Source organism: Leiobunum rupestre, chromosome 7 (genome assembly GCF_980474605.1).
Source record: "Leiobunum rupestre chromosome 7, qqLeiRupe1.1.hap1, whole genome shotgun sequence".
Classification (NCBI taxonomy): Eukaryota; Metazoa; Arthropoda; class Arachnida; order Opiliones; family Sclerosomatidae; genus Leiobunum; species Leiobunum rupestre.
The window spans coordinates 52,667,340-52,739,428 of NC_143390.1; the positions used below are offsets into that span (position 1 = coordinate 52,667,340).

The 72,089-nt window shown below is 34.3% G+C and overlaps 2 protein-coding genes and 2 long non-coding RNA genes across 4 annotated transcripts; 3 read left to right on the forward strand and 1 right to left on the reverse strand.

Annotated features, from left to right (window-relative positions):
* The first annotated feature begins 22,642 nt into the window (after window positions 1-22,642).
* LOC149937227 (uncharacterized) lies at window positions 22,643-27,420 on the forward strand. Its single transcript, XR_016472212.1, has 3 exons — window positions 22,643-22,806; window positions 26,375-26,479; window positions 27,272-27,420. It is a non-coding gene; the product is annotated as an uncharacterized LOC149937227 (long non-coding RNA).
* Window positions 26,637-27,183, reverse strand: LOC149937228 (uncharacterized). Its single transcript, XM_090180711.1, has 2 exons — window positions 27,122-27,183; window positions 26,637-27,047 (listed from the first exon to the last, which is right to left on the reverse strand). Exons 1-2 carry the CDS (start codon window positions 27,181-27,183, stop codon window positions 26,699-26,701), a joined length of 411 nt encoding a protein of 136 aa, XP_090036837.1. The 3' UTR covers window positions 26,637-26,698.
* A 291-nt stretch (window positions 27,421-27,711) lies between the features above and the next one.
* LOC149937229 (alpha-(1,6)-fucosyltransferase-like) lies at window positions 27,712-41,219 on the forward strand. The gene is made up of 8 exons (XM_090153175.1): window positions 27,712-27,736; window positions 29,355-29,529; window positions 29,650-29,764; window positions 30,522-30,783; window positions 35,029-35,218; window positions 36,219-36,425; window positions 39,357-39,510; window positions 40,775-41,219. Exons 2-8 carry the CDS (start codon window positions 29,369-29,371, stop codon window positions 41,135-41,137), a joined length of 1,452 nt encoding a protein of 483 aa, XP_090009301.1. The 5' UTR covers window positions 27,712-27,736; window positions 29,355-29,368; the 3' UTR covers window positions 41,138-41,219.
* Window positions 41,220-66,260: 25,041 nt separating this feature from the next.
* On the forward strand, window positions 66,261-66,769 carry LOC149937230 (uncharacterized). Its single transcript, XR_016472300.1, has 3 exons — window positions 66,261-66,326; window positions 66,590-66,665; window positions 66,728-66,769. It is a non-coding gene; the product is annotated as an uncharacterized LOC149937230 (long non-coding RNA).
* Window positions 66,770-72,089: the final 5,320 nt, after the last annotated feature.

The following is a 72,089-nucleotide window of genomic DNA, read 5'->3' on the forward strand; positions in this document are numbered from 1 at the left end:
TTTTGGAATTTTCTAGAATAGCAAAGTAAAACTAAAACGTAAACCAAGTTTAAAACGAAACTAATAACTGGGAGAAAGGTTGAAGTAACTTTTTTGATTTTTCGTTTTTTAATTTTTGAGTTCCCTATATTATTATAAACTAAATTAAATATAATTTTTGAAAATTTGTGATAAAAGATCTGCTCCTTCGTGTTTTACATATATTTAAGAACTCGAGATTTTAATGAATTGTTTTCAAAGCATGAAAAATATAGCAGATCCTTTGATTTTAATTGTAGTTAGTAGTTACTTAAAAAAAGTCGCTAGCTGACTTGGAGCGGGTGTAGTTAAATTTTAAAAATGTGTATTTTAAATTTTGTTTGTAAAAGTTTTTTTTGAAAAAGTTTAGTATTATAGTTTAAATTTATTAAATAAAATAAAATATAAATTATACATTTGGTTTAGTATTTTACTATTGCAAGTAAAAGTAACAGTAATTTCAATTACTTTTTTAGTTTTTTTTTGACAAATATGCAAACTATTTAGTTATTTCAAAAACAAATACCTCGAATTATTTGGTATTCGAAATACTATTGGTTAGTTTTTATATCTTTAATTTTATTTTTCAGAACAATTTCTCTTTGTCTAGCTTCTTCTAACTTTAATTTAGATGGCCTTAAAGCCAAGTATTTAACAAATTTTGTAACCAAGTAGATGGACCTTTAAACAATTTTTCAGTCATGTAGTCAAGGAAATGTTCAAATATACGTGTATTTGGTCATTTTGATGGTCAAATAGCCCAGTATGGAACTGCCAGATGATAGTCAGACGTTGAGACGCGGGTGGCACCCGTGCCCCAGCGTCCGCGCCAGCCCCGTCGGTGCCCCATTTCACATTTCAGACGTCGACGGGGGCTCGGGGCACCATCAGGGCGAGGGCGCGGACGCTGGAGCACGGGCGCCACCCGCGTCTCAACGTCTGACTATCATCTGGCAGTTCCATACTGGGCTATTTGACCATCAAAATGACCAAATACACGTATATTTGAACATTCAAGTTCAAGTTCAAGTTCAAGTTTTATTAACAATCTGATATATTTTTTATACATAAGGTATTCTAGGGCCAAGTCAATGAGCGACTTATAGCCCTTTTAATTTAAGGTAACAATCTTCTTTTAATTGTAAAAAACCGACAAAACAAAAAAATAAATAAAAAGGGACTTGTAAAAAGAGTTCCCTTTTTTGTATAAAAGAGAAAAAAAAAAATCAACGGACACAAAAAGATTAAGTGTTAGAAAGTTAATTTGCAAACCAATTAAGAATTACTAAGTTAATTAAAGAAATAAAATAAAAAAAAAAATAAACATAATACATTTATGCAATAGAGCTATCCAAGATATGCTGTTTTACTACCTTTTTTAACAGAGCAACCGATGTAATATCTTTTAACTTTGTATACAGCTTATTAAAAAGTTTTACACCAGAATAAAATACCGACAAGATTTTTTTTTCTGTATAACAGCGGGGAAGTTCTAAATAGTATAAAGCTCTTGTGATGGTATTACCATTATTTAATTTAAATAGATTAACAGTACTGTCCTTGAGGTTTTTAAATATAAAAATTAAACAAGCACTATGATAAATTTGGATTATGTTTAGCAATTTACTTTTATCAAACAGTTCTTTTGTGGGGTGTAGCCAACCGACTTTATAAATGTTGCGTAACGCCCGTTTTTGTAATATTAGAAGTTGATTTAAGTTATTTTTGGATGTATTACCCCAGGCTACTATTGCATAACTAACATGTGAGTAAAAGAAACTAAAATATATTTGGAATAGTACTGATCTTGGGAATATAAGTTTGTGTTTATAAATTAAATAGGAGGCACTGGCTAGTTTTTTGCAGACGTGTTTTACTTGATCATTCCAATTGAGATTATTATCTAGCCAAACTCCTAGATATTTGTAACTATATACTCGTGTAATAACATCGCTTAATATTTTTAAATTGCACAAATTTTCTGGAATTACTTTGCCGACATTAGAAAAAACAATATACTGAGTTTTGCTTCGATTTAATTTTAATCCATTATATTCAAGCCATGCGTTTATGCAAAATAAAATTTCGTTACCAGCCCTAATCAAAGAGTCCAACTTGAAGCCCTCTAAAAGCAGTAGAGCATCGTCGGCGTATAAGGTCATATACCCGAAGGGTAATGAAGATACGAGGTCATTTATATACAGGTTGAACATTAGGGGGGAAAGCACCGATCCCTGAGGCACACCGATGTTAATTTGCTGTGGATCAGATAATACATTTCTGACTTTCGTAACACACCATCTCTGGTTTAGATAGCTTTTAACCCATTTTAGAGCCACGCCCCTTATACCCAGACATTCAAGTTTACGAACCAGTCTGTCGTGGGGAACACTGTCAAAAGCTTTCTCTAAATCTAAAAACACGCCCAGACAGTACTTAGAGGAATCGATGGAATTCAAAATAAATTTGTACACTCTGGCTATTGTTGTTTCGGTGTTAAGCCCGGCCCTGAAGCCAAACTGGTGTTCGGAGAGCAGTTTGTGCTTCTCACAGAAAGCGTTTAATCTTACTAGATAGCATTTGTCCAGCACTTTGGAAAAGAAAGACAACACAGATATGGGGCGGTAATTATTTGCCGACTTAGCGTCACCCTTTTTGAAGATCGGGGTTATAACCGTATTCTTTAGCCTCTCGGGGTAGATACCCATAGTGAACGAAAGATTTATAAGGAAAACCAAGGGGGCGAGAATAAGAGGACTGATATACTTCATAGGTTTGGGATGGAACCCATCAAGTCCCGGAGCGCTGTTTTGGGGTATTGAACTAATTATTTCTGCAACTTCCTTCTCATTAGTTAAGAAAAGGGCACACGTTTCTGGATTCTTTTGTATGGTAATTGGACTATCGCCAAGATTTGTTTTCTTTACTATTGAGGTAAAATGTATATTTAGGTCGTTAGGGTTTAGTATATTCGGAATTGGCTTCGATGATTTTTGTTTACCTAACACCGTATTGATCACACGCCATTTCTCTTTGAGCGACTTAGCTGATTCTAGTTTGTTTCGAATATAGTTTGCTCTGGCATTTCTTATTAAGTTATTAGCCAGGTTCCGTAGAGCTATATATTCCGATCGGTTATTCGCTAAGGGATGGCGCTTAAAACGTTTATACGCTTTACGTTTTTGTTTTATGATTACTAAGATGTCCCCAGAGATCCAAGATTCGGCCGATAGTTTGATTTTTTTAAGGGGAAAACTTTTGCTGTAAGCCTGTTGTAGGGTGTCGCTAAAATAATTATAGGCTTCATCAACGTTTTTCAAAGTGTAAAGATTATCCCAATTAATTTTAGAGATGATATTAGAAAATTCTACGATACGATTATGGGAAAGATCTTTAGTCATTATTATAGGGGTCTGAGTTTCCGTAGAATCATAAGTGAATAGAATAGGCGTGTGATCCGATACTAAAAGTTCGGAGAAGACGGTTGTGATTGCTGTTACATTAGAAAATATATTGTCTATGCATTTGCCAGATGCGGGCCTTGTTTGGACGAATACATTTCTAGTAAGACCGTAACTTTCAAAATTATTTATAATAGATAGTGAGTATATAGTGTCATGATTAAAATCATAATTGAAGTCCCCTGTAATAATTTTCTTTACATTGTCATTTCCTAAATTACTAACTAGGAATTCGCATTTACTAAGGAATTTTTGGAAATTAGCAGAATGTGGTCTGTATACAACCAGAAAGATATCGTTTGACGGTTCTATAGAAACGCAGTGACTTTCTATGTCGGGATCGAAAAGGCAGAGTTCAGTTCTAACATTAAATGACAAGTAATTTTTTATATAAAAGCCGACTCCGCCTCCCCGCCTAGCGCCGGACCCTGAGAAAATATAGTTCGGAACATGGTGGTGGTAATCATGAACGAACCAAGTTTCATTTATGGCGAATATGTCGATATTTTGTGAATAAAAGTTAACAACTAATTTATCTAAGTTGGCGTGGGCGCTACTAATATTTGAATACAATAATTTCATGGTAGAGATGAGTGGTTTATTTAAATTTTAAAGAAACTAATATAACAGAAAAATAGAATACGATGATTATTTGTTTTTAGGGACTACACAGTTCTGGTTGCGGTCGAAAAAGTAAGTTATGCCGTCCTTAAGTATAGTAAATTGCGTATTGAATTTACCGCCCTTTTGTTTGATAAATTGTCTTAATTGGTATCTTATAAATTCTTGACTAGTGGTATAGTCGTGGGTGATAAATATACTTGACCCCTTCAGTTTATACGCGTGTTGCAAAATGTCATTTCCTTGACTACATGACTGAAAAATTGTTTAAAGGTCCATCTACTTGGTTACAAAATTTGTTAAATACTTGGCTTTAAGGCCATCTAAATTAAAGTTAGAAAAAGCTAGACAAAGAGAAATTGTTCTGAAAAATAAAATTAAAGATATAAAAACTAACCAATAGTATTTCGAATACCAAATAATTCGACGTATTTGTTTTTGAAATAACTAAATAGTTTGCATATTTGTCAAAAAAAAACTAAAAAAGTAATTGAAATTACTGTTACTTTTACTTGCAATAGTAAAATACTAAACCAAATGTATAATTTATATTTTATTTTATTTAATAAATTTAAACTATAATACTAAACTTTTTCAAAAAAAACTTTTACAAACAAAATTTAAAATACACATTTTTAAAATTTAACTACACCCGCTCCAAGTCAGCTAGCGACTTTTTTTAAGTAACTACTAACTACAATTAAAATCAAAGGATCTGCTATATTTTTCATGCTTTGAAAACAATTCATTAAAATCTCGAGTTTTTAAATATATGTAAAACACGAAGGAGCAGATCTTTTATCAAAAATTTTCAAAAATTATATTTAATTTAGTTTATAATAATATAGGGAACTCAAAAATTAAAAAACGAAAAATCAAAAAAATTACTTCAACCTTTCTCCCAGTTATTAGTTTCGTTTTAAACTTGGTTTACGTTTTAGTTTTACTTTGCTATTCTAGAAAATTCCAAAATTCCTTTAGAGTTTATCAGTAAAACCACTTACTTTAAGTGTTTTTAATCCGTTCGGTCTAATAGTAGATTAAAACCACTTACTTTAAGTATTTTTTTACTCCGTTCGGTCTAATAGTAGATTACGCACCTATAATCCATGTTTTCATTTAAATTCAAATTATAACGAATTGAAAGTTTGAAGAAAATATTAATTTAGTTTGTAAATGAAATCCTTTTATAGTACTCTGAAGGGCTCTTAATACGTTTTGAACTTCCAAAATAAATTAATGTACTAAGTTACGTTTAAAAGAACCTTTTGTAACAATTCCAATATGTAAATATAGGTAAAAGGATTGAAAAAGTACTTAATTATCCACTCTAAAGTCCATTTTTCAGGTATTAGTAAGTATTTCATACAAACTAACTTCTAAGTTTGAAAAAAAATGGATTATATAGTGAATAAAAAATCCTTTTAAAGTTCTTTGAAGGACTCTTTATACGTTTTGAACGTTTTGAACTTCTAAAATAAATTAATGTACTAAGTTACGTTTTAAAGAACCTTTTGTAACAATTCCAATATATATATATTTGAAAATAACCGTGATAAATAGTAAAACCCACTTATTTTTCAATAAATACATTTCAGATAAACAAATTAATTAAATAAAAGTATTTAAATAAGAATTGCTTCACTAAATTATGCATTTGTACTTTAAATAATACCTGAATTTGAAATTATATTAGAATAATTATATTGTTAAACTTCTTTCATTTTTAAAAATGTAGTAGAAAATGAAAGATATTTTAATTAAAACATTTCTTTATTTCTTTATTACCTAAAAATATTTACAATATTTACAAATTTTTATATTGTTTAACTTTTTTCATTTTTAAAAATGTAATTGCTTGACTTAAATAAAGCGTGAAAATTATTAGTTTCAAATGATATTTACAAATCTTATCAACTCTAAAGTCCATATTTCAGGTATTAGTAAGTATTTCATACAAACTAACTTCTAAAATATGGATTTAGTTCGTAAATAAAATTCTTTTAAAGTACTTTGAAGGACTCTTTATACGTTTTGAACTTGAATAAAATTAAAAACAATAATCTAAGATACCCTTAAAAGTTAAATTCCTTTAGAGTTTATCAGTAAAACCACTTACTTTAAGTATTTTTTAATCCGTTCGGTCTAATAGTAGATTACGCACCTATAATCCATGATGTTTTCATTTAAATTCAAATTATAACGATTTGAAAGTTTGAAGAAAATATTAATTTAGTTTGTAAATGAAATCCTTTTATAGTACTCTGAAGGGCTCTTAATACGTTTTGAACTTCCAAAATAAATTAATGTACTAAGTTACGTTTAAAAGAACCTTTTGTAACAATTCCAATATGTAAATATAGGTATAAGGATTGAAAAAATACTTAATTATCCACTCTAAAGTCCATTTTTCAGGTATTAGAAAGTATTTCATACAAACTAACTTCTAAGTTTGAAAAAAAAATATGGATTTAGTTCGTAAATAAAATCCTTTTAAAGTACTTTGAAGGACTCTGCATAATTTAATGTATCAGGTTTTGTATTTTTGTGTTTATTGATAATATAAATACCGATAAGATTATGCATCTAAATATTACATTTATGTATTGGTGAGCTTTAAAGGTACTCGAATCTTTTTAACTAAGAACCCTATGCAAATAATGTAACCATATTAATAGTTAATTAATAAATTATAAAAATAATAACGCTTTCTATGTGTTAAGAAATATGTTTACTTTCTTCATATATTAAGCTATTTCAAATACCATAATGGGTTCAAGTACATACCATAAATATAATATAGCAATTAAAATTTTAATAACACATGATACTTTTAGTATTTTGTTTATTATTGTCCATTGCCGCCGTTAGATGTCACCAAAGCATCTATTAAAATAAATTTATCCCTTGTTAAAAAACTCTTTGTTTTATAGATTTGAGGTTTGCTTTTAAGCATCACTGTAATTAAGAAAGAAATATAAAAACATAATGCAACTATTTTTTTTTACCCGAGTGTAATACCTTGATATAGTTTTATTTTTAAACATTTTTTTTTATGTTATATAATTTCAAATTCAGGTATTGTTTAAAGAACAAATGCATAATTTAATGAAGCAATTAGTGTTCGGAATTGTTTATTCATTATCCACAAATTTTCCGATTTATTTAAAAAACGTTGGTAAAAAGAATATCATTTTAACTTATTTAATTGTGTTTTTACGCAACCAAGCATTTATTTGAATAAAAGTGGTATTTATTTAAATAATTGTTTGTTTTATTTAAAAAATAGGCTTATTCACTTTCGATTATTTAAACATTTAACAATTTTTATTTAACTATTGGTTATTTAAATAAATGTTATTTAAATATAGCCGAGCTTATTTTATTCATAGATAAAAGTTAATCGACTGCCGAACACTAGAAGCAATTCTAATTTAAAAACGTATATTTAAATAAATAGGAAAAAATGAACGATTCGATCGGAGGCATATCATTAATTTAACGTATTGAACGTAGAGTAAGAGGCTTTTGTAGTAATTACTACCTATATTTGCATTTCAGAAATCTATTTTAACATATTGAGCGCCAAGAAAAGAGGCTTTTGTAGTATTTACTACCTATATTTGCATTTCAGAAATCTATTTTAACATATTGAACGCCAAGAAAAGAGGCTTTTGTAGTATATTTCATCCTATACTTACATATTGGAATGTAATTTAACGCATTGAAGGTAGAGTATAGAGATTTTGTAGTATTTACTACCTACACTTGCATTTCAGAAATCTATTTTAACATATTGAACGCCAAGAAAAGAGGCTTTTGTAGTATTTTTCCTCCTATATTTACATATTGGAATGTAATTTAACGTATTGAAGGTAGAGTATAGAGATTTTGTAGTATTTTACTACCTATATTGGCATTTCGGAAATATATTTTAACGTGATGAATGTAGAGTATAGAGATTGTTGTAGTATTTTTTTTATGCTCTATACGTGAAGGATGTTGTAAGCTTAAATTCATAATGGTTAATGTGTAGTATTTTTCTACCTTTTTATATTTTATAGTATTTCTTTATCTATATTTGGGTATCGGAAATGTATTTTAACGTATCGAACGTAGAGTAATTTTTTTTTATATTTTCTGTATATATTTGCGTATCAGAGTTGTGTGTTGTCGTATTAAAAGTAGAAAAAGGAATTTTTCATAGTGTTATTCTACCTATTTACATATCGGAAATGTATTTATATTTTACCGTATTTAAAATATAGGTAATTGTTTTTATTGGCTTGACTTAAATAAAGCGTGAAAGTTATTAGTTTCAAAATGATATTTACAAATCTTATCCACACAAATTTAATTTAATTTTAATTTTAGTGTTTTATAGTATCTTTCTGACTATATTTGTGTATAAGAATTATATTTTACCGTATTTAAATAGTAAAAAAAGCGAATTGAAAGTTTGAAGAAAATATGAATTTAGTTCGTAAATAGAATCCTTTTATAGTACTTTGAAGGACTCATAATACGTTTTCAACTTGAATAAAATTAAAAACAATAATCTAAGATACCCTTTAAAGTTAAATTCCTTTAGAGTTTATCAGTAAAACCACTTACTTTAAGTATTTTGTCAATCCTTATACCTATATTTACATATTGGAATTGTTACAAAAGGTTCTTTTAAACGTAACTTAGTAAAGAAAAAAACTTGCGGTCCAATTTTGGTTACATGAATTATTTCGGAGAGGGAATCCATGTTTTAAATTCAAATTAACCGCGCCCCCGGGCAATCCGCGCCTCCCAGGTAATCCGCGCGCGCGCGCGCTATCTTCCTGCCTAGGTTATCAAGTATCATACAACTTACATAATTTCAACTTATTTCGTACGATAAAACGCGATCGAGATATTCGTTTTAAGAAATACTCGTGAGATAGGTTCAAGTGCCAAGCGTACTACAATGATATTAAAATGAAGTTTAAAAATATTTCCATTCTACTTTAACAACGAATATTCCATGACGTCAAAACACTCTTAAATTCAAATTAACCGCGTCCCCCGGGTAATCCGCGCACGCGCGCCGCCTAGGTTATCAATTTTTACATCATTTCAACTTATTCCGTACGATAAAACTTGATAAGATATACGTTCAAGTGTCTTTCGAGATAAGCGTAGATAAATGAACAAGCTGGCCTAGACACAATATGTTGATAAATGAGACAACAAATCGTCGCGAGAAATACCCTAAATACATTGACTTTTCGACGATTTTACCCCCATTTCACCCCTTAAATCCCGGATCTCGATCCCGAACCTAAACCTGAACCTGGGATCGTCGCCACACCCTCACTTTCCTTCTACTGTATTAAATTTAAACTGGTAAAATCTAATTCTTAACGGCAAATAACGAACTCCAAATGGTAAACCAAGGGTAAATAAGAATGAAAAGAAAATACTAACAGTATAAACATACGAAACGGAATGAGCTCACAACCTCGAGGGGACTCGTTTTTAACTTTAACTCGGGCAATAGCAAGGAATTACACCTTTTTTCCCAGAATTCTTCTCTATACGTCTTACTGGCTATTACAGAATTTGACCCTGGGTACTCTACGAAAAAAAGGGGGGGGGGGGTTAAGATTTATACTTGTCACTGGATTCTTCTTAATAAGGGAATAAGGTTGAAGACCTTCATGCTGATGTAATAGGAGGGAAATGAGACACCGTCATTTTATACATGAATAAAATGACGGCGTCTCACGTCCCTCCTATTGATTCTTCTTTCGGGGACTGCTTGTTTATTTGTCTTACTAACTTATCGCTATATTCAATTCTCTGTTATTATTTTTAGTGCCCATTTAGGGTTTGGCGGTCATATTGTGGGATGCTACATATGACTCTTTGCTTTTTTTTTTGACGAACGTCTTAGAAGGTGGGATGGCGTAGTGGTTAGCACTTTCGCCTCACAGCAAGAGGAGTCGGGTTCGATCCCAGCTTGTGGCACTGGGTGAAAACTCGGAACAACTCCTTCCGCGTTGAGTTTGCCAGTTCTTTCCCCACTGGTTTAAGGGGTTTTTCCCCGAGCTCTTCAGTTTCCCCTTCCATAAAAACTTGTTAAGGTTAACGGTAATAGTTAGTGTATGGGGCTGTTGGCTCGCGTGGCATGCAGGGCTTGCCACCACCCTCCTACGCATTGTAACCCGGTCACCTGAATTAATGGCTTTAAAAGTCGCTTGATGACTTAGGCCTCGAGTGATTAGCCTATCTGATTATTATTATTATTATTATTATTATTATTAATATTATTATTATTATTATTATTATTAATCTGGCTAAGGGCGTAGGTACCGTAGAGTTTAGGTCGGAAACGTCTGGTTAGACGAGGTTATTGGTCTCGAGCATCTGGGTTTCTTCTCTCGGAACTGCTAGGTAGTCGGTGAACAACAGGCGGCGTTACGATGGAGAGGACATTGCTTTTCCCGGATTGATTGTTGCGTTGCCTATGATTGTCTGATCGGAATGCCCTAGATGAATGCCATCTGGGTGGTAGCGATGACAATTTCGTTCGCAACAGTGCGCGAGGGACTCAAGCGAAGGGTACTTTCTTAAGTTAATGGGAGGTTCGAGCGCCACTTCATCGTGCTTTCTTTTACTTTTTTTTATCTTTCGACATGGCTTTCGACCGAAGTCAGAATCTCAAGTTTTCGGGCGCGACTTCATCGCTTTATTCTTCTTTTTTATTTCTTTCGACATGGCTTCTCAAGGCCGTCGGAGAATCGGAATATTCTCTTAAATAAAACATCTTCAAGGAAATCGCCAAGAAGTAGTATTTACAAGAGGCAGGACATGTAAATTACTGTTTATATAGTGCTTATGGAAATAATGGTCACATTTGTAAACAGAACGTCGTGTTTTTGCTAAGCCTTAATATGAAAAAAACCTACCTGGTTAAAAGGAAACACTTGTTGCACACCGTAAAGTTTCCATTATTTCAACAAGCAGTACATAAACAGTAACATACCATTCTTATCTCTCGGCCGAATGTTACTTCTCGGCCGAATGTTACTTCTCGGCCGAATGTTACTTCTCGGCCGAATGTTACTTCTCGGCCGAATGTTACTTCTCGGCCGAATGTTACTTCTCGGCCGAATGTTACTTCTCGGCCGAATGTTACTTCTCGGCCGAATGTTACTTCTCGGCCGAATGTTACTTCTCGGCCGAATGTTACTTCTCGGCCGAATGTTACTTCTCGGCCGAATGTTACTTCTCGGCCGAATGTTACTTCTCGGCCGAATGTTACTTCTCGGCCGAATGTTACTTCTCGGCCGAATGTTACTTCTCGGCCGAATGTTACTTCTCGGCCGAATGTTACTTCTCGGCCGAATGTTACTTCTCGGCCGAATGTTACTTCTCGGCCGAATGTTACTTCTCGGCCGAATGTTACTTCTCGGCCGAATGTTACTTCTCGGCCGAATGTTACTTCTTGGCAAATTACTTGAAGATGTTTAATAATATAACATTTTTTGTTGCGTTTATTTTTAAGTGTTGGGTTCTATCCTCCGTTTTTTTCCCGGAAATTGCTGGGCGGAGTTGAAAACCAAAACTATTAGTGACCTCACTTCAAACATTGGTCATTGGTTAATTTGTATTCGATTCTTGTGAGGTCACCGAGGATTTGGCCTGATCTGGAGAAATTTTCTCGTGGTTGGTTCTACGTGGTTGAGGGGCGTTTAGAGGGTCACGGGGTTACTTTTAGTTTCGTTTCCAAGCGAAAACGTCGGGGAGCACCCCAGTACCGGACATTGAGTACAAGCGGGGGGAAACGCTGAAGCCGGTAGTATATATCCCGGTCGCGAGAGACGTTGTCTATACCTTGCAGGATTGGAAAATCGTGCTTTTTGTTGGAGCATTACCTGGTGGTAAGTCTGAGGCCTGCAAACATGAAAATGAATTCATAGGATCACGGTGAGATGAGGGGAAGTTGCTGTTTATGTTTTTGTCCCACGCATACCTCGTAAAATTTAGGAAGGGCTTGGGAAGGGGGTGGTGGTATTTACCCACGGTTCTATGACAGACTGAAAAACCCTTTCATTAGCACTATAATAACGGGGGCTTATTTTTTAGCCTGGCTGAAGGCAGGGATTTTGTTTATAATATATTTTAAGAGTACTATTTAATTATATATTGCAAAGTGAGGGTAGACCAAATTCTTTGATCTGTATAAACTATATTCATTTTTTATGTGGCATTCAAAAGTTATTTAAGTTTTACGTTAAAGTTAATTTTAATAAGTTCCAAATTGCTTGGGATCGACTATTTCGATTAGGTTTAGATGCAAAAGAACTTCTATATGTTTAACGCTCGGATTGATTAGGAATTCCTCGTAGAACTGACATAAACGGTTTAACGTATACCCAACCAGATGGCAAAAACCAGTTAAATTCTACTGGTCGAAGGTTTATGAATTATTAGTCATGAGTGCGGGGGAATAACAAAAGTAAACAACACAAAATCAAAAAAAATTAAGTATGTGGGGGGGGGGGAGGTGAAGCTAAAGGGTTACATTTCTCAACTGAAAATTAACATATAGATAATTTCATGGCTATTAAAATATTTTTCTAATTTTTTAATATGTTTAGGGTCTTTTAATTTTACCGAAACTCCAATTAAACAGTCAAATTCATTTTTACAATATTTTTTTAAATTCAAAAGATTAGCTAAAACTGTCGTTTATCACAGTGTGACATAATTATTTAAAATAGTTCCAAAAAATTCCGTATCACAGTGTGAGATTGTTAATACTTTAAATTAAGTTGGAGAAACCACCTATGGACTGTGAGAAGGATGATAAAATACGCGAAAAAGTAGATAAGTCCATAATTAAAAGGGATAATATAGCTAAATCCTAAACAAATTTGAAGAAATTAAAAAACTTACTACTAACTCGTACCCAATAGGTCTTCGAGCAAAAAACGTGAAACTCGGGTCAAATAGATCTTCGAGTAATAAACTAAATTAAAATTAAATAAAATAGCCAGAAATTCCAACGGTAGACCGGTTTCGTTCTATTTGGAACTCATCAGTACCGTGCGGGAAATCTGGCTGGCGACTGTCAAATCTAAAGGAGAAACTAAGCCTAAACATTTAAAATTTCAAAACGCGTTGCATATAGCAACTGTGAGAAGGATGATAAAATACGCGAAAAAGTAGATTAGTCCATAATTAAAAGGGATAATATAGCTAAATCCTAAACAAATTTGAAGAAATTAAAAAACTTACTACTAACTCGTACCCAATAGGTCTTCGAGAAAAAACGCGAAACTCGGATCAAATAGAGCTTCGAGTCCATAGGTGGTTTCTTCTAACTTAACTTATCGTATATTCTATTCTCCACCACACTCCCCCCTTTTCGGCTTTCCGTTGCTATATGCAACCCGTTTTGAAATTTTTAATGTTTAGTCTTAGTTTCTCTTTTCGATTTGATAGTCGCCAGCCAGATTTCCCGCACGGTACTGACGAGTTCCAAATAGAACGAAACCGGTCTACCGTTGGAATTTCTGGCTATTTTATTTAATTTTAATTTAGTTTATTACTCGAAGATCTATTTGATCCGAGTTTCGCGTTTTTTGCTATTGGGTACGAGTTAGTAGTAAGTTTTTTAATTTCTTCAAATTTGTTTAGGATTAAGCTATATTATCCCTTTTAATTATGGACTAGTCTACTTTTTCGCGTATTTTATCAATACTTTAAATTATTTTCAAAGTAACTAATTTAAAATGTTTGCAGGTACAAATACTAGTCATTTGTTAGTTACTCTAGTAAACGTTTACAACAATTATTCTTTATTTAACTATTCCACATTTCTTTAAATTTTGTGTTAAGATATTTAATTTGTATATAATATTACAGCGGTATTCATTTCCCTTTTTAATTATTTTGGCAATTTGTTTTCTTCTATATTTATTGATCCAAATAGCCAGTCTGTCAGCATCGTATTTGGGGAATACATGATAAACTAGGACAATTTTCAGGATCTATTTTAGTTCATATTAAGCTATCCTACTAATTGAAATTTGCCGATAGATGGCGACTATACGCTACACCGGGAAATTTGATTTAAAAAAAAGGATATTGGAAATAAGCTAGAGCCTAGATTTTTAGCACTCAATTATAAATATTATATAAATATTTATTTAATTTAGGACTACGATAACTTATTGAAATAGTAAATTTTTTTCAAAATATTTTATTCAGACGGCTATGATATTAGATATCACTAAAAACAATTTTTTGGCTTAGGTAAAACATACCACAAAGTTAAATACTTTTTGCACAGCGGTTTTGTACACACAGTCCTAAGGTATATGTGTTTATTAGTTCTACATACTGTGTCCACTGCCCCCGGTCTTCTAACAATTTCTCGAAGTATTCGATTTGTCTAAAAATTAATTTAAATTAACGCGTTCGCGTTTCGGTACCATATTTCCAAAATCAGGTAACTCGAAAAAGTCGGTTTGTCTAAAAGTTAATTAAAATTAACGTTTTCGCGTTTCGCTACTTCATTTCCAAAACCAGGTAACTTGAAAGATTTTTTGGAAGATGATGGAATATTTGTTCATATTTAAGTTCAATATTTAAGATATAGTAAATACATCGGGGGAATCGTGTGTATTTATATGTCCGTGACATCTTGTTGTTATATTTCTTCACTCTTTCTTTAACATAAGTTACGCCTTTGGTCAAACATATTTTCTTAACAGCACAGTAGGTTACCATACTAAGATTTTCATATTCATCACACATACATTTGTCTAAGATTGCAAAAGTGTTGGGTCTTGTTAAAATTGGCAATGCAGCCATTACAAAATCAGTTTTAACTAACAATACATGTTAGCCCTTCCTGCATTTCTGTCTACTGTCTCTAGCGTAGCCGATAGCGTGCGTGAAACACACCCTGAGTCTATCCCCGACTGTCCATGCCCATATTTTTGTGACGCCCTGAATCACTGGGAGCTGCGTACTCAAGTTCCCGTACCGTTACCTGATCAGTGGAAACATAAACGCGTGTGGGAGGGTCCTGTCGTTGACAAATTGATCGCTCTCTTGTCTGACCACGCTTCAAGTGACTGTGCCAAGGCGAGGTTGCTCTCCGTGAGCACTAAATAATCCAGCTGGTTGAACGCTCTTCCGTCACCGTCATTTGGGACATACTTAAACGATGACTCATTCCGAATAGCCATCGGCCTTCGTTTGAGCACCCGAATATGTGTGCCGCATTTCTTGCAGCTGCGGTAGCCAAGTCGATTCCTTTTGAACTCACGGCCTAAGTTATAAGAAGAGTGTGGGTAGGCTTTCACGCCATGGTGCGGTGAATGATATTCTTAAACGCGCTTTGGTGTCCGCTGGGGTTCCGGTCATCCTGGAGCCTTCAGGTCTATCGCGTGAGGATGGAAAGCGTGCCGACGGTTTATCCTTGATTCCCTGGTCTGGTGGTAAATCCCTAGTGTGGGATTTTAGCTGCACCGACATTCTAGCGCCTTCCTATTTGGCCTCTTCTTCTTCAGCCCCTCTCTGGGCCGCTGCCCTGGCTGAACAAAAGAAGAAAGCCAAGTACGAAGGCCTAGAAAACGGTTACGTGTTTAAAGCCGTGGCAGTCGAAACCCTTGGGCCCTTCGGGCGCGATGGCCTAGCTTTGGTTCACTCCATCGGCCGGAGAATTCGCGAAGTGACTGGCGAGACGGGCTCGGTATAGTACCTACTTCAACGCATTGCAATAGCCGTCCAAAGAGGCAACGTGGCTTCGATACTGAACACTTTTCCCCCAGGCTCCTCGCTAGAGGATTATATGTTTAAATTACCTTAAGGGTTTTATAGCTGTGGAATTTCATTAACTTGTATTCAAATGTGGATTTTTTCTTTGAAAAGATCCGTTATCAATAAAGATTTTATACGTGTCTTGGTAGTTGATATTTGTTAATATTTGTGGGTTTTTCCTGGGCTGTGAGATTCTGATATGAATTGTCTTGGTTATCTAATGATGTAATTTTTTAATTCGTTCTTGTATCTTGAGATACACATAATGAACTTGAAGGGTCTTAAAAATTTACTGATGTGATGGCTTGGAATGTACAGCTTTAATTTGCTTAACAACTGATGTTCGAATATCACTGCTTGAAAGAAGTCAATTTTATGTAATTTGGACTCTGCTAATTAAAGGCTCAGGTTCCATAAAAAGCCTTTTCCTTCGTAATTGATGTGACGTAGAAGTGACTTTATTACCCTGTGTGGGTTCATTAATTGCTATAGAACTTGGACTTTCTATAACTGAAGTAGTTGAACATATATTGGTGCTACAATTGATTGTTTGAACTGTGAAGGATTGATTCAAAATGCGAACTGCTAAAGGGCTTAATGGAAGCCTTATTCTAGCTGAATTTTGCAAATACAAAGGACTCTTAACTACATTAAGACCAGGACTTAATTTAGGTTTTTCTCTGGCTGAAGGAGTTGAAGGTGTGTTGGTGCTTCAATTGTTGGTTTGAACTGTGTGGCCTTGACTAGAACTGCCCCCTGCCATAGGATTTAATGGAGGTCTTTTACTAATTGAACTTTCCAAATGCAAAGTACATTGACTAGTATCTTCAAGTTTTGATTTTTTCTTAACTGTGGCATCTTAAAATTTTGAAGGAATAGCATGAGGTAAAAACCTTTTCCTTTGAGTTGAGTTACACATAGTAATCAGCTTCTGTAAAGTGATCGCTGCACAGGCGAGAGTTACGAGAAATAAAACTGAAGTTGGCTTATTTTCTTCATCCCCAACTAATTTGCTTATGAAAGCTTTCGCCCAAGTTTTCCTCTGGGATTCATTTTGTGGAAAAGTGTGAAAATTAATTCCTTTAAGCTTTTCAAGAGTTAATTCATTTGACTTTCATTTCCAATATGTTTCCAGTTGTTGGTTTTGCGGTTTTTTACAAAATAATACATATACTGGATAACACCCATTGCTCAAAATATCACAGAATGCTTAATAGTGACTCATTGAATCTATGAAATGAGAGTATTAACACACTATCATGGTAGAGAAAGCCTAGGCTTAGGCCGTGTTTCGGCACAATCCTGAAATTATAAGCGACGAACTTGTATAAATTATTAAGCCTTTAATGTCATAATGCTACTGAAAAAGAAAAAAATTGGTTCAGACGGACCTTCAAAGAAATCATTTTTATTGCTGACAAAGGGGGTATGAACCTAAACGGGGGAAAGGTGAAAGTGAGTAATTGGGGCAGTTTTAAAAGGTTTTTAGGCCATAAAAAGGGAAGAGTGCGTTCAACAAAAATAACTGTACGCTGATTTTGCTATCTGTTTGTATTTGGATTTTTCGCCATTTCTATCTGGGTTGAAAAGGAGCGAGTGGGCTCGAAAAGCTTCCCCAATATTCTTTTTAATAAAAGTTTATTTTAAACCATGAAGTATCTGTCTCTATAGTATATTTCTTACTATTCTACTGAATAATTTAGAAATAATAACAATTTTTCTTTTACATTTAATTTTGTAAAATAAAAGTCCTTGATTAATAAATAATACCAACGTTAATCAAAATTTTCCTACGAAAACGTTTTTATGCGATTGTAACGTGTCGGACAATACAGTCCGCTCGTCCATCTGATTAATGAGGGCCAGATATGTCCAACTGCCACGAAAACGAAAGATAACTGGGGAAATAGAACTATGCAACTATGTATTTGTACCCCGCTGTTCCGCCTAAGCACTACAGCGGCCTACGAGACTAAGCAGGCCGGGGCAAAAGTGCGCTTTGCGAAACAACGTTCAGCCAAAGAGACAGCCATCGTGACCGCCTCACATATAGCAAACAAACGCCCTCATCACGGCCCAACAAAAGGCGACACCATGGGCTGCCCGGAACCCACCCTCGCACAGCTGAGGACTAGAGTGACTTATTCTTCCACTGCCAACCACCCTCCCCTATAGGTTATAGAATGTCGAGTATGGATCGCACCTGGGGATCCAGTGACCCCATTAAGGACAGTTCAGATAGGGACAGGGGTGGGGATACCCGTGGTGGAAGTATTCTGACCACCCGTTGGGGGATTGTTGGTCGTCCTCACACGGCCATCCACAAACTCCGCCTGCCAGACGCTTGGGATTAGAGGAGGACGCCACTACTCCCGGCCCTACGAAAAAATAATAACGTCATTTTCATAAACTTTTAGCGTAGAGTCGTCCTCTAGCGGCAACATAATGCGGAGTCCCTTGGCCAGAATTTTATTGGTTTTTCATATTATATGGCCTGATGTATTCAGATAGCTATGCTACCAGCCAAAACGTGCGACTTTTGACGAGATTTTTAAACTGTCTAAAACGTTTTTGGTTCACAAGTTATTATTGACCAAACACAAAAACAGCCCGGGCTGGCCGACTACGGACTATGGGGCTACGTAAAAAGCGGGCTTCATAATAATCTATATTAAAAGGAGCGCTTGGTACGTTGGTCGTACGTCCGAGCTTTCCGGAATGTGTGCTAAGTCTGTCACGAAGCCAAAGGCGGGGCGGCGAGGAAAAAGCGACCCGCGGAACAGAGGGAAACCAAGACTGCCTTTGGCTTCGTTACTGAGGTGGTTCAACTATCTATTGTCTCAAAATCTGTCACCCCTGAGAGTTGGGCCATGTTTGTCCCAACACGCAATACACCCGAAATTTTATCTCTGTTTCCGCCGCGAATTTCGGAGGGGGGGGGGGGGATCGTATGGGGTAGTTTCAGAAGGCCTGTGAGTTTCGGAAACGGGGAGGTGGGAGACGGGGGGTTTCGGGGTCGTTCCGATTTGGAAGTCCCGTGGCCCTCTCGAAGTACGTTAATTCCGTGGCCTTTATGCATCAGCCATTGGATACAGGGGGTTTAAAGGGGCACAGGGGGGTTTGGTACGACTGCGAGTTTGAGTTATTTTTGCGGTGAAAAGAGTACCACGGTAATTCTCGCATTGGAAAGGGGGAGGTGGGTACCACGGTAATTATCACATGGTAAAAGCGGAGAGGGGGTACCACGGTAATTATCACATGGGCAAAAGGGGGAGGAAGGGCCTTACTGGGGTGGTTCTTCTATGGGGAAAAGGGTACCACGGTAATTATCACAAGGATAAAAGGGGGAGGTGGGTACCACGGTAATTATCACATGGGAAAAAGGGAGAGGAAGGGCCTAACTGGGGGTACCCCGGTTATTATCACATGGGGAAAAAGGGGAGGTAGGGCCTTACTGGGGTGGTTCTACTTTGGGGAAAAGGGTGCCACGGAAATTCTTGCACGGGAAAAGGGGGTTGGGGGGCGTACGGGGGGAAGTGCCTCGAAACACGCAACTAGCTGAGGGCCCGCCTGTACGAGTTCAAATTATCTTTGCTCAAAGTAACTTTGTAAGTTATAGTAGTAGTATAGTTTCAGTCTTTCAGATGGTTATTCATACCTGCGAAAACACATGTTTTAAATTCGATAATAACTAGCTTATGTTTAATGTTTATAAAAGTTATTTTTATCTCCTGATACAATAATGCATAAAGATGTTCACACAAAGTAAGCGTCCATGCGTTATTTACATTTTTGAAAGCTTTTCAATTTTTAATGGGCCTTGGCTGTATCACTCGGTGATTTCCAAAGACTAAGAGCAATTTGCCGAGAGTTATTAGTCTTTAGTTACATAATAATTTACGTTGTCAATGGCGAAACAGACCATTATTAAAAAATGCATTAGGTAAATAGGTAGTATCATACTTATGTTTATTATGTTACTTATGGTTTAAGTAAATATATTTAAAATTGGTGGGCAAGAGGGGGCCCCAAATTGTAGTGCCTACGTGGGAAAAAATCCTGGCGGCGCCACTGCGGTATACGTATGACGGGTAAGATTCCTGTCAGAAAGGCGGATTCTTGCGTATCTTTTATCCACGTCCTGAACGTCTTTGAACCCGTCTCCGGATAAAAGTCTGACACATCTATGGAGAATGGTATAGAATAGCGCCCCCGCAGGTGCTATTTAAAAGGGCTCCGAGTCGTATTCGCGGGGGCCCCCTTAGTTCCTGGGTGTGAGTACATACATAGTGTTGTAGTTCATCAGTCCTGTCACAAATCACATCGAGATAATCATCTCGCCTGTTGTAGGAAAAAGGGGTTTTAACATTCACTTGGAAGTGGAAGTGTAAGTATACTTTATCTAAGACCATAGGCGTCCCTATACTGGTCTTAGCCACCTAGCGACATATTACGACAAAATAACACAAATTTAAAGAATTAATCAACTATTTATTTTTCATAAATTACATTTAAAATCGTTAATGTCGTGAGATAATATTCACCTATTTATTTTTAAGAATTTACATAAAAATAATTTTTTTGTCTAAGAACATTTGCTTCGTCTTACAAACAATTTTACTTACAATAAGTTCACAGAAATTATTTTCCGGAAATGATCTTAAACCTTTTAACTTTGTTACCTTATTTGTTAAAAATGTGGTTTAAAATTAATTCTATTCAACGTATTCACATTTTGAAGTGTCATATTACGTATATGGAAATTCACCCGGTCCTCATAGGGTATTACGTGTACAATTATTATTACTCGAGAAAGATACGTTTTTCATACTAATTTATTGGTTTTAAAATTACTACGTTTAACATCCACCCCAATTCCAATACATTCGCGACTTATTCTAGGCACTCAAACTTAAGTCCTCGAAAAAATACTCCGCGATAACATACACCACATCCACTACTTCAACAAACAAGCCGAACCCGAATTTATGGTTTTTACACGTTTATTACACGTCTACGGGGTTTTAACATACACTTCCATTTCCACTTCCAAAAATGAAGTGGAAGTGTATGAACTTAAGCTCTTATTGTACCCCTACTTACATTGAAAAAAAAATTGTCTTACAGTACAAAGAATAATATTATTCCCATCAACTGGCTGAATAAACTTGACATAGTAAAATATCTTGCCTGGTGGCATAATTTCTCATAAAACTTAAAATAAACATTAAATATATTCGAAAAATTTAAATAAAAAATTACAATTGCCTTTCCTACAAAACCTTATATCACTCCCACGGTCCACCAACTGCTAACGTTAAAACAATGAAAAATACAATAAACACGCAATACGCATGTAAAATTCAATTATAAAAGATAATCATGCACAATTTCTAATCCACTAACATTCACGCTAAATAATAACAATAATAATAATATAGTTTTTTTAATATTTAATGGACGGGAACTTGTCTCCTTCTCTTATTAGACGGTGGGTAATACTCAGGGTTTTAAGCTAGTCCGGGGAGAGAAGCCATTATTAGACCAGATAGCGACTCTGCCGCGGTTCTGGAGCCAATGATTATTGACGGCCTTAGGGAAATACCTATCAACTGCGTGTAAAGCAAAGCCATACTTATTAAGAAGGGGCGTTTGAAGGTTATTTCGGAGTGTTTCAAATTGTTTTACGCTGATCTAATTCAAACTCTTAAACACGATGAATGGGTTAAATACCTGGGAATTGATTTTAAGGACGAGATAGTTCTTGATAAATTCACCGTCTTGAAATCTGTGTCCGAAAATGTAGATCTGTTGACAACTACTCCGCTGCTACAACCAAGTCAGAAGAATAACATCATTAACCAATTCGTATGGCTGAAATAGCCTGTAGCTCTATCCTTGTTTCTGCCCCCATCAAATTTTCAAGCCACGATCCGTTTCCCTGCCTTGAATGTTCCTTTAAGCAAGGGTTTATAAAATACTGCCAGACAAGTTTATTGGAAAGAAAGATAGGTCCTGGAAATATCAAGGAAATTGACAAAGGGTCGAAAATCAGTGAATTTTGTGAAAAAAATTAGATTATCAGGAAAAACTGAAGGAATTTTACCTAGAATAAATTTTTATGATTAAAATCGTATGTAACATAATTTCTCATAAGTGTGCCTCTGTTTAACATCTCTGTATTAAAAAATTTAATGAGACTTTGTTTCACAGCCACCAAAGAAAATAGGGACTAACGTGGCGTAAAACTGGTTTAACTTCCTTCCCTCCCCACCAGAACTACTTTTGATGACGATAAAACCGTCATCGACTTTGAATTACGTCATATCCTTGCAACAAGGTCTCATACTAAAAATCGTAATTTTTAATAACACTCCTAATATTAGAAAAAATACCGAAATTGGATTTATTTTTTTAAATTATGAATTTTGACTTCGTTGAAAACAGAACATTTTATTCAAAATACCGGTAACCGATTTTATTTTATTTGGTAGTTGAGCAATCGTTTTTTTTTAGTTGGGGGGGTTGGGGGTGCTTAAGTATTCATTTGGGGGCACTGAGCATCCACTGCCCCCCCCCCCTCATATACGGACCTGCTTCGCCATCTCAAACAAACCATTACAAGGCGCGTATTTGGGGCAAAAATACCGTTTGGATCATTTAGATTTACGCCGATGTAGACGTATATCAAAAGCGCCTTTACCTCGTTGCACTTTCGTCGACATGTACGGGACTAGTGTAGCGTATTTTTAAACGTTCAGTCATCGCTTCGCAGATGTAGTAGAGAAATTACAACTGGCGCCGAATGCATTAGTTTCTCCGAAGCATGCTTTTGAATAAATATACCGAACGACGGCGTTTTACGGAGCAAAAAATTTGTTCCAGTCGATGCTTCAAGGTACGTAAACCCTAAATAATTTGTTCAAATCGAATAGTAACAAATACCTTGTACAGCCCTAAAACCGTAGTGTTCTCAGACTACGTGAACTAGAGATAAAATAGCCCGATGGGTTCGGTCATTGCTTGTGACAATCCGAAAAAGGGATCATCAAAATCTGCCCGGCCATTTTACCCGCGATTTAACAGTTGCTATAATGATTTGTTTTGAAACAAATGGAATAAGCAGACAGTAAACTAGTGGTTCTTGACATTTTGGCCGTTGTGGGGCGCTAGTGTTCCCATAAATTTAAACTACGCACAAGGCGCAATACGGATAAAATAATTATATCCCTATACAGCGTGTATTTTTTCGCTCTAGGGTAATGTCTAGTATGGGAACGCTTAAATGTTAAATTGTCAGAAAATTTTAAAATTTTCAGGGTTTTAAAAAAAAATCATCGATAAAGTTATAGAGCACTGTCGATTATGTACAAAGAAAAACATCCGATTAAAAAAGACCAATTTTTCACGAAGATACGAGGTGATGAAAAATAACCAGTTGTCCATATGGGCTGGAATCCATACCTCTACTTGGAATGCGTATCGCGGCAGATTTTCGTCTCGATGTCGCTGACGTTTTTTTTGACGTCACTATATTAACTTAACAAACAACAACGTAAGATGGGAGCGCGCGCAGAGGGGATTTTTTATCTCGTAGGCGGGCCCAAAGCCGTCAGAGTGATCTTACCATACGCGATACGGCAGGATAAGCATTCCAAGTAGAGATATGGATTGCTGGTATGGGGAAATAGCCAGTTTTGTGCGAAAATTTAAAAATGTCTTAAAATAGGTTTTGCATGTGATTTATCCAAATGTTAAAATTCTGCTAATAAAACATTGCTCTTGAGCAAGGTCGGTCGTCAGGTACTATTTAAAGCGAAATATTTCAGTTTAAACCATTCTCTAACATTTATTGAGTCTAATCAACAATTATGTCACTTAATTACCGTGATCAGCGCGCTTATTATCGAGTTATTGTACGGAGATGCCAAAATAACGCTCATAGAGTGAGTCAAATGTTTAGTATTTGCTATTCTAACAGAAGAAAAACACTACGTTAATTTTAAAAGATGTAAGAAAGAAGGTTCCACAGAAAACTAATGGTGTGTGTGTTTATCTGACAATATCCTAGAAGAAGTAATATTATAATTTATATTTAAAATTTCTTTCACTTTCGATACAAACTGTGTAGATAAAGTCGACATAGTAAGATATCTTACCAATTTGCAGAACTACTGGCACATTTTATCACAAATTTTATAATGAACATTATTTACATTGAGAAAATAATTGCCTTACGTACAATTCCTGTTATTATTAATATCAAATGGTAGATTAACTCAACATAGTAAAATATCTTGCCAATTTAGCTTCAATATTTTACCCTAAAACGAAAAAAAAAACTACGGTGGAATATAAGGAGAGCCGACTCAGTCGTTTATCTGTAAAGTGTCTAGTTGCCGACTTACTGCAGCGCCTCTGGTTGTCGTACGTTAAACTAAATTGCCCGGTTTTTGTTCGTGATGGTGTACGCAGAGAAAAAATAAATCATATCGACGTTAGTACGTTGCAGAGACGTGCCAACGTGTTTACGATATTATGAGCGCATAACTTGTTAAAAAGGCGGCGATGTGAAATAGAAGCGGAGGAAATTCACGAAGCAGAGTCCAACTTTAACATTCCCGGGAAAGGTTCTTCCCTTTCTTGGGACGATCTTGTTACTTCTTGTAGTCTTTTACTTCATTAGCATTATCTAGTCTCGTCTTTCCAGCCAGAATTTGGAAAGAATTAGAGTGGTGGAGTGGTTAGCACTTTCACCTCGCACCAAAATGAGCCTGTTTAAAGGAATAATAAGTCGCTAGATAACTTGGTCCTAGGGTGGTGCCTTGCGTATTAACTTAGATGATTATTTATTTAATTTTGACGTGAGCTCTTGGTTTTGTTCTCATTCCATTTGGGGAGGGAAGAAAGGTAAGAGTGCCGAGAGCGTAGGCTTAGGTGTATTAGTTACTTTTGGTTTTAGTTTGGGTGTATTATTTACTTGTGATTTAAGTTTGGCTGTATTAGTTACTTGTGATTTAAGTTTGGCTGTATTAGTTACTGGTGGTTTTAGTTTGGCTGTATTAGTTACTTGTGGTTTTAGTTTTGCGGTATTTTTAGTTACTGCTGTTTTTAATTATTGTGTAATAGTTACTTGTGGTTTAAGTTTGGCTGTATTAGTTACTGGTGGTTTTAGTTTGGCTGTATTAGTTACTTGTGGTTTTAGTTTCGCGGTATTTTTAGTTACTGCTGTTTTTAATTAGGGTGTAATAGTTACTTGTGGTTTTAGTTAGGGTGTAATAGTTACTTGTGGTTTAAGTTAGGGTGTAATAGTTACTTGTGGTTTAAGTTTGGCTGTATTAGTTACTTGTCGTCTTAGTTTGGATGATGTGGAAACTAAAACCAAGTTCCCGATTCGTCGGTTCTACTGGGCTTCTTGACTCGTACGAGCGAAGGCTGTAGAAACGGTGAAGTTTCCATTAAGGGGGTTGATAATAGGGGCTCATTCTTCTCCTGACCGGGTTTCTAGGCGTTCTGGAATGGATTTCCATGTCGCAATCGACCTTTGAGTGGTTTTTCTCGATCTTTCTCTTTCTTGGCGGGAATCGGGGGAGGTGTGAATAGGATAGACAATGGGAAGGGTCTCTTTAACTAAGCCTAAGCTGGAGTTAAATTTAAATGGAAACTTTAATGTTGATTTGAATAATTTACGTTACTGGATTTTTATACGCCTATTTTAAAAGGTGGGTAAAATTTCGATCCACCCAAAATTTTAATTTGAATGAAACCCCTATTAGGAACTGCTTTTTCATTTCACGTTGTCGGAAACGCAGACAACCTAAAACACGAAACTACGCAAGTCGGGATATTGATTTTCATATTAATACCAATGTCAAAGGGTGGGTTGAAATTTTGACCGACTTTTAAATATAGTCGTTAAGGGAGATAGTGGTTAACTGGGGCTTTTTAGGGATACCTAATAGGGCTTTTTTCTACTGGCGGTACTCTGTCGATCGGAAATTGACCTCTTAAAAATAATTAAGTGGATTATTTTAGTTGTACCTCATTCCTGGTATTTTGTACAACGAGCCAACTTGTACCTTATATTTATAACACAGAATATATACTTAAATAATAAGACAAAAACATTAACATTTACGATCTACATATTTTTGCCAAAATTCGTTAGATCAACAATTTTATCGTTATCTTTTGATTTTTCTGGGAAGGTGAAGAAATATCCTAAGGAGTAACAACATGTAGCCATGGTTGCATGTGTAAAGAATAAATGGTAGTAAATTTATAAATCAGGAAGAGATGATTTATCAGGGAAGGCAGAACAAGGGTTTCCAAAAATAGATTAAACAACTCTCCGGTAAAACTAATACCTAGCATTAACACCGAGGTATTAAAACTCATATCGTTCAAAAATTATTTTATTGAGGCTGTGTTAAGTCCCAACATTCACGGAGACCTATTTTTTTCAGACCTTGATTATTGTGGAATGCTATTCCCAACAGGTTTGATGTAAACTTGGAGGAAGAGGAAAAATGAATACAACCAAGTCCATACACCTAAAAGCCCACACGTTGGTATGTGTTATGTGTAATTAGTAAGAAATTATAGGAAGCAGCTTAAAAGCTTTTAAGATTAAAGCATTTGTAATAAATTGTTTTTTTAAATAATTTATTTTGGTATTAAAATTAGAGGCGCAAATTTAAATAAACTTTTTTATAAGTTATTGTGCCTTTTTCAGCCTTCGTCCCTTCTTTTAGCTTTCGTCACTTTGTTTTAGCTTTCTTCACTTTGTTTTAGCTTTCGTCACTTTGGTTTTGGCTTTCTTCACTTTGGTTTTGGCTTTCTTCACTTTGCTTTTGGCTTTCTTCACTTTGCTTTTGGCTTTCTTCACTTTGCTTTTGGCTTTCTTCACTTTGCTTTTGGCTTTCTTCACTTTGCTTTTGGCTTTCTTCACTTTGCTTTTGGCTTTCTTCACTTTGATTTAGGCTTTCTTCCCTTTGATTTAGGCTTTCTTCCCTTTGATTTAGGCTTTCTTCACTTTGATTTAGGCTTTCTTCCCTTTGATTTAGGCTTTCTTCCCTTTGATTTAGGCTTTCTTCACTTTGCTTTAGGCTTTCTTCCCTTTGCTTTAGGATTTCATCACTTTCGTTTAGTTTTTGTCATTTTTTTTAGCTTTGGTTCCTTTTTTAGCTTTTGGCACCTTGTTTAGCTTTTGCACCTTGTTTAGCTTTTGCACCTTCTTTCCTATTATACCCTTTTTTCCAGAGGTTATATTCATTTTCAGTTGTTTCGTTTTAGTTTCAATTTAAGATAAGGCATTATTTAATTATTGTTAGGTAAATGTTCATAAAGATATTTAATTTCAGGTTAGTAGAGAAATGGGTACCATGAAAAAATGTTTTTCTAAGTATTTATTGACTGTGCTCTCTGCATCGATGGCGATTCTGCTCGTCAGTTTTTGGATTATCAGCCAATATAGATACACAGTCAATTGCCCGACTTTGATGGTCTTCAAGTAAGGAATGATACTTTTTGTATTCACTTGTAACGTACGTTTACACTTCTAGATGGAATCAGAATTCCGTTTGGTTAACTCGCGACAGTCTTAGCGATTTATAAGCTTAAGCCAAGTTTGTAACACAAGCGAGAGTTTTGGTCACTGAAAATAGTTTTTAAATGTTTGACATTTACAGTTTTAAAAACAATAGTTTCCCATAAAGATATATCTCCGTAAAACGAAAGTGGATAAAATAGTTTCGAATAACTATATTCAGCGAATATATATTTTTCTCATTTTAGGCAAAATGTGGAAAAAACTTCATTTAGCAAAAGTAAGTTAACCTTTTTCAATGTTTAAAATATTATTTTAAAATTTAAAGAAACTGTCGGTGCTATCATCGCCACATGTATTATGAAAAAGGTCCCGGTTATTAGAAATGACCATGAGTTCATCCGATTCTTCGGGAAAAAAAAACAATTTTAGTCGAGAGCGTGCTGTCATCTATTAATCGCAAAGGAAGCTATAATACAAAAGAGCTAAAACATAATATTTACACAACTTATACTTTATTTAGTGGGCTTTAAATTAAATCATATATCCAATGTGAAAAATAGTGTGTAAAATTTATATACAATTCAATCAAAGCGAGGGGTACCTATAAATATCGCCTTTTGGGTCAAAATGTAGCTCAATTATCTTGTTTTGATGTCGACGATGGTGACATCTGATGAAAAAAGAGCTGCTTGGCGTCGAGACTCTTGCTTTAAAAAATGGGTGCTGCCGATGTGACACGAGGCATGATTTACTACTTTTATATGAGAATTTAAAAAATTGGCCCCTATTACATTACAATTTATTACAGTACATTACAGTACATTACAGTACATTACAGTACATTAAATTTCATTACATTTCATTACATTACACTACAATACAATACATTACATTTCTTTACAGTACAGTATAGTACACTACATAACATTTAATTTTAGTACATTTCATTACACTACACTACAGTAAATTACAGTACATTTTATTACATTTCATTACAGTGCACTACATTACAGTATGTTACGATGAAGTTTTATAGTGGTGAAACTTAACTACCAAGCAGGATGGTTTGATAAAAATCATATTAACTTATATGAGGCTTAGTTGAAAGGAAAAAAAAACATTTTCCTACAGTCCAATGGGCTGTTTAAATGTTGATGATACGTTAAATTTGCACCTATAATTTACAGTTAATGATATCTACAATGAAACTTCTGACCGGTTTCGTAAGGCCTAGCCTTTCATCGTCTCCAACGTATCATAAACTTTTAAGTCAAATAAACTTTAATACTATTCTTTATACTAATGTTCAAAAATTGTTCCTCTAGCAATGGAAATTTAAAGCAAAGAAATACGAATAAAATTAAATTCAAACAAATGATAAATTTTGGCTTACGTGAATAATATGTGTGAATTATCAATACATTTTCCAAGGAGAATAAGGCAAAAATATTTAAAACCAATTAAAAAAGAAATCAAAATCAATTAAATAAATCAGGGTGGCCGTTAGGGCAGGGTGAGCGAGGCGACCCCCTAGGGCCCCGAGTTGGACAACGCTTTCCGGGATTCCCGCTTTCAGTGTCAAACTGTTTTTTTGGCTCCTATATCTTCTCTTGTTGTCTAGGGCGCCCCACACCGTAACCCCGCACTGGAAATCAATAAAACCTTTTCATTATATCAATTCGATTTTATTAATATCAATAAAATCAACAGCCCTACTTCCAAGCAGTATTCACTATACCTTTTCATGCATTGTTGTCACCTGAACGTTTTCTATTGTAGCGTCGGGTGCTTAAGCTCTGTATTGCGTTTTCATCGCAATGTTTAATATTGCTCCATTTCAACTGATATGAAAATGAAATAATTCTAGAAGGAAACTTTAAATATTATTTTTTCAGGCATTGTTTACGAAATGGAAAATTTCGAAATGTTGGAACGCACCCGAGAAACGTTACGGGATCTCAACAAATACTTTCGAAGCGAAACCGAGAATATGAAACAGTTTTCCGAAAATAAAACGCAAATTGATAGTATTCTCGAGAGATTTGATAAATTCAGCGAAGAATTCTTCAAGTAAGAAACGTTCTTAAAAGTGCGAAGATTTCTGAGTAATAATTTTAGTAAAGTGAATGAGCCCAGAATTTGTACTCTCTAATTGTCGTCTGTGTTAATATAATTATTTCATATTTCCAGTTCTTTAGAAATAAACATTAATATTATGGAAAAGAAGAACGGCATGGTTTCAAGCAAGAGATTTCTACTTCGAAATATTACCGAAAACATTCAAAAGAAGATACTGAATTTACAGGTTCAAAATATTTATCTTTTAAGAAATACGTTTTTATTTGAATTAAAAGAGATGGGTTATAGCGTCCACTTAATACTTATCAAAGGCAACGTCAAGGCGAAATTCTTTGCTTTCTTGACGTGTGAGCTTTGTATCAATCTTAGGTTTAACTGTACATTCTTATTAAACCTAACATTAAGCTTATAACTCTAGCCCTTAGTCAAGGTATAAGTAATGAGAGAGAGTGGTGTGCATAATCTCGTTCTTTATTCGAACGGCGTCTCCCGCCAACTGATAATAATGCGTTTTACAAAGAACTGGAATTTAAAGAAAACCCACTTCCTAAAAGTGGTATCACCATTTACCTTGATGGCGATGTACTATCGTTACAAGCTTCGGAATCTCGGTGTTGAAATTAAAGTATAGCAAACCCTCATTTACAGAACGTTTGATTAATGTTGAGTTCAGTGAAGAAGTACCAACTAGACGAAATCCGTGTTTAGACGGAAGTTCCAAAGCTTACCTAATCAGGACGACACGTTGAAATACAGCTAAAGTACGGACAACCTTTCCTTGAACGCAACTGATGTTTCCTTAATGATTTTGGAATCAAATTTCTACAAATTCAAAGACGTTTAATGAGACACTTGAATTTGTTAGTGTCATAGTAATTTAATAATCAATATAACTTATAAGTTATAACTTTAGGAATAAGCAAATACGAGCTAAGTTGATTCTGTACTTAAATATTTAATTATCGTTTGTTTTATCTTTTCAGAATGACCCTTCGAATTGTGACCCTAGCCAGGTTCTTCTTTGTAAATTGACGAATCCTGCTGGTTTCGCTTCCGGGATTCACGACGTCCTCTCTTGTTTCGTCGAGGCCTTCTTCGCCGGAAAACGAGTAGTACTTGAGAACTCGAAGTGGCATTATACGCCGGACAGAACCTGGACCAGCGTTGGCTTTCGACCGTTGAGTGACACTTGCAAAGACGAAATCACCCAAAAGGAATATAAAACGTTCGGACCACCTCCCAATGGTATGCATTTGTTATACACCGACACCATGGATTTTACTAAAGGATGCACCTTAATGCGAAAGAAATGTTAGATTTCTGTTACGAACTTCACCTTGCAGAAAAGGTTGTTTTCTGGACCCAACAAAACCATCACCAATGATTACCAACCAAGATATTGCTTGAAACCCACTTCCACTTGCCCCAGCGTTACTATGCCGATGGAAAGGAAAAACTAGTTTGAGGTACATCCTTTAGTAAAGCTCCTTAATTCATGCCTACTTTAACATATTGAGAAAATGACCAAGCGTTTGATTTAGAATGAAATATATAAAATCCATAACGAAGCAAAATTTAAGCCTAGACGAGAAAATGCTGGCTCGTTTTTTTACGATTTATTTAATTTATTTAAGATTTAATTGAAGATATTATTATATTAGCGTATATAAGAAGCTAGCTACTGAAACGAGCGATTAAAAAAACGCGCCGTAGTCTTACACAGATGGTGGGTTGGGCTGTGCGAGTTGTGATTTTAGGCATTCGAGTCCAGTGTTTCTTTCAGTAAAACCACCCCAGTAGGGCCCTTCCTCCCCCAGTGTTTCTTTCAGTCTATCGCCCCCCCCCCCGGAGCTTCCCCTTTTTCCGACGCTACTGCTAGGCGTGCATGGAGTGCTACGCTCGCCACTGGATACCGGCAGATAAATTTTCTGAAAGAAACACTGTTCGAGTCGGGTATCGAGTACCAATTTTTCGTCATCGAGTGTTCGAGTCGAGTAATATTGAAGTTGAGTCAATTAATCGAGTACTTGATTAAGCGGAAATTTTCTCCTATTAAAGTAATAAAGAAAAATCCTCGAGTAATATATTTTACCAGTCGGGTTATCGAGTACTTTGTTAGGAGGTGCTTTTTTTCGAGCAATAAAGAATTCTAATTTAAAATGAGTATAAACTAACGTTCAATGCTGAAAAATATTCCTTTCATTTAAGTAAACTTCAGTTTCCACAACTTTAGAAACATTATAGTGACTAGTGGGCTAATTATAGTAATTCATAGTTAAATAAGTATACAATATACATAAATAATTTTTAAAACTGTACCATTTGTCTGTATATTGCTAACGCCATCCGACATCTGTACTCGTGAAGAGACATCGAAAGATGCTCCATACCAAAATCAAAACTTTACGTAATTGTTTAAAGAAAAACCGCGCATTAAAAACCGTAATCCATCCCCAAGGCCATTTGAAGCGTTTGTTGTTTTCACGACCTGTACATGTAGGTACAGTCAGGAATCCATATTTTTACTTGGAATGAATATCTCCCCATATCCCCGGTGGTATTTTGTGGCGGAACATTCTGGGTGGGGCCAAAAACGGTTATACCGCGATAAATGACGTGAAAAGCCTTGCGTTTGATTGGTTATTACAAATATATAGGTATTTGTATATTTCATCGATAGTTTTTATTAGTCTTCTGCTAGTTTTCATCATCCAGCAAAATGGATTAGTTGATTCAGATGTTTTCCCGGTATTAGAATCCGCGATATATGAGTCATTAAAACCAATTCATGGTTTTAAAAAGACGGTAGTTTGTGACCAAACTTGAAAAAAAGAGCAATAATAATTGTTCGTATAGATCAAGTCTATTCCATAGTGCTTGAGTCTGAAGAGTCTTTAAACCGTCGGGAATATTAAAAATGCCGTTCTCTAAAAATATGTTGACTTCCGAAACAACTTTCTCAATTAATACGGTTTTCAACCGTTATTTAAGTTCTTTTTCTTATCCATATTTTGGTCTATCAGTACCTTCCACTCTGCCAAAGACCCTACTAGCAAGCAGACATCAGAGCAAACGACACATTAGTCACGTGGTTTTATGGGAGGAGGAGCTAACACTCTCGACTTTTAAGCTCCGCCTACTCTGTTCCGCCACAACGGCGGGGAATCAAATCTGTTATTCATTCCAAGTAGCGGTAGGGATTCCTGGTACTACCGTTCATTTCTACCCCAAACTTTGAACTTTGAAGCCACGAGGATAAAAAAACATATTCTCGACGAGTTTCGAGAGCAGCTTATCCGAGTCATCGGGTAGCCGACTATGCAATTTTTTGGTACTCGATAATCGACGAGCATTTACTAATTACTTAATGTAAATAATGTACCTCGACCTCAAAAAATGCCCAGTAATCGATGATGTTCGAGTACTCGCACAGCCCTTACAGATGGATTTGAATTTTTATCATAGTTTCCGAACAAGAAATTTGATAACATTTCCACTGACGTTTTTGGTGTTGTAACGAATATTTTTCAATACGTTACCCTTCTTTTAGATTTTGTTAGGGAAACAATTATTTTACGTCCCTCGGCATCCCCATATGGTCGCGTTGGATAGTTTGTAGGAATGGGAAGTAGTTAGTGAAAGGCCAAAGAGGGATCCAACGTGTTTCCATTGTTACTACTCTGCTAAAAGGAATCTCTATAGATGCTCGAAATTGCCCTCTTGTCAACCCAGGCACTGATTTCTAGTTTTACGATCGTCTTTAGAATCGACGGTGAATAGCGTATAGTGTGCATGCCACGTGTATTTATTATTGAACTCGAACCTTTGCCAGATTTTCTCGACCAATGCTTACAATTATAGTAGTGCGCCTCGATATTATTGTTTGGTGTAATTGTCACCGAATGTGTGCGCGTCTTGTGATCTCAAGAAATTGAAACACATGTGAAATAAAGCCCTACGTCGAAATTGGGTGATTGGTCAAATCATAGTGTCCCTCCACGTGACAGCCCGTCATAGTAATTCGATTGGGAAAAAACCAGGATGGACCCAAAATGTCACGTGGTTTATACAACAAAACTGGGAGACAAGAAGAAAAGAGAGAGAAGAGGAACCGTATCTCCGGACCGAAAGTAAAGGATGACCTTAAGAAAAGGAATATAGTTTTCGTGCCGGTCACAATCTATGAATGTCTCCAGCCCATTGAGCAGTTATCGCCGGACCATGGTTTTCCTCTGCCCATCACCACCACGACCCCTCGTAGACAATAGTAGTAGCCTCATCGTATCTCCAACGTCTCAAGCCTTCAACTCGTCTCTTCAACTCTACGAACTCTCTCCTCGCATCTACCTTATTCATTTATTTTCAAGTCTCGAGACCAACGATAATCAAGAATAGTGATGAGTACTTTTTATATGGCGCAATTAGTGTATATAGTAGACCGCGTATTTTTTAGTAGTCTGGCATTGGTCGAGTGCATGCTGCATATAGTTATTTTGGGGGTCATGTAAATTGATATAGTAGTATTTTATTTATTAGCGGTATTGTTTGGTTTTTATTTAGTTGTTCGATTCGATATGTTTGTCTAATAGTAAATTTAGTAGGTGATCATTAAATCAGAATCTGGGTATGGCAAAAACTTATCCTTATTTAATAATTCATTAGCGTCCTTACGAACCATTTTAATCTAGTAGCATAGTAGTAGTGTATGTCAACGCTAGGCACCTATAGGCCTATATTAGTAGTAGAAAGGCGTTACAGTGTAAACGCTAATTAATGGTTATTTGACCCAATCCCCCCCCCTTGAGGTCAGGTGGCCTTAAATCGCCCCTTCCTAATATTAAATCTAACTAATATCATAAGTAACATAATAACCATAAGTATGACACTTCCTATTGTTTAATACTAATTTTCTAACCGAAAATATTTTTAATACTGACCCTCCCGCCCAGCTACGACTTGAACTCGCAACTAATCTGAGTAGCGTATTAACGTCCTAAGCATTATTATATTTCTATTTGGGCATATTTTAGACACTAGGGGCTTCGTTGCGAACGGATCTTGGATTGCGCAATAACCGTGAAAATCAGTCCGATGATAATCTAGGCTATTTATCATACTTATAGTTATGTTATTTATGCTAATATTTCACCACAAATATTACACCAGGGTTATCTGCTAAAGTTTATATCAAATTGAATAGATCTCATATACTAGCCAATATTTACAAACCATTGTAAGTTATTCTAAAATCTTACGAATATATTTTGGGTAAAAACAACAATGTTTTGACTCCAGTGATCAAATTAGAGCCTCTAAAATTAGGTAAAGTTTGGTTTTAAAAATTGGAGCCTTAGACTCGTACGGAGGGCACGTACTGCGTTAAATCGCCCCTGTTGTAAGTATATCTGACCAAATCGGATGTATAATAAAAATAAAAAGTTTCTAGTTCTGTATCATCGAATACATTTAATGACTGGTTTGACACTGCAGGAAAAAATGACCGAGTCAATGTATACCGGCTGCCCAGAGCCGTGAAACAGGACATCTTGTCGCTCGGGGTCGATCCGTTCCCCTGGTGGTGGGGGCAGTTCGTCGGCTACATCCTCAGGCCCAACGACCATTTGTTGGAATACATCCGAAACATAAAAGAACTGATAGGATTCCAGAAACCAATTGTTGGGTACGTTGGAAATAATCTGTATGCTTTACTGTCTAATTATTTTATAATTACTCACTTCTGTTGAATTTAATTATAAATGTATGGTATTAGTAGTGTATAGCCTCAGGTCTACGATTAGCCAACTTATTCAATCTATTTGGTTTCGAGCGTTCTTGAAAATCTCTTCCTTCGTTCCAAGTCCAGCTAGTTGAGTTGAACGGATAAGCTCTTTCTATAATGTAGTCAAAACATGTATAAAAATGGTATTTTTGTTGGCACGCGCAGTTCAATTCCTTAATATAAATTGACTCCGCAATTTTTCACGTCATCTTTAAACTAAACAAATCACTCGCTTTTATCGTTAACAGAACAACAAAACTAACATAAACACGTGAACTCCCGTATTTTATAGGAACTCCTATTCTTATATTGTAAGATACGATTCGCAACCCGGCCACCTGAATTAATGGCTTCAAAAGTCGCTTGATGACTTAGGCCTAAGGTGGTGCCTCGGGTATTAGCCTACCTGATTATTATTATTAGTTGCAAATACAATCCGCCTGTACTATTCAAATACGGAGGCGAATGAAATTCAAGTTTCATAAAATATAAGTCAACCAGCAAGTTTAAGACACTAAGAAAACAAAATCTGCACTAAAAGTTACTTTTTAAGGAAATACACGCGAAGAAAATACTTTTATCCACGTGGTGCGATATTAAAAATTGAAGTATCGTTTATTGTCGCGTGTCCTTTTAACGGTTGACAACATAGATCTATGTGTTACCAATTTATTGTGTTTGATTAATGTTTATTCAGTTATCATAAAATAAATTAAAACCTTTTAGGGATTATCTTGCATTATATAATGATGATGAGCGCTCTAAGGCAAATGGTTGAGTGCCTATAACGAGACACAGATAGATCGACTCCAACTAAAGGAATTTAATATTTCAAGCCATTTGTTAAATTGGCAAATTTGAACGGATAACTGAATTACTTGACTTAATTTCCCTAATGTAGAATTCAAATAAGAAGAAGCGATAAAGTTGGAAGAGAAGCCGGCTTCCACAGCAACGAGGAGTACATGCAGTTAGTGGGACATTATTTCGACCAGCTGGATATGGCCAATGAAGGGAATAATTTGACCCTCGAAAATGGGCCTCGCCCTCACAGAAATGTCTTTGTGGCGACGGATGACCCCGCCGCCTTCGAAGATTTGAAACAAAAGTAAATATATTTTGAAACATTTCATTTCATAGAGCGTTGATTTTGCTTGGTCAGATCTGAGCATTAGTTTCTAGAAATATAGAGAGACCAATAGGCCATACAACTTTCTTCAGTAAAAATAGAAGAAAATCCTTAAATATTCATTAAAACCAAATTAGTTCCATTTTGAATACGCACCAAAGGTCGCTCTATGTTTTCTTTGCTTGCGCGTCGGTCACGTGCTCAAAGTCGATTTTAAAGGGGAACGGCCAAGCTTTTCCAAATATGACCTTATTTCCGTATCAAAAGATTAACAAGACGTTCAATATACTAACACGTACCTTTTTTTGTCTTGAAAAAATAGCTTTTGGCCCAAAAAGTTGAAACGAAAAATAACGCCAGGTGTATGGGTTTGAATTTTCGCCGCCATCTTAGGGGCTGCCGCCAGCGCCCCTAAGCCCGTATGAGCGATTTGAGAACTATCCTAACTTTTTAAATCGCGCAATTTAGGCTTATGTCTCTTATAACTGGAACGTGCCGCGCGTGCAAAACATATTTTTTGCGTCTTCAGCAGCGCGCGCTTTTACGTTGTTTTTCTGTCTCACCGATTTCTCACCAGGTGTCGCGGCGGACGCGCGCTTTTCGATTTCCCGAAATTTCTTTATTTTATTAAACATTAACCACTCAATATTTTTTGATGCGGTTTTAGCCATAAATTTTAGTTTTTAATGGGCTATAGGGCTATCTAATTGGTTAAAGCTTGACCGTTCCCCTTTAAGCTTTCCCACCTTCCCTCTGGACCATGTCTTCCATACGGCTTAGTCACGATATAGTTTTCACCAGGCATGGAAAATATAATTTCGTTTTTTTTTTAGTTTCTCTAAGCGATGTTTTATTTTGTTTTGATACGGTTAAAAATCGGCATCTCATATAATAAAAACTACATAATTACTATTATTTAAAACACTAATTTTGTACATATATCATCATTAGTATTATATAACTATAAAATACATATTAATAACACATTTCATTGTTGTTAAATATTTGCTCTCATTTTTAAACACTGTTAGTAATTATTTCATTACGCCTATTGGTACAAGTTTGCGAATGTACTAAAAAATTGGTAGAAATTATGTTTAATTCAGAGAAAACGGCATGGTATTAGAGATAACTTTATTTTAAACAAGACGTTTATCACCGGTTATAGCAAATCTCTTCATGGAAAATTTAGAGGATACCATTTTTGGGTCGGACATGGACGAAAATCATTTGACTTGCGGACTTCGTTTTATGGATGATATATTTTTTGTATGGAAGGGAGACTTTGATTCTTTAACGACTCTTCTCAATGATCTAAATAAATTGCACAACTCTTTAATAATCAGCTAGGCTAATACCCAAGGCACCACCTTAGGCCTAAGTCATCAAGCGATTTTTTAAGCCTTTAATTCAGGTGGCCGGGTTACAATGATAGGAGGGTGGTGGCAAGCCCTGCATGCCACGCTAGCCAACAGCTCCCTACACTAACTATTAAATTCACTATTAAATTAAAAGTTAACCACGAAATTCCTTTTTTAGACCTGTTTATTTAAAATGTTAATGGTAAACTAACCTTTTCAATATTCCAAAAGCCTACTCATTCGAAAACTTTTTTAAACTTTAATTCGAACCACCCCAACCATGTGAAAACATCAGTCTTAAAAGGTTTAAAACACCATATCTGATAACCCAATTGTGGATAAATTAAAAATTAAAAATCAGTTAATTGAATCGGATTATCCAAAAACACTTATAGAAATCATTTTTGACAGAAACCTAATCAGTATGCCTCCTGATATGAAAAGTAAACCAAAAGAGGAGGTTTTAGTTTTAAACCACAGAGAAACTTAAACGAAATTTGAAAAATTATAAAATAAACTTAGTATCAAAAACCACTAATCTTCTAAAAAATCAAATTTATCATTTAAAACCTCAAATGGAGGATTCCGCCCTTCGAGGCGTTATTTATGAAATCCCTTCCTCATGTGGGAAAACGTATATTGATAAACAAAACGTTCCATTTTCGACAGGAATCGTGAACATAAATCCGGTGTGGCTAAGGGCAATATGAATAACGGAATTTCAATTTGGTCTACGTTAAATCACTCAATGGGATGATTACAAAAATTTTAAACGTGAACCCAATTGGTACAAAAGAAAATTCTACGAAGGTTTGTATATTCGTAAACTAGGTAATTTAAATTTAGATAAAGGATGTCAGGAAGTAACTAATTGGGGAAATATTGTGTTTAAAATTTTTAATTTCTATTTTAATAATTCAAACTAACTTTCATATACTTTGGATTTATAGGTTACATTGATTTTATTACGCGCGTAAATTGTTATAATCAGAAACACTTTTGTATAGTAATTAACACGTGGACCTTCTGCTCACGTGATATTAGAACTTGAATATGGCACGTGGTAGAATTTTAAATCAAGGTAAAACTAACAAACGACTGAAGAAGGGCCTCGGCTCGAAACGTCTTGTTTAAAATAAAGTTTTCTCTTCTAATACCATGCCGTTTTCTCTGAATTAAACATAATTTCTACTAATATTCACCATGGTAATAAGTTTAATATATATATATTAAAAAATTGGTTCAATTTAAGAGTAAAATGAAATAGCTAGCTATTTAATATAGAGAATAAGCGTTTCCGGTTCCATTGACAGCTTCAACTTAAAAAGTTTACCAAATTCTTTTACGAAGAGCTAATATTTCTTGAATCATACATATAAAATATCATTTATTTACTAATGAAAGCTAGGCGAAAATTATGTTTCTCACTAATAAATAACGAAGATAAAATATAAGCCGAAAAAATCCATAACTTTTTAGGCTTACGGCTTAGAAAAGTTGTAAATTTACGAACATTGATATAAACCTTTACATTGATAATAACTGTTAGATTTCCAGAATATAATTTCATTTTCCAAGAGGGTGTTTCAAAATTGGCCAAAGAGCAGAGTACTCGCTACAACAACGCATCGCTCTACGGGGTTCTGGTGGACCTCTACCTTCTCGCCGACTCCGATTACTTGGTCTGCACACTCTCCTCAGGGGTCAGTCTCTTATATCCTGCACTCTTGGCCTTCTTTCAATAAAGCGGAAGAGCATACCGGGGGCCCCAACGGGTGGAATTGGAGAAACGCTAAAACTAATCTCGACATATTCATTCTCCCTGAGTTTAAATAAATACATTCTTGGTAATACTTCACTTTTAAATAATGGAAGTGAAATTTATTCATTAAAATATATTTTGTAAAATTAAAAAAATTAGAATTTAAAAATTGTGGGTCGAGCACAAATCGTCAATCACGCAATCCTAGCTGAATAACAGGGACCACTCTTTTCATTTACGCGCCCGTACTACTAGCGCCAGAAATGGTTAGCGAACGGCTCTTGGAGAACTAAAGGCTGTGTTCAGTAATTCCCGATTTAAGGGCATTAAAAGTCGCTAGACGACTTTTTGAATAATCATCATTGGCATGTGGGACTTACGACAAACCACTAAGCCGTAATTATTTTAGTACTTACTTTGCATTTTTAAATGAAAAAGACTAGAACTATCAATCATTAGATTGTTTTAAACAATTTAATGTTCACGACATTCTTCGCTTGTGCTGATCTCACTATAACGCTGAGCAATAAAATACCTGCTCTTTGAGTCGATAACTTCGTTTTGCAACTTTTACTCAGCGGTTAGTACGTAGAGCGTTACTGATCGCAGCCGAAGTGTTTGAGTACCTCCCAAGTATCGATAGGTGGAGCGAATGAGTTACAGAGGCGGCAAAACACAAATTTATGAAAATAATTTAAGAACTATTTGTTATCAGATAATAAGCAAAATAAAGTAAAACCACTTAATTTACGCAATAGACAGATTTAATTTAAAATTCACAATATAAATATACATTTTAATTATGAATTTGGAATTTAAATTTATAATTACCTATATAAAATGCTTTTAACTTACTATAATTATAACTCTTTCTTATTGGAATTTTACGTAAAATGTTTGGTTGACTGAATTAGAATTTTCTTCATTAGAAAGGTTTTCTGAAGACTTTTAACAAAAGGGGTCTGACATTGGTACAAATCCCGTATACTCCAAAAAAGATTTTAGAAATTTTGAAATCAACTAGAAAATAAAAAAAAATCTCGAAATCAGCCTTTAAATACAGAAATCAACACAAAAATTGTGCTCTCAAATCCGTTAAAAAGTTTCTGATTTCTGAAATAACTTTAGGACTCAAAATCCCGTATCTAATCTTTGCAAATGTCGGACCACCAGTAATTTCGAGACTGACGTTAATGTTTTTATAGTTAGGTCGTTTGGCATTTGAACTTTCAAATTACTTGAAATCTATGGCTGAAGATGATTCTCCGGAAGCGCTAATGTCCGCCAATGCCGAAGTACTTCCGCGAGTGCATTCGTTGGACGTGCCCCACCATTACGCCTGGGCAGAGCCGCCGAGGAGAGTGGTCATCTACGACCACCTGAACGAAGGCGCCGGCCAGTTGGCAGCCGCTGTGGGCGACGTGCTGGAGCTCACTGACCCGTACGCCTTCGACAAACACGCCATGAACGGGAAACTACAAAACGGATTTAGTCAGTGGAAAAATGTTCGCACTGCAGAAATCGGAACTATTCCCAACTTTAAAACGAAGATATTGTACGATGAGTAAAATATACATTGAAACATTGTCCTCGCTCTAGCATGGTTTATTTTACCGCGTGCTGATTCAAAGCCTTTTTTTGGTGCGTGATGACGTCATTAAAAGCGAAGAAAGACTTGGTTTCGAACTTCTTTAAAAGCGTTATTTATTAGATTTGTCCTATAAGGCTTAAAATCATAACGCAAAAACTAATTAATTTATTTTTCAATTAATGAATAATTATTAAAAATTCACCTTATTGTAAATTAAAAAATCTATTTTTAATATGAGGAAAATAAAATTATTAATAAATATAAGTGGTTACTATTTAATTAATTAATAATATATGGGCGATGAATTGCGTTTTTATTTTTTCAAAGTTAGGCTACATAATAGACCCGTTTCGATTTTTTTAAATATTCTTCGATATTTTGGGTTATTTAAAACCCCATTTTTAAACGGTGTTTGGGCTTCTTTTATTTCCATTTGGGCTGCGGGTCGTACTTTTGTGCCATCATGAAGGAAACTATTTTCTAGTGGGCACGCATTTCAGTTCGACCTTCTTCATGTAAATCTGTTCAATAGTTTAAAAACCCAAAAATGTGGACCCCTTTCATCATTTTGTATTGATTTCTTTAAACAAATTTCAATGAATGAGTCCGTTGCGCACGCGATCAGGACCTGTTTTGAGTAATAAGAAACGCAATTTAAGTCGCGGCAATCAAAACCAACGAACTCGCCCATCCTACGTTGTTCCTGCTTCCGGTAGTAGCGAACGCGTAGTGTGCAATAGCCAAAACTTAAGCTAACATCAGCGTCAGCTTCTATTGGCGATGACGGGTAAAAACTAATTAAGATTAAAAATTAATAACCATCGACAGCGTCAACTTGAAGAAATGTTTTGTCAGTGTGTGACGGGCTTACATTTTTGAAAACCGCTCATTAGGTCCAGATGAGAGCCATCTCTCGCGAATCGGAGCGTTAACAATGTAACCGAGATTGGGGGGTGGGTCTTTATGATAACGAAGTCAACGTTCAATTCTATAACGCTGCTGCAATCCGTCAGTAAACGGTAAATAAATAAGCGTATAATTATTAACCGTCTCGGCTACTTCAAAACTGGACCCTAGCTAGGAGGAAAAAGGTGGTTGTGCGATATTTTAGCATGCGAAGAGACCGATTTCTGCCCATCTCCGAGAAACCAAAACTAAATCGTGATTCCTCGTGGAGCACGTGGCGCCATCTGATTAAACAAACCCTTATATTTCCAAAGTAAGGGCTTAACAAAAAAAATGCTAGATTAACTATACGTTTAGCTATAATTTTGAACTCCATAAAATAAAACGCAAATTATTAATTAAAATGAATGATTTGAAACGTGAAGAACAATAGAAATGACCTCAGTAAATATTGAGCTAGCCATTATTGAAGACTAGCCGAAAAGCCCGCCTTACAGGTGGGCCCTCAGCTAGTTGTGTGTTTCAAGGCACTCCACCCCAGTACGGCCCCCAACCCCTTTTACCCATGCGAGAATTTCCGTGGCCCCCTTTCCCCCATAGTCGAACCACCGCAGTAAGGCCCTATCTCCCGTTTTTCCCCATGTGATAATTACCGGGGTACCGCCAGTAAAGCCCTTCCTCCTCCTTCCTCCCCCTTTTCCCGATGTGATAATTACCGTTGTACCCACCTCCCCCTTTTTCTTATGTTATAGTTACTGTTGTACCCACCTCCCCCTTAGCCCCATGCACGTGATAATTACCGTGGTACCCTTTTCCCCATAGTAGAACCACCCCAGTAAGGCCCTTCCTCCCCCTTTTTCCCATGTGATAATTACCGGGGTACCCCTCCCCCTTTCGCCCATGTGATAATTACCGTGGTACCCCCTCTCCGCATTTCCCATGTGATAATTACCGTGGTAAACTCTACCCCTTTTCTCCATGCGAGAATTTCCGTGGGACCCTTTTCTCCATAGTAGAACCACCAAAGTAAGGCCCTTCCTCCCCCTTTTCCCACGTGATTATTACCGGGGTACCCCTCCCCCTTTTTCCCATGTGATAATTACCGTGGTACCCCCTCTTCGCTTTTCCCATGTGATAATTACCGTGGTACCTTCTCCCCCTTTTCTCCATGCGAGAATTTCCGTGTAACCCTTTTCCTCATAGTAGAACCACCCCAGTAAGGCCCTTCCTCCCCCATTTTCCCATGTGATAATTACCGGGGTACCCCTCCCCCTTTTGCCCATGTGATAATTACCGTGGTACACTCTCCCCCTTTTGCCCATGTGATAATTACCGTGGTACACTCTCCCCCTTTTCTCCGTGCGATAATTTCCGTGGTACCCTTTTCCCCATAGTAGAACCACCCCAATAAGGGCTTTCCTCCCCCTTTTTCACATGTGATAATTACCGGGGTATCCCTCCCCCTTTTGCCCATGTGATAATTACCGTGGTACCCCCTCTCTGCTTTTCCCATGTGATAATTACCGTGTTACACTCTCCCCCTTTTCTCCATGCGAGAATTTCCGTGGTACCCTTTTCCCCATAGTAGAACCTCCCCAGTAAGGCCCTTCCTCCCCCTTTTTCCCATGTGATAATTACTGGGGTACCCCTCACCCTTTTGTCCATGTTATAATTACCGTGGTACCCCCTCTTAGCTTTTCTCATGTGATAATTACCGTGGTACACTCTCCCCCTTTTCCCCATGCGATAATTTCCGTGGTAAACTTTTCCCCATAGTAGAACCACCCCAGTAAGGACCTTCCTCCCCCTTTTCTCATGTGATAATTACCGGGGTACCCCTCCCCCTTTTGCCCATGTGATAATTACCGTGGTACCCCCTCTCCGCTTTTCCCATGTGTTAATTACCGTGGTACACTCTCCCCCTTTTCTCCATGCGATAATTTCCGTGGTACCCTTTTCCCCATAGTAGAACCACCCCAATAAGGGCCTTCCTCCCCCTTTTTCACATGTGATAATTACCGCGGTATCCCTCCCCCTTTTGCCCATGTGATAATTACCGTGGTACCCCCTCTCTGCTTTTCCCATGTGATAATTACCGTGGTAAACTCTACCCCTTTTCTCCATGCGAGAATTTCCGTGGGACCCTTTTCTCCATAGTAGAACCACCAAAGTAAGGCCCTTCCTCCCCCTTTTCCCACGTGATTATTACCGGGGTACCCCTCCCCCTTTTTCCCATGTGATAATTACCGTGGTACCCCCTCTTCGCTTTTCCCATGTGATAATTACCGTGGTACCTTCTCCCCCTTTTCTCCATGCGAGAATTTCCGTGTAACCCTTTTCCTCATAGTAGAACCACCCCAGTAAGGCCCTTCCTCCCCCATTTTCCCATGTGATAATTACCGGGGTACCCCTCCCCCTTTTGCCCATGTGATAATTACCGTGGTACACTCTCCCCCTTTTGCCCATGTGATAATTACCGTGGTACACTCTCCCCCTTTTCTCCGTGCGATAATTTCCGTGGTACCCTTTTCCCCATAGTAGAACCACCCCAATAAGGGCCTTCCTCCCCCTTTTTCACATGTGATAATTACCGGGGTATCCCTCCCCCTTTTGCCCATGTGATAATTACCGTGGTACCCCCTCTCTGCTTTTCCCATGTGATAATTACCGTGTTACACTCTCCCCCTTTTCTCCATGCGAGAATTTCCGTGGTACCCTTTTCCCCATAGTAGAACCTCCCCAGTAAGGCCCTTCCTCCCCCTTTTTCCCATGTGATAATTACTGGGGTACCCCTCACCCTTTTGTCCATGTTATAATTACCGTGGTACCCCCTCTTAGCTTTTCTCATGTGATAATTACCGTGGTACACTCTCCCCCTTTTCCCCATGCGATAATTTCCGTGGTAAACTTTTCCCCATAGTAGAACCACCCCAGTAAGGACCTTCCTCCCCCTTTTCTCATGTGATAATTACCGGGGTACCCCTCCCCCTTTTGCCCATGTGATAATTACCGTGGTACCCCCTCTCCGCTTTTCCCATGTGTTAATTACCGTGGTACACTCTCCCCCTTTTCTCCATGCGATAATTTCCGCAAAAATAACTCAAACCCCCAGTCGTACCAAACCCCCCTGTATCCCATTAAACCCCTGTATTCCCTGGCTGATGCATAAAAGCCACGGGACTATCGTACGCCGAGAGAGACACGGGACTTTCAAATCGGAACGACATCGGAACGACCCTGAAACCCTACGCCCCTCCCCGTTCCCGAATCTCACAGGCCTTCTGAAACTACCCCATACGATCCCCCGCCCCTCCGAAATTAGCGGCGGAGAGAGATAAAATTTCGGGTGTATTGCGGGTTGGGACAAACACGGCCCAACTCTTCAGGGGCGACAGATTTTGAGAAAATAGATAGTCGAGCCACCTCAGTAACGATGCCAATGGCAGTCTCGGTTTCCCTCTGTTCCGCGGGTCGCTTTTTCCTCGCCGGCCCGCCTTCGCCTTCCTTACTGACTAACCAAGAGCTCAAACTAGATAGTCGAACCACCTCAGTAACGAAGCCAAAGGCAGTCGCGGTTTCCCTCTGTTCCGCGGGTCGCTTTTTCCTCGCCGGCCTGCCTTCGCCTTCCTTACTGACTAACCAAGAGCTCAAAATAGATAGTCGAACCACCTCAGAAACGAAGCCAAAGGCAGTCTCGGTTTCCCTCTGTTCCGCGGGTCGCTTTATCATCGCCGGCCCGCCTTCGCCTTTTTTACTGACTAACCAAAAGCTCGAACGACGACGACGACGAAGTGGTTTTTAAAATATAGATTAAACTTTTTCCTTCCCCTTACTTACCAAAAACTCTTCCAAGGCCGAAAAGCCATTGGAATCAATCGTCTTTTATCGAGGAAGTAACCACTAGGTTTTTTAGTGTACACCGGACTATAGATTACTTGGTACTACAGAAATATTAATTGTACTACACGTATTACTTAATATTGATTGTATTACCAATTATTACACCGTACTGCCATATATTACACATAGTATTACAAGCAGAATTACACGGTACTACGCAGTATTACCGCTACTACACATGATTACAGCTACTGCACAGTATTACACAATACTACAATTTCTGAAAGGAATTGAACGGTATTAAGTAGTACTACAAGTTTTTAATGGTATTACATGGTTATTTCAAGAATGTATTTATTTATACCTAGGGAAAATGTCGAAACGTTTTTTAGCGTTTCTCTCAATCCACCCGTTGGTCCCCCCAGTATTTCGCAATTTAAACGTAGGATTTCAGTTGCCTAGGTAAACAAAGCTAGAAAAAAATTACCACCCTAGGATACCTAAGCAAATATAAAAAAACAACCTAGGATACCTAAGCTACAATTTTAGATCCTTCGGCTATTTTGGTGTTGGCTCCTTTGTCCCAGAACATAGACTTTTCTACTACTGATAACAAGTCCAACCTATACGCCGAAATTCCCAGTCGGGGAGATAAATACCCCTTTGATTAAAATCCGCGGCTCAGCACTGGCATAGATAGATAGAGATAACTATATAATACCTATCGAATGACGTCTGAAAAGGACCCCGAGAGCGACCCCGAGCCTAGGATTAATCCGAGCGAATGGACCCAAGGAAATAACATTAATTACAACTTGCTGAGTTTACAGCACACATTGCTGCGATCGGACGACTTTCGCTCTCAGTTTCTTTGAAGAAAAACAGCGAGAAAAAGCCTCGGAAAAAACACTAACCGAGGAATTAACGCGAGCGAACCGTCAGAGTGAACTAACGTCGGGAACTAACCCATTTCTAATTTTTCCATAAAATGGGGGATGATGGGTGGTGGTCGGAACTTGTTGTACGCGTAAACCGAGGCATAAACAACGTCATACCATCGGCTCGACCATCGGTGATTACCCCGCTCGGGCTAATGCGAGTAAACGTCGTCGTCCCCGTGGCACCGTTCCCTCTTCAATTTAGCCTAGAATTCCACCTTCGCCCTTGCCTCAGAGTTCTACTCGTTCCCTCTTATGTTCCCTCTGTCTTTCCTAAATCGAATTTGAAAAGTATTTTCCCCTATATTTCCAATATTACTTAGGTATTACACAAAATCGTTTGGTAATACATGAGTTTAAAATAATTTGCAATAATGCACTGTACTATATAATACTGCATCTTAATAGACAACGTACTACACTTACTACGCGCATTATTACTTGATATTACGCAATATTACACAGTATTAAACGGTATTACAAGGTAATTCACCGTATTACACAATAATTCACCATATTACAATACTACGCTGTATTGCACAATAATTCACCATATTACAATACTACGCTGTATTACGAAGTAATTTGTAGTATTTATTCGTAATACAAATAGAAGTGTACACCTACTACACGAAGTGGTTACCCACTCGTCTTTTATAACATGATTGAGGTGTAGTGAGGAATAGCTAGTGATGCTCCTCTAGTTGTGGACTCAGATCAGTTAGTTGAAAAATTAGTTAGGAATGAAATCACGGAAGCAATCGAACCAAACAGCCCTATAAAATATGCATCGGTTACGGCACTGCTGCCTTACTAAAATTAAAGGAGAAATGGAACTCTTTCCGTGAGATCTCTCACTAATAAACGGGGTTTCCATATGCAGAGTTGTAAATCCCCATCCCCCTAATTTAAGAGGTGGGGCAGTATTAGCCTGGCTGAGTATAAATATTATTGCCCCCTAATATTTTCAGAGGGGTCTCGAGAATCTCCAAAAAAATTTCCAAGTTTTGTAAGGGTGGTACCTATAAGACCACGATCACACTAAATTATTTCTGCCCAGTCCCCTCAAGTGGGCAAATGAAAATATGATGTCACGGACATTTAAGTACACACAATCCCCCCGATTTCATAAATATATTTTTAATTCTAAATGTAAATTTGAAAAAAATTACAATCATCTTTACATTACATTAATAAACGTACTATAATAACTCAGGAGGAATTAAGTTGAACATTATTGTTTTCTTAATTACAACGACCCTTGTCATTCATCCAGTGAAAAATCAATTTTATCAATGAACAACATTTTCATAACAAACGTGTGGCAGTGCTTATTTATTTATTGATTCATTTATGTATTTATTTATTTATTGAACCAAAACTGCGAAGCCAAAGGCTGGCTTATGTGCAAAAAGACAAATAACCAATACAACAAAATAATACAGATAAAAAAAAGAATACAATAAAGAACGTATTTTAAAAATCGACGTTCTAAAAGAGGGACAATTTTGAGCGGAATTTGAGATAATTTTTTTCGGTTACAATATCATTGGGGAGCGAATTACAATAACTAATTACACTGTTTGAAAATAAATTAAAAATAACAGAAGATTTACATGTAGGTTTGCGAAGTTTGAGCAAGTGCCCACGGGTTCAAGACTCCGCACTTAAAGAAAAATAATCCGAAAAATTAAGTTCTAATTTCTTTTTAAAAAACTTGTGTAGAAGACTTAAATTAATAATTTTGTGACGAATGGAGATGGAATGTATACCAAGAGCGTGTAATCGGGAGGGGGCTGGAAGCTTTTCAAAATTGGTAACTTATTTAAAGGATTTTTAAGAAATACCAAAAATTAACCAAAATGACTTTTGTTAATATCTTTATTTCATGTTTTTATATTATCGCACTGAGCCAAAGGTGGGACTTATCGCCTCTTCACTTTTTTGAACATTTGCACTTACGTCGTTAGTGAAGTAATCCATTTCCTTCAAAAATTGCAGTTCATGATTAAGAAATCTAACGAAAACTTACTTAATCGGCAAATGTTTTAGGTATAAAACAATTGCTTATTTCAATTGTCGAATGCTTTATCGTGCGACAGGGCTGTGCGTTTATAAAAGAAAACGATTAAAAACAATTGCAGTTTGACTTTGATATAGAAGAAGCGATCGTTATCCGAAGGAGGGATGGATTCGCGACAAAAGGCGATTGTAAATTATGTTGGCTCTACTTCCAAGGAAGAAGCGCTCGCGACGCGAAGGAGATACCGCTTCGCGATGGAAGGCAATCATTACATAACTTATCTCGCCTTCGAGAGCCGAAGCTTTTGTGAGACGACGGATATACTGCTTCGTGGTGGAAAGCGATTTTTTTCATATTTTAGATCTTCAGTGAGTGTAGAATCTATCGCGAAATGGAGGACGTAGCGCTTCGCTTTGGAAAGCAATTACTTTATATCTGAGGTGTTTGTCGACTGTAGAAGCGATCGCGAGACGAAGGATATACCACTTCGCGATCGAAAGCAATTAGTACATAGCTTAGCTACCCTTCGAGAGCAGACGCGAAGGAGGAAGTGCTTTGGATGGATAGCGACTAGGTGGTCGAGGCTCAAAACTGCCTATGGGGAAGTGTCAAATAGCACTTCAACACTTATTGGTTTAAATAAGTCACGTTTTATAATATATAATCTTTAAATTTTGGGGTCAAATGGGTTTAATTTAAACAACACTTACAATCGACATTCACTACGCTTTCTTATTTACCCTAAAATCAGGCTTGTGTTCCTTACGCTTTAAGTTAAAAAATGTACCAAAAGTGTATAATGGTAATTCTTAAAGTTTTAAACTGATCGTTAACTTGCCTATTAGGCTTAACGAGCTTTGCGAGTTTTAACGATTTCAAAACCTTGGATCGCGCTCATAAGTGGTACACCTAGTATTTCATTTCCCCGCTATCAGATGGCGCAATCGACCACTTGGGAGAAATCGGCGTTAACAATAGTCTATGGATGGATTGTAACTTAGAAGGAGCTTTATTATATACCTATGTTATTACCGAATATCTCTATTCATATAATGTTTTTAATAAATATGTCAATAAATATGTATTACTAAGATTTTGTACCCGGCTTGGCCAGGGGAGAGCCTCGTGTAATGGAAATTGTGAACGTTGAATGGTAAAAAATAACTCGCAGCAGCGGCGTTGAGCTGGAAAAAGGGAGCTGAGCACGCGGTCAAAATTTCAGCCCGCTACCTGGCATAGTTTAAAAGTTATTAATGGGAAAAACATAAATACATACATACAGAAGGACAAACATTAAGAAATACATTATAAACTATAGATGTAGTATAGAGTTTCAACCCTAAAGTTCCAGGCTATGTCACTGCTCAGATATCGGCAATTATAACATTTAGCGCCCCCTTGTGTACCTTTCTTTAATTAAACCGGACATTTTAAGAGCTCTTCGGTGAGCCCCTCCTATTGGTTTTTTCACAGAAGAAAACTAAATATTGCTTATCTAAAGAAATAGGACTTTTGAACTTTAAAACAATAGATTATCAAAGTGGTATACATTTTTTTTTGGTTTGCTTTACCAAAACAAACGAAACAAGCAATTAATGATAACGCTGCCTAGGATGTTAACAATAAGTAAATGTTTATATTTCTACCCAATTGAAACATATTTTTTATAAATTACTATTACTATTATCTTTCGTCGCCGAATAGGCGTTTGGGTGGTCCTTAAACTGTTAATGGAATTCTGTTTATTTTAGTGTGGTTTTTTAATTTGAAGTTCGGAAATCCCATGTTTATTTATTACCGTTGCTGCGCGATGACTAAACTTTTCAAACTTTTGGAAAATTTATTCGGCCACTTTTCCGAGATACATCAACGACAAATTTGTTTCAAAGGAAAAATGTCTTCCAATACTACGGGTGGTGCTACATCTGAAATTGAACCTGAAAAAGTTGATATTTCAATCGACAGCTCCAGTTTATCGAATGAAAAGTTCAAGGATATAATTATCAGCGAAGAATTTAGTAAAAGGTTTTCCGGGGCAATTTGGGGTCCCACGTACTGAAGGATCACTTTAAGTATGTAGGCAGTTTCCCTACTGAAAATAGACAACCTTCAAAAAAAGTTGTATTAAAATGTTTGCACTGCGGCTTCAATCAATATGGAGATAACTCCAGTAATTTTGATCGCCATGTACTGGTACGTTTATTTCAGTTACTATATTTCAATAGAAATAACCGGAGCCAATGTTGTGATTGATGTACAATTACGCTTAAACTTGATAACTTTATTTGCTATTATAGTACTATTTCTGTTACTATGTTTTATCGCAGAAAACCCATAAGTTTGCTGTACTGAGGAGCAACAAAAAACGACCAGTCAATGAATTTTTGCAAGAACCAACCACTGTACCCAAAAAGAATAAAATTGTGAAAGTTTCGAGAACATCAAAGGAACAACTGGTTTTCAAGGAATTCGTTGTGGATTTAGTTACTGTGGATGGACTTCCTTTCGGTGTTACAGAGGGTTTAGCTTTTAGGAGAATGATGAACTATTATGCGCCGGAAATTAATATTCAAAGTCGAAAAACCGTGGTCCAAGATCTAGAAACGTCCGTTAAGGGGATTTGCGAAAATGTAAAGAAACTCTTTCAGAACACACCGGCGAAAAGCGTGAACTTAACACTAGATTTGTGGAGCAGTAGGCGACGAGAAGCGGTTTTGGGAGTCAGAGCCCAGTTGATTGACGCTAATTGGGTCTTCCGAAATATTACTTTAGGTTTTAAGCGCTTCAATGGGCAGCACAGCGGCGTTAAAATTTTGGCCGAATTAAAAGTATTACGCGTACCGCTAAGCTAGAAGTTGGACACGTAAACTAAACTCACGTTAGTATTCTTTTGAAGTACTACTTTCTAAATCTTTTAAATTTTATCGTAGGTGATGTGTGTCTGTACCGACAACGCGTCAAATATGGTTAGCGCATTCAACATGTCAACACTGTTTGAAGACGAATGGCTGGTACAAATTCAGTCTGGAGCAATCTTTGCCGTTGAAGCGAACCAATACGAATCAACTGAGTCTACCAAGATAGATGAATCCGAAGCGGATTCGACAGAATCTGGTTCGCAAACGATTATTTTGCTGAACTTTTAAAATGAATAATTATTCTAATGGACGTTATAGATAAGAGTAAATATGATAGTTTACAGGTTTTATTGGGAAGGAAGTCTTAAAAATCTAAGGATTGTGGGTCGCGATCGATAGACATCATTATTTTAGAAGCCCAAATAAGTTTAAAAAACACGGTAGACTAATATTTATTGCTAATTTGCGAGCCATTTCAGAAAGGAACTGAAATATTTAAGTGTGAATATGTTGTTGTAAAGAGTCGGTCGAACTGAATTCCGAAGGCAAGAATCTGCCCCCGCACTTCAATTCTGAAGGGTATCCCATTTCTGACAATATATGTACAATATATATTTATGTAATGCCGACCTTCGAAGCAGCTCGCGCTACATGTGAGACCGCAACATACACATTTGAATAACAGTTTTTGGGTCGTCCGATGAGTAGGGGTATTAGCCTAGCTGATTATTATTATTATTATCTATGTAAAGCTTAAATTGGTAGATAAATGTAGGTTTTTCCATATCCTTACTTAGCCCATAAGTACTAGTTTTGGATCACTGTGGTCCTTTTGACTTATTTGTTTTTTTATTTCAGGTTCATGGAGCTCATATCGCGACATTTTTGGTTCGGAATATCTGGACGCTACAAGATCCATTGAAAAGTCTACTCAAAACGCAGAATCTCAATTAACTAACGTAAATGACCTAAACATACCGCTTGACCCAACTTGGAATCGTAAAGGGTGTGCGGCGCACTCGCTGCAGTTGGTTGTCATGAACGCTTTGAAAAAAGACCCTGCTGCGACCAAATTTTCGAAAACAATAAACGAAATAATTTCGTTTTTCCGAAAATCGACGCTATGGACAGAACACTTATAGAAACTCAGTAAGGGAAGGGACATAGTTCCTATTGGAGGCGTCAGGTGGAATGCGTTTTTTTACGCAACTGATCGTATATCAGAGGTATGAGAGTAGTAGTAAACTAAATATGAACATGTAAAATCCAAGATGGCCGCCAAGATGGCCGCCATAACACCCCCCCAAAACACCCCCAAAATATTTTCCAAAAACAAAATTTTTGTCCTTGGAGAAATTGAAAAACATATTTTAATTTAAATCTCAAATTTCACCTTGAAGATGATCTTTGACCTCGACGCTCGAGCACGGTCCACCACCCCTAAGCCTCGGTCTATCACCCCAACAAGTTTGGTCACGATCGGACAAGGTCGGACCGAGATATCGGCGGTAATATGTGACCCCACCAAATACTTCAACTTATTAACTTTTGATATCGTTTTTTTAATTTTTTCGTTTTTTCACCATTTAAAATGCTAATTAGTTAATTGCGAGATGGGGAAACGAATTCGAGACCTTCGCTTTATAGCCTTGACAACTTTTGGCCACACCCAATCACGTGATATCCAACTTACCCCTGTTGAAATAAAACTTTATTTACTTTTTGAATAATTGCGTAATAAACAATCAATACAGATTTTAAAACTAATTACAATGGGGCTGGTCAATATCCGCCCGAGATATAGCCACTTATGTATAACCCCGGTCGAAATAAAATACAATTTATTTACTTTTGAAGATACAATGTTTTTACATTTGCAATACAAAGGTATAATTTTCCCCAAATAGGAAATTGGTTTTCAATAGTACTCCAATACATTCTAAAATAATATAATCAAATAAAAAATCCGAAAAACAATTATTTTAAAATAATAAATTAATTACATAAACATTCAATACACATTTTAAAACATTACAATGAACTTAATGTTTTAGCAATTCAAAAGTATAATGTTATCCACCTACAATAAAACGTATTACTTTACCAATATAAAAATAATTCTTACATTTTTGAAGATACAATGTTGTTTTTATTGATACTTTTGCTAGTGTTCGCAATTGTTTATTCATTATCCACAAATTTTCCGATTTATTTTAAAACGTTGGGAAAAAGAATATCATTTTAACTTAACTATGTTTATTACGCGACCATGCATTAATTTGAATAAAAGCGGTATTTATTTAAGTAATTGTTTGTTTTTATTTAAGTAATAGGCTTATTCACTTTCAATTATTTAAACATTTTGCAATTTTTATTAAACTATTAGTTATTTAAATAAATATTGAAATATAGCCGAGCTTATTTTATTCATGGAAAAAATTAATCGACTGCCGAACACTAACTTTTGCAACCCAAAAGACTATAATTTTACCCAAATAGATGTCTGGTTAATTTTTAATAGTAAAATAATATATTCTAAAGTTGGAAAAACATTTTAAATTACATAATCAATAAGAATTCCAAAACCATTTATTTAAAATAAATAAAAAATAATTAACTTTTTTAAATTAAAAATAGCAACATTGTAGATAGAATTTTCTCTGACTATACACAGTAAACGAACGGGTATTTATTGGCGGCTAAATTAAAACAAAATTAAGTTTATTAATTTGAATTATTTTCAAAATTAAACATTACTTACTTTGATTTATAGGTTTATTTTTCTGCTGAACAGCGTTACCAGAAGCACGCTCTATGAAATTCTGTGAACTATAAAAAATATCTATATATCTTTAAATTCATAAATTAAAATTACCTCTAGGATAAAACTGGTTCAACATTCTATTGCATTAGCCTTGTAGAAGTAAATTAATACCCACCCTTAATTATCGTCACGTGTAAACGTTATCAACTAAAGTTACAGCCTTGTAAAACTAGTTTGGATTTTTCAACAATTCACTAATTATATCAATTAAACGCAAAAATGTTTATTAACATCTGGTATTATTGATCCTACTCTTTTTTTACTCACTTTTGCATCTCCGCGCCAGATTGAATTAATCAATAAATTATAAACGCAGAACATGTTTCGCCAGGAGACATTCCCCAGAGCCAGTGAGAAGAAAAACTGGTTTTTACAAACAAACGCTAGATATTAATAAAAAATCAATTAATAAATCCTCTAACTTGAAAAAAATTGTAAATAAAAATTAATGGTTTTAAAAACAAAGCTTATTGACAATTTACTTTTTGAAGATACAATCTTTTGTAATACTTAATAATAATAGTAATAACAATACGTTTTCGCAAAAAATAAATGTATTGGCTACAGGATAGTGTAATAAATAAATAAGATTAATTTTTTTACACCAATAAAATTATTTTTTAAACAATTGCAAATTAAATTATACAATTAATAAGCATTTTAAAAATAAGGCAATCTCAAAATATGTAGAAAATAGTCTTTTTAATTAAGAGATAATTAGTAATATGAAAAAAATTAAAGATTGTAAAAATAGAACATTAAAAAAATTATAAATATTATAAGGACACAATTAAATATAGTTATATTTACCTTAATTCGTAGAAGATATTTCTTTACTACGAAATTAGGTATCAGGTTTGAAATTCGGGCTAAAACTTGTAATTGTTAATTAGTATAATTTAATGAATATAATGATAAATATTAACTAACAAATTATTTGATTTTATGCTGTTGTAATGTGTTTACGTAGTTAAAAGAGCGGTTTTTATGCTGAATTCCCCCTACACATTACATTTGAACAACAGAATCATTGGTAATAATGGAATGTATTTGGTTTTGAATATAAACATGTTTTTAAATTTAATTATTAAAAACGTAAAAATAAATAAAAAACAGTATCATTTTGGTATTTTTATATTGTAAGCGTAGTTTCTATAAATCAATTATCTGTAAAAACATTTATTATAAATTAAGATAAAAATATAAGAATCATTATTAAAAAATAGCAAGATTTCACTAGAATAGAGTGAATTTTCTCAAAAATACTTTTATCTTACATTAATAAATAATAAGTGTAACCTTGTACACTATCGAATGTTAATTATAAAACAATTTAATTTTATCGTATATGTTTTTATGTAGAGGGAATTATTTACGTGTTTAAACAGGCAACGTAATTTGTTGAACTTGTGTGCTTTTTCGAATGTACGGTCGCAACGGTCTTAAATTTTGTTATTCTAATAAAAAGATAAAAACCAAACATTAATTAACAAAAATTATATTCTGTTTTCAATCCAAGGTATCAGATTATGAACAATTTAGCTTAAATTATTATTTACTAATTATACGACATGTTCTACAACCTGTATCATAAAACCGTTTGATTTATGGATTTCAGTTTTAAAAACCAGATCCGTTATCGTATTTCCAATCACAAAGACATTTCAACTGTTAAGTACACGTTTTTAATTTTACATTAACTGCGGAATTCAAAATTGAAATATTAATTACAGAAACATTTTCCTCAAAAAGAGGATATTTGAATCGGTTATTTTTTGAATTTTAAACCGTTATTAACGTTTCATTATTAATTCTGTTAAATTCACAATGCGCTTCTGATTTCATCTGTTTGTTTTTAAAATTTAAATATTCAGTTTTTATGTTTGCAGAGCGAATTTCACCAAATAAAATTAAAAAAATACTGTTAGAGTTAAAATATTAATTTAAAATTGATAAAAAGTAAATGAAACCTTGTAAAGAATCGAGAGACTTTAGTTTATTAATGATTTGGTTGTTTCTTCGTAATACACATATGACAGGTGGTTCGAAAATTTCTACAGACGTTGGTAGGATAATAATAGAGCTAATACGAGATTAATAAAAGATCAGTTTGAATGGTGTGAAATTCCATGTAAAGCCTGCAAATAAATTGACAAAAAAAAAGAAATATAAGGGTAAATTAAACTTAAAATCAGGTAAAAGAATATTGTAAGGTACCAGAGTTTACGTACGCCTTATTATCTGGAATTTTTAGGCATCTTAAGTACTATAAGCGTATTAAAACTTAATTTCATGTATTTGTCCGCGTGAAAAAATTTGCATTCGTGAACTTTTACTCTTCGTGTATTGAATAAACGTAACAAATTAAGAATATAAGTTCTTATCTTATCTTAGTTTGTTTATTGTATTTGTACATTTTTCGGTTCAATAGGCTACAACAAGTTTTGAAGATGACATATGGGGTATAAGATATTTGAACCGTATTGTATTTAATAACATTTTTACATAACTTTACCACTAGAATTAATTATGGATTCATCGTTTACCCGATTAATGTTTTTATTGCATTTATCAGAATAACGTTAACATAACATGAAATATTTGACTTGATTTCATATTGTCTCGGATATATTTTAGAATAAAATGTTTTAATTTTTATTAATTTTGTGTAAAACATTTGCAGTTACACTTTCTGTTAAAATTATAGTTAATATATATCTTAAATCATAGTATAATGGTTATTTATCTCCCGTCTTTTAATGTAAACAGCGTATATAAATATAATTAATCTTAATTGTTTTTAAATTTATTTAATAAAAGGTTAAAAAATTCAATAAAAACAGTTTATAATTTTGTATTTTTTATATTGTTTCGATGAGTTTCTATACATCCTTAATTTTAATACAATATTCTCGTAAATACCTATTCCTCTTTGAAAACAAAAAAGTTGTTTTCAAAATAAATTTGCTCAGTTTTTTAAAAAATATATAAAATTATAACTATATACTTGTATCTAAAATACCGAGCGTTAATTATAGTAGAAATTTTTATATTCCAATATTTATAATACGTATAGATTTATACATGCTTTAACAATCCAATTAAAAATCTAAGAATTTTCTAATTTAAAATTTATTCAGAACTTAAAAAATAGAATGTAAATCATTCGGGAAAAAACGGATATTAAACCTAACCACGTTTAAATTTTTAACTATACATACAATTTCCGTGAAGATATTTTTTCCAAAAATCTCTAGTCGCTTATCTCTTAATAAATCAGAACCCAAATGACAACCAAATTATTGTTAATAGAATATTATTGGTACGAGCTATTTGTAAGTTTTTAATGTTTTTTAAATTTGTTTAGGGTTTAGCTTTTATCCCTTTTCATAATGGAGCTAATTATATTGTTCTTCGTTGTACCGACCACACAAATATGATTTTCCTTAAAACGCGAAGGAATGTTTGACAGGAGATTAATAGAGCGGAGTCTGTAACGTATTTTTCTTTCACAATATGCATCCCTTTTTATAATGAATAGATATCCCGAGGGGTTCTGGATTTAACAAGTGGGTTCTATAATACTATGTAAATAACGGGAAAAACTCCGTCTGTATTGATAGAGTTTAAAGTGCAAGTTTGTTATATGTAATTTTTTTAAATTATGTTTACTATTAAATCTAGAAGTGACATACAACAAGGTATCATTTTGATCAGTGTTTACCTTATGGTTAATTTAACTTATTTGAGTAAACTCAATTCAAAACTTTATTATTTAGCTTTATTTTTTAACAAACTTTATTTTAAACATAATACGCATCAAATAATAAAAAAGCAATTATCTAATTAAAAAAAAATAATATAAGAAAGGAGAAACATGAGAGTTTTGTTTTATATTTTATATTTTTGGGAGGTTGAACGTGTAAATTATGTAGGTAAAGTAACATCTTCCAAGTACGACGGAAAATTTCAAGGTGATTGTCCTTAAATGTCTCGATTGTCATAATAACAAATGTTTATTCTAATTAACAGATTCGCTAAATGATATTCGAAAATAGTACGAATGAAATATGTCAACCAACCTCCTTTACATTGTATTAACCCGTTTTTTTTCCTTTGTATAACTACTTAAGATTCCCTATGATAGAAAAACAACATAAAAATTAATTATTTACAGAGTAAAAACAACCAGCAGCGTATTTAAATAAATTTGTAATTGAAATTTTAAAAAACTAAGTATATAAACCGTCAATTCGCGGAAATTGTTTATAAATTGAAATTTGCAAATAACAAAAAAATTAAAAGCGTTGGAAGAATGATGAGCCACTGATGCACAATTATTAAAACACATTTTGCAGTTTGCCATCTGTTATTGATTAGATTATAATTATTTTTTGGCGATAGTTATAGATGTACAAACCTTAGAATTGGCGACACAGATAATGGAGTTCAATATATTCAGAACTTAATTTGAAGAAACCGTAGCAGTTGTTGTTGATTTTAAGTGTTTCTCAAAAATAGCAAAAAGTAATTAAAATGTTACATAAAAATATTGCTTTTAGTTTTTTAGTGATTAATATATACACACATAATAAAAAAACAAATTTATTTAGTTATTAATATATACACACATAATAAACAAATTTATTAAGTGATTAATTTTTTGCATTGTAATTCAGTTTCCTACACAGTACCTGTTTATTTATTAGTTCGGCTTTAAAATACAAATTGTCTGATTATTATAGGACACGAAGATTTACACTTATACGAAAATATTAGTATATTTTCTAGAAAATCATGTGTTGATGTATTATGCAGTAACCGTATGATTAAATCTTATAAGAATTAATCTCGTTATCCTGATGTTTAGGGTTATTTAAAACTTTAAATACTTGAATTCGTAAAATATTTCAAATATAACAACAAAAATAAGTACCGGTAACCGGGGAGAAGTGTATATGAATCACATAAGCGCATTCTAGCCTTGGGCGGTACTATTAAAGGATATGGTAATAGACTTCTAGTTGTTTTACCTTTGAGTAAAAGTGATGAAAATGGAGCCAATCAAGCCTATGGTAATACTGTGAGGTTAGTGGGTGGCCGATTCTGTCCACCTTGGTATTAGGCGATTATTAATGTATTATTTTTATGGTCCGTTATTCAGCGTTAACATTTCACTCCTATACGCTTAAATAGGATTTATTGACCGTCGTCTTGATTGTTGGCTACTGTTATAATTACTACAATGATTACGATATGTTTTATTTATTCCGAGAGATTGATTTGACATACACTTTACAGCGATAAGTTATTAATGCTTTAAATTTTATTAAAAATGGTGTCCTAGGTAAAATATTTCTAAGTCAAAAACACCCTTAGATAAATGGTCAAACTTTAAATATTTTATTTAATTTAAAAATATAAATTTTATTATAACAGATTTGACATATTATATATTACATATAGTTGAAATCTTTGAAAGATGATATAATTATTTTTAGTGTTTTTTAATGAAAATTATAATAAAATATCGCATTAAGAAACATTTTCATAGAGTGAGTTTTTAATGGAATATGCAATTATCAATATAAAACTATCATTTGATATTATAGGTTATGTTGTTGCAAATGTGATTATTAAATTTTATTCCACGTGAAATCATTTTTTAGTTATTACAACTACTTTAACACTAACACAACTTTGTTTATTTCAAATAATGTTTGGAATATAGACTATTTTCTAAATCTTCCAGGTTTTACTGGTTTTATTAAAAAATCTATTGCTTTTGGTCCCAGTTTATTAATATTTTGGTAAAGCATATTTTTTCACATACAACGAGACAACCCGAGGTGGTTCTCACTGATTTTGTTCAAAGTTGGGGAATAAAGTCCGAAATGTAACATGAAAACAATAAAGGGAAAATTACGCTTGGCTTCCGTTTTGTTATGGAAACCAAAAAATGCTTCTGACAATTTAAAAAGAAAAGTTCAACGTAAAATAACATGGGAAAATAACAATGTTTAATTATCTGACCGAGTAAAAAAATCCTATTTATTTTGAAAGAAATCTTGTTTCGTTTTGCAAATAAGCGCATATTTATGTATCTCTTTGTGTGATAAATTCGATATAATCATTGTTATTAAAAATTATGTCAAATTCATATTAAACGAGTAAATTTGAATACATTTGGGCAAATTAAAATAATATTGAGTAACTTCTTATATTATTGAATTAACTTAAATATTTTTTACTTGAATTCGTATTAAATTGTGAAATTTAGAATACATTTAGGTAAATTCTCGTATCTTGGCTAAATATAAAAATATTTTGTATATTTGATTAATATTGAATAAATTCAAATAATACTAGGTCGATTCAAATATTCTAGTTAACATTTAAACGGTTTTGAGTAAATTCCAATAGTATTGTGTCAATTGATATAAAGATAAGTAAATCAAATTTTATATATATTTTTTAAATTTGGTGCCGAAGATTATGCTGTTTGATAAAATCTCATTACGAGATTAGCGGAGGTAAAATATTATTTAAAGGTTTTATTGCACTATTTTGGATATTTTTTTCTTAATAATAAATATCATGAAAAATGTATATTTAATTTTTAAATACAATACAAAACTAAATTAATTGAAATTTAAAAATGCAGTCGATACATTTAAGCGATCATACAAATTACTAAGAGAACAATTTAACTACCCGAAACACCTTTATTTTGTCTGATTTATAATATATTTTAAATCAATCGATTTTATGACTCACTTTACTGTCTGATAAGTTTTGCATTCTGTGAGGTTAATATGTTAATTTTTGAAAATCATGGTTTACTAACAAATTTTGTGGTTTAGTTTTTAACAATTAATCTAGTTTATAACTAACAAGTGTTGCTTATTTGAATAAAATTAATAACATCACTTTTTCCAATTTTTTTTTAACCAAAAATTCAAAATGAATAATACAATGTTACATCCTTCTAGGTATCACACTTTAAAATTTAAAAACTCTGATATTCAAATTTAAAAAATACTTAATTAATGCACTAAGTTACGTTTAAAAGAACCTTTTGTAAACACGAATTCATCCATTTGTTAAACATAAATTTCAGATTAGATGATGTATGTATGATTGGTAAGACTCTTGTCAGAAAGATGAATTCTTATGGAACTTTATTCCGCTTTTAATACTTTAAAATACATTTCAAATATGAAAATATAGATAGAAAAATACTACTAAAATCCCTTTTAAATTTGATAAAAATAAATTTCAGATATGTTAATAGGTAGAATAATAGTATAAAAATCCCTTCTTCTACTTTTAATACGACATAACACAACTCCGATACGCAAATATAGACAGAAAATACAAAAAAATCTTTACTCTACGTTCGATTCTTTAAAATACATTTCCGATACACATATATAGATAAAGAAATACCACAAAATTTAAAAAAGGTTGAATAATACTTCACATTAGCCATAATAAATTTAATCTTACAACATCCTTCAACTTGTTTCCTCGTTATCTTTATCTCATGTGTTTTAAATAGCGTATGGAATAAGCTAAGAATGTATTGAAATGGTGTATGTTAAAACGTCGTAGAACAAAGTGTAAAACATATGAAGATAATAATATTGACGTTTCTGATGTAGTCACGTAGGAAGAAAAATACTGCAACAATCTCTATACTCTACATTCAATACGTTAAAATATATTTCCGAAATGCCAATATAGGTAGAAAAATACTACATAGGCTTACGGTATTTCAAGTAATTTAACATCCACGATTTCCTATTACAAATATTATTTCTTAATGAATTTTTGTAAGATTAGTCAAAAATGATATGTCAATTGTAATAAGCTTATAAATTTAGGAATAAACTTGTATATTAAAGATAGTGTTGTAAATAGGAAAAATAAAATTAAAAAAATATTTAATATGTAAATATAGTTATAAAAATAAGACAAAAACCACTTATCTTTATTTTAAATACGGTAATATTCAATTTTTATACACAAATATAGTCAGAAAGATACTATAAAAACTCTTTAATCAACTTTAATACAATAAATTAACTTTCCAATGTGTAAATAAAGGTCGGAAAATACTCTACGTTCATCACGTTAGAATATATTTCAATACGCAAATATAGGTGGAACAATACTACAAAAACACTTTAATTTGTTGTTTAATACGTTAAAATACTTTTCCAATACGCAAATACATAGAAAATATTACAAAAACGTCTTAACTCTACTTTAAATCTGATAAAATATATTTCAGCTATCCAAATACATAGAAAAAATACTAGAAAAACATCTAAACTCTACTTTTAATGTAACAAAATACAATTCCGATATTCAAATATTTAAAAATACTTAATTAATGTACTAAGCTACGTTTAAAATAACCTTTTGTAAACACACTTTCTAGTTTTCTGCTCTCTTCCAACTATCTTGCAATATTTTCAATCCAATTATATCTGTTTTTATATCTTTAACTTTATTTCTCAGTAAAATTTCTCTTTGACTAGCTTCCTCTAGCTTAAATTTCCACTCTTCAATATGCTTTTCCATTTCTTCCAAATGATTTCTTATTTCTTGCACATCTAACCACGTCACATTATACTCTTCCACTATTTTACTCGCTTCTTCAAATGTATTGAAATCCATATGGTTATAAGTAATTAAACATAATTCATATAAAAGTTCAGAAATGCTAAAATTTAGATCGTCTGAAAGACCCTTCTCTCTACTACGTCACAAGTGTTTTGTTAAAGTGAATCAAATTAATTAAAAACTCCCTTTAATATCATTAAGTGTCTTTATACCAAAGTTGTGCTTTAGCCAACATCACTAGCATTTTGTTTAAATAAATATCTCAAGTTTAAGTATGAGAAACGTATGTTTCTCAAGTATTGTAATTGTACACGTGATTACGTATGAGGACCTAATAAATTTATATATACGTATTTTGTAAGATGAGTCGAAAATGATATACCAATTGTAATGAACTTATAAATTTAGGAATAAAGTTATATATTAAAGAATGAAAAAAAATAGGAAATAAATAGACAATTGGTATTTTATTGTTAAATTATATTCAAAATTAACGTTACTTATAAAACGTATGATCACGGGGTGGTTTTGAATAGCGCCAACAACCCAAGAAATCGAACACTTCGCATTCTTCACTATATAACAGAAAGTGTAACTGCAAATGTTTTAAACAAAAATAATACAAATACGAATTTGTTATACTAAAAAAATATCCGTACGCGTGAAGACAATATGGAATAAAGTCAAATATTTCATATATTTTTATGTTAAGGTAATTCTGATAAATGCAATAAAAACATTAATCGGGTAAAATATGAATCCATAATTAAACCTAGCGGTGAAATTATGTAAAAATGTTATTAAATACAACACGGTTCAAATAAATATTTTATCCAATGGTTGACAAATTGAGGTGGTTTTAGAAAACTTGCTTTTCAAAGCAATACACAGTAAATAAACATAAATAAATAAATTAAAATAAGACGTATGTATGTACCATGACAATTACCTTTTATTTATGATACTTTTAACTCGAAAAAATAGAAGTGTTAACTGTGTGATAGAGAATATCTCGTGATTCACGGCCTATTAATAAATTTTGGGTTTTACTGTAGTGTAGTCTAAACCTTTAAAAAAGTGTAATCCTGAGCTCTACGGTACCACATTTCCGAAGAGAACACTAATATGATATCGGTTCTGTATTGTTAAGTTGTGTAATTTAAGACTTGAAATTATAAACACGAAAGAGTCATTTTATATTAATATTGAAAAGCATGTGTGAAATATTAATTGAATACGTTCTGCTAGAAGAGGAAGAACGTTTGACCCACCTGTCAGATGTGTATTACGAAGAAACCAACCTACTCTTCAATCAACTAAAGTCTCCAGATTCTTTATAAGATTTAATTTACTTTTTATCAATTTTAATTTAATATTTTTATCTCTACCAGTATTTTTTTAATTTTGTTTGACGAAATTCAATCTGCAAACATGAAAAATTGAATATTTAAATTTTAAAACAGACAGATCAAATCAGAAGCGCATTGTGAATTAAACAGAATTAATAATGACACGTTAATTAAGGTTTAAAATTAAAAAAATTGATTTAAATATCCTCTTTTTTAAGGAACATGCTTCTGCAATTAATATTTCTTTTTTGAATTCCACAGTTAATGTAAAATTAAAAACTTGTACTTAACAGTTGAAATTTCTGTGTGATTGGAAATACGATAACGGATCTGGTTTTTAAAACTGAAATCCATAAATCAAACGGTTTTATGATACAGGTTGTAGAACATGTCGTCTAATTAGTAAATAATAATTTAAGCTAAATTGTTTTCATCTGATACCTCGAATTGAAAACAGGATATAATTTTATGTTAAATAAAATTTTGGTTTTTATCCTTTTTATTACAATAACAAAATCTAGGACGGTTGCGCCCGTACGTTCGAAAAAGCACACAAGATCAACAAATGATGTTGCCTGTTTAAACACGTAAATAATTCCATCTATGTAAAAGCATATACAAGAAAATTTAATTGTTTTATAATTAACCCTCGATATTTGTGTCCAAGGTTACACTTATTTAATTATGGGGGAAAAGTAAAAACTTCGTTAGATTTGCATATTTAATAAAAATTGATATATATTTACTAACCCATATTGAACTTGCAAACTCGCTAACCCTTAACTTATAAGATAAAAGTATTTTTGAGAAAATTCACTTTATTCTAGTGAAATCTTGCTATTTTTTTAATAATGATTCTTATATATTTTATCTGATATTATAATAAAAGCTTTTACAGATATTTGATGTATAGAAACTACGCTTACAATATAAAAACACAAAAATGATACTGTTTTTATTTATTTTTACGTTTTTAATAATTAAATTTCAAAACATGTTTATATTCAAAACCAAATCCATTCCATCGTTAGCAATGATGCTGTTGTTCAAATGTAATGTGTAGGGATAATTCAGCATAAAAACCGCTCTTTTAACTACGTAAACATATTACAACAGCATAAAATCAAATAATTTGTTAGTTAGTATTTATCATTATATTCATTTAATTATACTAATTAACAATTACAAGTTTTAGCCCGAATTTCAAACCTGATACCTAATTTCGTAGTAAAGAAATATCTTCTACGAATTAAGGTAAATATAACTATATTTAATTGTATCCTTATAATATTTATAATTTTTTTAATGTTCTATTTTTACAATCTTTAATTTTTTTCATATTACTAATTATCTCTTAATTAAAAAGACTATTTTGTACATATTTTGAGATTGTCTTATTTTTAAAATGCTTATTAATTGTATAATTTAATTTGCAATTGTTTAAAAAATAATTTTATTGGTGTAAAAAAATTAATCTTATTTATTTATTACACTATCCTGTAGCCAATACATTTATTTTTTGCGAAAACGTATTGTTATTACTATTATTTTTAAGTATTACAAAAGATTGTATCTTCAAAAAGTAAATTGTCAATAAGCTTTGTTTTTAAAACCATTCATTTTTATTTACAATTTTTTTCAAGTTAGAGGATTTATTAATTGATTTTTTATTAATATCTAGCGTTTGTTTGTAAAAACCAGTTTTTCTTCTCACTGGCTCTGTGGAATGTCTCCTGGCGAAACATGTTCTGCGTTTATAATTTATTGATTAATTCAATCTGGCGCGGAGATGCAAAAGTGAGTAAAAAAAGAGTAGGATCAATAATACCAGATGTTAATAAACATATTTTGCGTTTAATTGATATAATTAGTCAATTGTTGAAAAATCCAAACTAGTTTTACAAGGCTGTAACTTTAGTTGATAACGTTTACACGTGACGATAATTAAGGGTGGGTATTAAATTACTTCTACAAGGCTAATGCAATAGAATGTTGAACCAGTTTTATCCTAGAGGTAATTTTAATTTATGAATTTAAAGATATATAGATATTTTTTATAGTTCACAATGCGGCAGAATTTCATAGAGCGTGCTTCTGGTAACGCTGTTCAGCAGAAAAATAAACCTATAAATCAAAGTAAGTAATGTTTAATTTTGAAAATAATTCAAATTAATAAACTTAATTTTGTTTTAATTTAGCCGCCAATAAATACCCGTTCGTTTACTGTGTATAGTCAGAGAAAATTCTATCTACAATGTTGCTATTTTTAATTTAAAAAAGTTAATTATTTTTTATTTATTTTAAATAAATGGTTTTGGAATTCTTATTGATTATGTAATTTAAAATGTTTTTCCAACTTTAGAATATATTATTTAACTATTAAAAATTAACCAGACATCTATTTGGGTAAAATTATAGTCTTTTGGGTTGCAAAAGTTAGTGTTCGGCAGTCGATTAATTTTTTCCATGAATAAAATAAGCTCGGTTATATTTCAATATTTATTTAAATAACTAATAGTTTAATAAAAATTGCAAAATGTTTAAATAATTGAAAGTGAATAAGCCTATTAGGGTCATTCCATGACAAATCCTCCAAAGGTATCCACCCTACCTTTTTAGATTTGGATAAAAATTTGCCTTAAGGGTTATTTTGGTCGTAAAAGCCGATTTACAAATTATTTTTAATGTGCGATAAGCGGTTTTTGAGATATTCGCTATAGAACTTTAGCAAAAAAGGCCAAAAAGGCCTCAACACCGAAAACTTGGAAATTGATATCTCCGTCAATAAAAGTCTGATTTTAATGGGATAAAGCTTATTGTAAAGCATTTTTCTTATACAAACCAGCATAAAATTTTAAAAATTCTATATTGATTTTCTTAGTCTCAAAAAACAGTTTAAATTGTATGACCTTTGACCTTTACCTGTTACCCCAATTTTAGTGAAATATAAATATTTTTTTTCGAATTCCCCGTTTATGATTTAGTCGGAAAGATCAAAATCCCAAAGTAGTATTTTTAGTTCTTTAGAAATAAATTATTTTGTACAACCCCTCGTGCAGTTTTAGAGACATGGAACTTGGTATACATATCTTGTTAGTCCAGTCGATTTAAATTAAAAACGGGGTGTAACTAAAAAAAAATTGAATAGAATTTTTCTCTTTTGCAATGTGTTCCTAAAATCGGTCTGAACAACCCCTGAAAAATTTCCATGAATCCCACCATGGGAAAGTGGTCAAAAGTGGTCACAGGTGGTCAAGGTAGATTTTATTTGGAAAATACGGTCGGGGAAAGTTTAAAAAAGTTATTCTGAATTCATGCTTTGAGATAAAAGGCTGAAATTTGGTGAATATACTTCACAGCTATAGGGGATAATTATAGGTTAAAGCTTTTCACCGCCGCCATCTTGGATTCAATATGGCGGACGCAAGTTCGGTGTAAATCTCGGAATATCTTATCAAAAAACCTTATAACATATGCAAATACTCTTGATATTGTATATTATCTATATTTCCGGTTTATCACGGGCTTGAACGGTAATAATATTTTCCCGCCATTCGTAAAATACAATATGGCGGCCGTTTCACCCTACAAGAGTGAGAATCACAATTGTTACTGGGACGATTTAGTTTGGACTTATTCTAAAGGAACAGGGTTTATCTGTTTCTGTATCTATTTACGTTACGGGGCTATACAAATCTATTAGTCCATGTTTGGTGGTACATCAACTGATACTTTGACGGTCATTACATAGCCTTTTTTTTCAAAAGTTGCATCTAAGAGTTCACTTGTGAAACCCGAGAGTATTCCCCTAACTATTTGTATTTGTATGGAAATAAAACGTCAAAAATCTGAACCATAGTGACAGGGGATGGATATTAGAGGGTGGTCCGATAACGATGGACTTAACACCAGCTAATTAGTTTTACTTTGCTATTCTTGAAAATTCCATACAATGAACACGCGAATGATCTAGCCAATAGGCGCTAGAATAAACAGCTTCTGCCTTTCGCTAAGAAGTTTTAATACACTCGCTATGATTAATGGACGTGCAAGTTACTCTTTATATGATCCTTGTCGCTGTGGCCTAAAGAGAGGTGCCAGAAATAAGCACTAGATCGGAAATTTCACCGCGGTCTCCTCTGATAACCTTGAAACTCAACAAATTAGAAAAAGACCCGCAGTTATTCGACCAGTTTGCAAACTATTTGAAAATACCAAATACGTTTTTCCTTAAATTTTCTAATATTCGACTATTTGATCAAGAAAAACGAATATTCGCGAACTTTCTTAAGTGCTATTCCATTTGACGAATCGAATATTCGATTTGGTATTTTGCACACCGCTAAATTGCGCTTTAAATTTTGTATTTAAAAAGTTGAAATGTAAACGATCAACTGCACATTGTAATATTAATGTTTGTTACTTTACGCAAATAAAATATTTTTTTACTTATTGTATATACAAATATAAACCTTTTTCTCTAGTGGGATAAATATTAAATTTTGCTAGTATTAGAAGTACAATAGTTTACACGAAGAGAAGGCATAATTTACAATTTATATCTTTATATGAATATTAACAGGTACATTTCTAAACTCGTTTGAAAATGGCGCCTTCACATCATACACGCTTCTCCTTATAACTAACTCTTCCCTTTCCGAATTCTCCTTTAATGAGTTTATTAACTTTATTTCATTTTATCTAAATTTATTTCTAAATATGTCATATTTATTAAGTTCAATCTATTAAAAGTTTGAACAAAAATATGGCGAAGACACGCGAAAAAAGCTTTTTTTATCGAAATGAATTCGATTTCCGCGCCTTCACCCTGTATTCAAATGTAATTTTATAAGAATACTTTGCGCCGCAAGCGGGAGTATTTAACATCGCTAATTAAAACGGGATTTGAATATATTTTACATCCGCTATAGAGCGTGAACGCGTATTCAAAGTTGGCCGTGGACGTACAAAGCTGGGCTCCCTTTTATCATAAACAAAAGTTTGTTCGCGCTGTAATAAGAAACTGGGTCTGATGGTACCGGAATTGTTCTAAAATAGGACAGCGTGGCCCACAGATTTCAGAAGTAACAAAATAAATTTGCTTATAACTAATTCTTTAATCCCGGTAAATTTTAATTAAACTTGGATGGCATTTCTATAATGTGTTCCGCCTTCGATAACTTAAAACTAGACTTTTCCTCGCTCGTTTTTCTTTTAAGGTACACGGTATTTAAAGAATTAAATAAAAGACCAAATTAGGCAAAATGTACCTTCACGGCGGCTACACGATTGACGGGGTCATTGTTGAACTTAAAGGGCAATAACGAAATAACAAAAATAATAAAAAAATAAAATACTGACCCAAACAAGAAGAGATTAAACGTATTAGAAAAATAAACGTTTGGACCTTGGCCGGTGAAGTGGTGATCGACGGGGAAGCACTTGAGCTTCAAGATGGAGCGATTCCCACTCTCACTTTTTTTCTCTTTTCAATAATTAAAATGTAGCATTAATTGTTATCAGTAACAACTCTGATCAAGTTTAAATCACAATATTGTAATGGAATCACTCCCAAAAAGCCATCTAACGCCCGTTTTTCGTCATGACGTAGCAACAACTGGTTTGTAGGTAGCACCTTGCCTATAACGTACGAAGCCTTTTCATCGTTATCTTCGCAAAAACGATAAGGAAAATATAGCTTCAAAGGAAAAAAGATAATTAAAAGTGCACAAAACTATTTATTAATAAAATAAATTATCTTTTGCACTGTTTAATATAGTGGTCTTTTTCTTTTAAACTATTATTTTGGTTCATGTAGATAGATTTCAAATTAGTAATTAAAAATATATTATTTAAAACAATTTTTAAATAAGATACAAAAATAAAAAATTGAAAGTATGTTTTTAAATACAAAAGAACAACAGAATATGAGCAGTGTGAAAATTTTAATTCACTTTTTAAAACATAATATCACAAAATTACCGTAATCGAAAAAACAAACAACAGTTATTTGGCGTAAAATGTTCCTTTAACTTAATTCGGAAAACGTTACTTCTAAAATGTCTTTATATTGATGTATAATCCCGCTAATCTTCTTGTATGCGAAGTAGCCTATGGGGTGCAGACGATGTTGCAAGTGAAACTGGAAAAAATTAAGAAGGCATATTTATAGTATTGACTCTATAAGTTTGTGACGAATTATTAAGTCAACTTATTTTAATATTATAAGTTGGTATATGTTATGGGGCTAGGCCAACTTGTTTCCCTCCGAATGTTAGTGGCACCAGCCTGCTGGGAGAATAGACCATTTCGCTAACCCCCATTGTATATATATTTCACGAGGGATCTCGAGGGTCAAACGCTTTGTATATTTTTAGTTATTTTGTATTTAAGAGCTCTGGAATGCCCAAAAACTTTCCAACACGTGTTTTATTTTCGAGTGTGGTTTTCCCACGAAATACCAGTGACGCGGTTGCGCCAGGTGGACTGGTGGGTGGCTCGAGGAGCGACCCGAAGAAGGTTATAAATAAGATTGAAGGACGTATAAAGGAGTAGTTTTTAGCTCTCAGTGCCAAGCTGGCCCGAGCTCCTCGATAAAACCTTGCTTGTGACCAAACAAAGTGCGGGAATTGTGAAACTCCCGAATACAACGCGTCGGAATGTTCGCTCACGTTTGCCGCTCGACAGTGACGGTGCCTCGTTCCACCATGCCGTAAGGACGCTCGGAATCCCGGCCACCGCCATCAGCTCCTTAAGGAGACCAAGACAAAAGCAACCTCATCGATGAGATAAGTACTTTTAAATAATTATCCCACTCGCATCAGCCAAGGCTTCGTACCGCTAAGTGGCGTTAGATAGGTGCAGTGGGTGGTATTTCGTTTTAGAAGAAATAAGAACTTTTAATTAGACCGTGACCATAGGGTCGGTATGTTCGGTGGCATAACCCCGATTATTTAGCTCCAGTGCACTGGGTGAAGTAGTTGGTTACGTAACCGTAGGTTAAACGTTGTATAGTTTTAGGCCATACCTTACTCGTTCCTTAGTTCATTGTGTTAGGCATACTATTTTATAGTTTGTACGTTAACTTCATTGTTAATTCATTAAAACGTTATTAATTATATAACCCTTCGAGATCCTTATTGCTTAATTTAATCAGTATTTGTCCAGCGTTCTTCCTTGGGCTGGTAGCCTCTGGGTTCGGTTTAGGGGTAGCCGGGGAAATCGCTACAAGTTCCAGAGAACACCGTCCGAGTGGCCCTAGCTCACTAGTGACGTCACGCGGAAAGGATAATTTTGTTATTGTTTATAATCCGGAGCGAGGGCAGGTACCGTTCATTATTATTAGGACACCATCAAAGGTCTTCATCTGATTCAATCAAGATTAAAATGGTAAAATCAAGATTAAAATGGTAAAATCAAGATTAAAATGGTAAAATCAAGATTAAAATGGTAAAATCAAGATTAAAATAGTAAAATCAAGATTAAAATGGTAAAATCAAGATTAAAATGGTAAAATCAAGATTAAAATGGTAAAATCAAGATTAAAATGGTAAAATCAAG

What these genes read in the sequence shown, in the direction of transcription:
- LOC149937228 (XM_090180711.1), bottom strand. Translation starts at nt 27,183, where the DNA reads ATGAATATAACCTCTGGAAAAAAGGGTATAATAGGAAAGAAGGTGCAA. An exon ending in GTGCAAAAGCTAAACAAGGT is followed by an intron (nt 27,048 to 27,121) that starts GCAAAAGCTAAA and finishes ACTAAACGAAAG; the next exon opens with TGATGAAATCCTAAAGCAAA.
- LOC149937229 (XM_090153175.1), top strand. Translation starts at nt 29,369, where the DNA reads ATGGAAAATTTCGAAATGTTGGAACGCACCCGAGAAACGTTACGGGAT. An exon ending in GTTCGGACCACCTCCCAATG is followed by an intron (nt 30,784 to 35,028) that starts GTATGCATTTGT and finishes TTGACACTGCAG; the next exon opens with GAAAAAATGACCGAGTCAAT. An exon ending in TTCCAGAAACCAATTGTTGG is followed by an intron (nt 35,219 to 36,218) that starts GTACGTTGGAAA and finishes TCCCTAATGTAG; the next exon opens with AATTCAAATAAGAAGAAGCG.